Here is a 72089-nt window from a genome sequence, read left to right on the forward strand (position 1 = left end):
TTTTCTCTTTTTTTGTGTGTGCTTATTTCTTCTATCCACCGGTAAGTCGAAAGGTCATTTTCTAACAAAGATCATGCCCAACATGACTAACAAGCCAGTAAAAGAGGTTCTTACCAAAAGACCACCACCCCATAGGTCATCCTTTGGGAGCCAGCCTACCATAGAGTCCAAGATAAAATCATAAGCAATGGACAGTGTAAGCTGAAGGCCACGAGTAGCCTTCCACCACAGCTTGCCGGGTGCGTCATTCAAGACCATGGAAGAGAGAAGAGCCATGAGATGGGTCAAATTAGTGATTTGAATTTTTGTACCCTAGTGGTAGTGGGTATATATATATATATATATAACAGTTGCTAATGTTGACCTGACCACATTGCAAGGATCGAAGGAAATATTGGAGGAAAAAGGCAACTTCCAAAAATGAAAAGAACGCCTAGTTTGGCTCTGTGTGGGTGCCTTTCACTGGTCGGCTCCCTTATAAGGGCTTGGGTGTGGGACTTTTCCATTTATTACTTCTTGGTTGTGACTGATGAGCTTGGTTTCCCATTTTTCTTTCTTTCTTTTCTTAAAAGAAAAAGTTGGCTTACATGTTAATATAGTGACCAAGCCCTACGTAAATGAAAAATCTTCTGAATTAGGCAATTAAGATAAATAATTGCTGGGGCTCCAGTCATTTTCGTGTTTAGGGGCTACCATGATTTGTCATTATCCATCGGAGGGCCATGGTTCGAAAGTCACCAGGGCCTTCCCTTACTGCAAGGTCGAAGCTGGGTGTACTCCCTCATGGGCAAGGTTGACTTCGAGAGTCATACTAACCAGAAGCCTGCCAATATGTGGTTGGTGATAGAGGGTTTTCCCTTAGCCTAACCAAAAGTATAAGAGATAAAATTGTATATGCATACCAAGCCCCAGGCGTAACCATGTAGTCAGTGTAAAACTAAAGAGCTTACCCCTTGACCCCAGGGAGTCGCCAAGCTTCAGCTTACGACAAGGATGATGCCAATGAGATTTGAACCTAGACTGCCCGTCAATCCGTCGAGGCCTCATCCCACTACGCCAAACCCCTTGGGTCTACAAGCATACCAAAAATAACAAACTATCATTGGCCTGAGCTACCCAATCTCTAAACAAACTTAGTTACGTTGTCTAATGATAATGACTTTGTAGTTCAACTCAGAATTTTGAATGGGACCGTAAATTGCCAAATATGGCACTACAAAGCTCGATTTAATAGTCAAAATGAACCCAAAGGGTCTGAACCAATAAACCAAGTGAAAGTAGATTGGTAGCAACATCCAATTTAAAAAATTCACCCATTTAGGCACGTCCAGCATATTTCTTTTAGAATAGCAAGATCATTATAATTGGCCCCAAGGGGGGTTGGCGTAGTGGGGTGGGGCCTTGGCTGCTAGACGGGCAGTCAAGGTTCGATTTTCATGGGTGTCACCCCTCTGCACAAGCCAATGCATAGCGTAGCCCTCAGGGGCAGGGGTCCTAGCCTCAGAATTTTATGCTGCTGGCATGACGATCGTAGGTATGGCAGGCTGCGACCAGGTCTTTGTGTTGGGTGTGCTTTCTTTGGGTTATAAATAAATAAAAAAATCATTATAATTGACTCAATCAAGTTCACCACCTTAGAACACAACAAAAATTTTCCCTTAAAAGGTACTCCTTAACTTTCCTTTTATTTTAGTTTAAAAAGGAAACAAATCAAATCCATGTTCTAGAAGAAGATTTGAAAATAGGTTCCACAATAATTAGGAAATAATAAAGTGAAACACAAAATTTAGGAAATATGAAGATAGGATTCAACTATTAGAATACTAGTTAAAATAGTAAATACCTAATTATGTGAGTTTAATTACAAATAAAATAAGCATGTGTTGAATGAAGCTCATCAAATGAAGCATGTATTGGTATTGATCTGATAAAGAATTAGGTCTTACCTAATTAATAACCCCATATATAGTGTACTTGGATCCTATCTTATTTAATAAAAGGAACTAAGGATATATATCCTTCCTTTTTACCATTCTCTAACTATTGTTATATTTAATTACGGTGGATCAGGGAAAGAGATTTTCCTCTTTTTAAGTTAAACACATGAACTCTATATTTTAGATAAACCACAAATTATACAAAAGCAATGAAATATCAAATCCTGCTGGTAAACACATCAACTTCATTTTTTAGATGAACTACAAAAAAATGAAATATCAAAATCCTGCTATATGAAATAAGTCATGTTTCTTCTCAAAAAACAAAAAGAGAAATAAGGCATGTTTAAGAGGCTCTAATGGCACACTCAAGGCGAGCAGATTCACCAATAAAACCTTCTAGTTTGAGTTCTTACTGGATCCACTAGATCAACCAAAAACCAGGTTCACTGCCCAACAACTTGGAACTGAATTATTGGTTAAAACAAATAAATATACGGTAAAAATGAGTGGAAAAACTTGGTAGTCTTTGTTAAAGAAACCAGATTATGTAACCAAATTGATGTCTCAAGTCAACAGAGGTTATATTAATTGGTACCAGTGTTATCAAAAATGTGCCTTGAGGCGCAAAAGCCTCGCCTTGAGGCGCGGCCCTCTGTGCCTCAAGGCGCAAGCATGAGGCACATTTTTTTTTTACAAGATTTCTGAAGCATATGTTTATTCTTTTGAAAGTTTTCTGCTGCAAAGTTGGTTAGTCCATCTTATGCTATTAGTTACATTGGGGTTGTTTCACTGCTGTCTATACAACTGTAACAGTTGAACTGTTCTTGCTTTCTCAATAGCATCCACACTGGAAGTGTTGTATTTTTCACGCTGTCTCATAAAAAGATGCAAATCAAAGTTGGATCAGTAAAGAGAACCATAGCTTCACTGGTTACTTAGCTTATAGAAACGTAGTTTTCAACACATAATTTGACAAGTATAACTAATTCAGGAATCAAATCCAATAGTCTAACTTCAAGCACATGGTATAGGTTTGGGAATATATAGGATTCTGGCTAATTGTATTGGATCGCTTCTTATGTCATAAAAAAATATCAGATCTCTTTTCATGTTGGGGATCCCTCTCATGTCTTCTTTACCCTTTTACTTTACTTTATTTAGAGTTTCCATTCATTGGCCAGAACACTGTGTGCACATGCAAACAAACTTATTTTATGGCATAATAATGTAAATGCTCTTGATACTAAGTATTTAATCAATTTTATCAATCTTTAATTATTCCACAATACAATAACTAAGTTCTTTGTGGCTAAATTTACATCTACTGTCATGGTTTGATGTTAGGTGTATGATATACTGTCATGGTTTGATGTTAGGTTTTATATGTTAATCTCATATATTTTAATTTTTGTTAGTTAATCTCATATATTTTCCAGTTATGTAATCAATTTTTTAGTTACTTTTATATGTTAATCTCATATTTTTTAGAATAATCTCATATATTTTAACTTTTATAGGTTAATCTCATATATTTTAACTTTTGTAGGCTAATCTCATATATTTTTTAGTTATGTAATCAGTTTTTAGTTACTTTTATATGTTAATCTTATATTTTTTAGTACTTATTTGAGATTTTCTATTTCTTATTGGTTGTTATTTCATCAAAGCATTTCTTTATTTATTTGTATTTTTAGATATTTTTTATAATTTTTTAAAAGTTTTCAATTTTTTTTTTGAGGCTTACGCTTTAAGCCTCGAAGCTTACCTCGCCTCAGTTTTTGGTGGAGCGCCTCACTGCGCCTCAACGCTTTGCATAACACTGATTGGTACATTGATGTCTCTGTTCAATTTGTCTTCAAGCTCGAAACTCAGGACCTGCCGATATGCAGTTGGTGATGGGATTGAATTCTTTGGTGTCAAAGTGGTAGGTATGAATAACCCATAAAAGGGTAGAAGAGTGGGACCTATTATGCAACATACAATGCATTGCAGACATATGATCACTTCAACCTGGTTATTCTGTTTCACCTCTTATAGAGAAAAGAACTTAAATAAAAGAATAAACGCCTAATAACATGGCCCTACATCTATACAAAACTTCTAGCCTTAGCACATGCAAAGAAGCTGTAGACAAACAAGTGAAATCCAATCCACAATCAAATTTGATCTAGACCTACCCAAAAGAAAATAAGTTGGGCTCATCCACTACAGAACACAATTGAAATATAGAGCAACAAATAGGGTGTAAATTGGTCAGAATTGGATCATATTTCTCTGAAGTGCGTATGATTGCCTCATATCTTTGATCTTTTGATTTCTAGTTGAATCTAAATTTTTCTTGAGAGAGAGATGAAATTCATGAATCTCTGGCCAGATTGAGCACATCCCTCCTCAAGCCAAAGATACATGAATCTGAGGGTTATCCATTATAACTTCAAAACCGAACAGATTCTCTATTCTGACAAGAAGAGATCAAGGGAAGGAATTGAGAGTGCAATGTTATTGCACACTTTAAGCGTGCTGCTGCACCACCATCTGCTGTTGGGTCCCACAGCTGAGAGGCTGTATCCCAAAGATGGTGGATGATCGGGTGTGGGTGATCAAAGTGCAGCACTAATAGTATGCAATCACATTGCACCTGATCCTCCTAGGGGAAGTACACTGGACTCTACAAGAACACTCTCCAACTTAAGTGGTTGCTCAGGTGATCATAGTGATCCCGCTCTGTGATCTGACCCATTTTCACTCTCTCCAAGTGCCTATTGAGAATCTCAAGATGGGCCTGGATTCAATGCACATCGACTTTCACATCCTAACCTTGGTCCAACTTAAACGGTCCTCGCATGCCCCACCATTAGCGATTTCTTCACCTAAAGAGTTCTAGAACTCTGAAATGTATTAACTATAAGTCAAAAAATACCCACTTGGTGAGGAGTTCAAAAAGTTTGGAATCCTCAATAGGTCATCACAAAATTCTCAGAGATTTGGTCTTTTGGGATTTCCCTAGAAAGGCTTGGGCTAGGCCTTCCTAGATCCTTCAGTAATCATAAAATATTGCAGAGAACCAGGAAACCAAGGAATTTGCGTTTAAGTAAATGGGTGATTTAAATACGAAAATAAAGGGTCCCAGTGTTTCACAACTTTCCTATCGAGATGAGTATTGTCTTTTGAGGAGCAAAGGATAATGTTAATTATTATATTTCAAATACCTACAGTTCGAATGACTACAAATCTCTAGATCAGAGCTCCCTGAGTAGTGGGTATTACGGTGGTTTTTTTACTGGAAATTCGGAAGGCGTATTGCCTACCGAATGCGCTTTGTAAATTGAGATAATGAGAATAACAGCATTGTCCATCTGTAAAATGTAAGATGATCTTGTAATGAATAAACAATGTTTGCCTTTTCTCTAAAGAAAAATGATGACTACAAATCTCTCGGGAGAAATTATGTACAGATCGCGATTAATAAAGAATTATAAACAGCCCACGGGTTCCTGACTTTCTAGAAGCAATAGATCGTGTCACTATGTTTCCAAAAATGAACAGCTCAACTACCAATAAATCTCTCACCAGAATTTCTGTAGTTATTAAGATTAATTAAAGCATAAGCCGCCCATGGGGGTCCACACATCAGACAAGTGGGCAGCTCGATTTTTTCATGAGATTAAGGCACATTCTGGGCTTCATTTTTTAGCGCACGCTTTTTTAGGCTTGAAACTTGTGTAGTGATCTACTTTCTCAGCTTCTACTTTTTTTTTTTTTTACCTGTGGCCAAAACAGACATGTTTGAGTTAGAAACTTGGGGGAGCATCCTGCACAAGTAAACAATAGCTTTTCCGTTTCACTGAAAAAAGATAATAAAAAAGAATAGCTTTCCCAGTTGAAAGGAGGGGAAAGATTGCACACTTTTGGTGAGCTGCTGCACCTTATCAGCCGCCATCTACTGTTAGCCCCCAACATTGTGAAGGATTTATAATTGCCGTGTACGCAGTGCAGGTGAAAGAGAAGACAAAATTTGTTGATATTAACAGCATGCTTAAGGGAAGATCCTCGATATGATTATCGAGAGCTCTTAGTGTATCGTAGAGAGGTTGGGGCTAAACAAATTTATCCTCCCCTTACTCAGTCATAACCAATTTTATTAGATTTCAAAACATGTTAAAAATTCAATAAAGAGTGAGCCCACCATTATCCTGCTGATTTCGATCTTAATGGCCCACTACTCAAGTGGGTCATTGAATACCATGTGAGACTCATTAGTCATACTGGATTTGTACTAAGATCCAACATCTCTCAGTTAACCATATGGGATGAACACTCACATTGTATCATAACTAATACATTATGTATTGCACTCATGATATTATGTAGTTTTACGTACGCTAGTTGGATTTCTTCTTCATGATATATCTCTACCATAAAGCTATTCACAAACTAGGTTACTTTTTTAACATGTCATACGTTTTATTATAACAATTTATTTCAAATATACATCATTCACTGCATACTAAGTCATGCAGTTCATATATAAAAAAAATGAATACATCATAATGTGGGTCTCAAATAGTCATGAGATTTTTTTGGCTCTTCCATGACCATACTATAGAACATCATCATGTCCACATAAACACTAGTAGAGTACTATCAATTTTATTAACTCATAAATCCATGATTTGTCAAAGATAGCAAATACTCTCACTATCCATGTGCACTATCACATGTTAATCACCACCTGATTATTTTAAATTAGTATATCAAGATAGTCATATATGTGACTGACCATGTTGCATTTCATGAAAAAAAATTTAAAAACATCAAAAAAATATCTTTTTATGTATTTATACAAGAATATCATAAGAATCATTATTTACCATCATATACAAATAAATATCGTCACATGCATGTGTAAACTTATAATTCAGCTCCCACTTTTCCAATGCAATGCAGTTAAGCAATATTTGTATTAAGCCATGACATCACGAGGTTTTATGTACACTAGCTGGACTTTTCCTTCATGATATATTATCATCATAAGGATACTCATAGACAAGCTCAATTTTTTATCATGAAATTAAGCATAATTTTTTATATCTAAATCTAATTTGGATATACACCAGATCCATATCCAATGAGAGTTATCTCATTATCATTTTGATATGCCAAATATGATAAGCCAATTCTAAGGCTTTAATCAAACCACAAGTTTGAACATTTAAGTTCAAATCCTTTATCGGATATATATATATATATATATATATATATATATATATATATATATATATATATATATATATATATATATATATATATATTGTATGAATCTAGATTGGATCCATATTTTATGTTGAATCTGAATAATATCAGGCCGGATATTTGGATCTAATAATGATATATTTTGTATGAACCCAGGTTTGACATAGTTAGATTCAGATAAGTAGAATGTTGAATGTGTAATATGGATTCATTTGTATTTGAAATATATAGTTTTGGATATGAATTTGAATTATGATCAAATCCTGTGTGATTCATGATTTTATTTAATCTTATATGGAGATCAATTTTAATATGGATCGTGTTGGACTTGATATATATATATATATATTTATATATATATATATATATTTATATATATATATATATTTATATATATATATATATTTATATATAATAGTTTTTTCTCTGGATCAAATCTATTTTTATATCTCATATTCAGGCACATAACTAGATCAAACTAGATCCATATATTGTATCCGGGCTTCCAGACCCAACACTAGATTCGTTCAATAATAGAATCCAATATCATAACCTGAATCTAAACTCATTCAATTTAATTTATACTTAATCAATATTCTCGTTTTAATATATATCATGTCCATACAGATTTAACCATATTCATAATATTTTATTGGATCAAATCAAGATGGGTGACACCTTACTACATCCAAACATTTAATCTAATACCGATCAGATCCAATATGACTCAAATATTATATTTAATAGATCTTACAATTAAACTTGATCTATTTTAAAAAATTAGATCAATACAGACCATAATGAATCCAGATATGAACATAATATTAATGCATATATAAAATATATGCAGACACAATATTTCAGGATCCAAAAAATATCAGGGTAGAGATATAGAGCAATTCATAATTGGGTCCAAAATTTTTTACCGGATCCAACCAAATTTATAAGAAGCTACCTAAATAACTTGACCTAATCCATATCCAAACGTGTCTGGTTAATGCGCTGGGAGGTATTTCGCAAGCCAGAAGCACTTTTCTGCAAAATCAAAAAGTCAAAAAAAGTTCTGAGTAAATTCAACAATCCAAAACACTGAAACATAATTTTTTGAGTTAAACAAAAAATTATAGGTACTTTTCTATAATTTTAGAAAAATTGAAAAAAACAGTTATGAGAAAATCCTCAAACTATAACCCTATCTCTGATATGTTTTTAAAAAACAGGTATGTTTATGAAATTTTCCAGAAAAAGAGCCCCTGTTATATAAAAAGTACAGGCAGAATTAATAAGGAGACTCTTAGGGAGAGGAACTAAAAAGGGGGGCACAAGGGCGATTGCCATTTCCCTTACCGTTGTCTTTGTAGAAAGTTACAACAACCGCCCAACCAGCACAAGCACCCCACAAAAAGGGTTGTCTCCACCACCCTTCGACGGTCAGTTGGTCTGAGCCTCACTGCACGTCGGCAGCTTTGGTGCCCTAACATCTGCAGTAGGGTTTCTCCTCCACCATTGCAACTTTGTCGCCCTCTTTCTCCTTCTATGGTACATGTTTCCCTTCAGATGAGATCTCTATGCCGCTGCTGCTGCAGACAATGACATCCCTCTTGCAGTTGTGCATGGACCAGGTATCCTAAGATCTCACGCTCTCCATCAGAGATTTCGGGTCAAGATCCACTCTAACAGATTGACCGAGCAGGCTTCAGAGGAGACAAGCAAGATTGAGTTTTGAACCCTCTCTCCCCCCCCCCCCCCCCCAACGACCAATAGGTCAATCTGTAGCTTCAACGGTCTTCCATGAGGGTGAGAAAAATCTCATTGTCGGGTACCATCTCCAACCAAGATAAGTTGACCACCTCTCAAATAGAGGTCAGTTTCTCTCCTCAACGCCAATCTCCCTCATTTCTCCTTTTTTTTTTGAATAAACTCTTGTTTTTTGGCGACTCAACTGGCAGACCGATCAGCCCCACGAGGCACTTCATTGAGGAGGCGACCCTGTCATTGGAATGTCGATATTAGGCTTCGATGGCCGACTGCTCCACTGAGGTGACCTCGTTTGCATAAAAACTAATAGAACCCTTTGCCGAAAATTCTTGACACCCCCTGGTGATAGCATCAACTTCAGATCCGGTGGCTTTCCTCGTGTTCTTCACTCCCTTTTCTTCCTGAGCAAACCTGTTTTTCTTGATAGGGAGTCTGAGGGGTTTCAGACATAGGAACCCACCACCCTGCTTGCACTTTCTCCTCTTGGCGTCTGCAAGCATCTCGCTGAAGATCAATGCCACCTCGATTGTGGAGACGCTCAACAAAAAGTTGTTGCAGCTCGAGCATGGAAGCTCATACTCATTGAGCCGGTAGTGTAGATGCTCGACCATGCCTTGATAGTGTGCATCCTCTGTGGATAACCGTGAGAGGGAGAGCTCTAAGTTAGCTTTTTTGTTGGTGCAGGGTTTCACATAGCGGCACATAATAGATGCTGACTAGATGTTGACCCATTCTGCTCGCCTCAACTTGGGGGGTCATTCTGTGGGGAGGATGTTCGAGAGTGAGAACAACAATCTGCTCTTCTTCTTCCCTTTTCTTCACTTTCCTTTCAGTGATGATATGCGATTCATATAATATAATATCAAACAGGATCCAATAGCTGCGAGGTTGTCTGCGCCAGTGAGCCATGTTGACTGGCGGATGCAGAATGCGTAACTGGCTAGCCCATTGCCACTGTTGAATTACTACGTCAAGGAGATGAGGAGCATCAGAACGGCTAAGGCCCTCACCCTCGTGTGGTTCACCATCCACACTGAGAGCTTCATTGATGCTGCCTCGGCAGCCTCTTTTCGGCAATGGGAGTTCAAACGACCCCCCGATAACTACTAAGCAAACTGTGTCCTAACTCTGATACCACTAAAAGATCTAGAATCGAGGTGTGTGCAGTTCAGCTGAAAGAGAAGAGAAAAATTATTGATATTAACGACCTGCTTTAGGAGAGATCTTCGATATGATTATCGGAAGCTCTTAATGTATCTTGCAGAGGCAAGGGCTGGAGAATTTATATGCTCTTAGGTAGCTGTTACCCAACCATAATTATTTTCATTGGATTCCTAAACATGCTAGGAATCCAATGAGGAATGTGCCTACCATTATCCTGGTGATTCATATCTCAATGACCCACTACTCAAGTGGCTCATTAGATACCATGTGAGACCCATTGGCCATACTGGATCTGTACCAGGATACAACACAACGAACCAGGTGTATCCCAAAGATAGAGGGTATTTAGGTGAAGCAATATACTAAAAGTGTGCAATCACATTCCATCTGATCGTCCCTCTTGTAAGGAAGGGAGTACTTAGTGGAATTTTATACCGGGCATCCTAATTGCGCCTCTGTGTGATTCAAAATCTCCATGATTTTTTTCACATCAAAACAAAAAACATAGGGAAGTTTTAAATGTTCAGCTTTTAATGTTTTGCAAAGCATAAGATAACAAGACGATTATATGTACCTAGTCAGGTTAAGAATAGTCACGAATCAAGTTTTGAAAAAAATCTGGACAAGAGAAAATGTTACAATATTTTAAAAAATTTGGATTTTTTGGAAAAAATCCTGAGGAAATATCAGCATATATAATACATAGAGAATATTCATATAAAACTCTATTAAACATACGAATAATACAAATTATTCGAGAATATAAAATTTTAATGTCTTAACATTGTATTAAAATTGCATTTAAATTTGATTCTTTCAAAACAGCCAATTGCATGAAAATATCGCACTTTTAACAGCATAATAACGACCATTGAAAATGTTGCATTAAAATTAATTATGATATTTTCAAAATGGCCGTGATATTTTTACTATGGTTGAAATTTCAGTTCCTTGTCAACATGTGGGTTCTCAAATCAATTCCGAAGCCAGTCAAGCCAAACCCTTAGTTTTTCATTAAAATTAGAAAAAAAAATAAAAAATTAAAAGAGAGGAAAAAGTACATATGTTCATGGTGGACCATAATCAGGTCTCCTATATTGAATATGGAAATGGCTTATAAAAAAACCATTTTAAATCAGACCTCTCTTTGCATGGTATGAATGACTATTATCAGTAGCGGTGTCAACGGGTGGTTTGGTTTGGGCCCTGGTGGAACCAGACCCAAACCTGATTTGAGATGATGGAACCAGGTCCAGACCTGGGTCTAATTGGACCCACCATAAGAGAAACCATACCCAGATCCTATAAGGATTACATGAACCAGACCCAGATCATACCCGGCAAAAGAAATTTTTTTATCATTTTTACATTGAAAAATTGCAGATCTTAATCAGAACTCAGGTTGGGCTCAGGTCTGGTATGAAATTTCACAAACCATACCCGGCTCCATATATTAATCGGACCCTTTGGGTCCAACCCGGATGTTAACTGGGTTTTCTTATTTATCACCAAAACCCTGACCCTATAGGGTTTGGTATGGGTCAGGTCCATGTCAAACCCGACCCATTGACACCCATGCGCCTGTGAGCTTTGATCTGGCGCCTTCATCTCAGCACCCTCACAACCACCCTGCTGGGTATTCGGACAACCCCCTTCGTGGTGTTTAGTATGGTTTGTTTGTTAGGGATCACACTTTGGATATTCTTTTTTTGATGTAAAATTATGTTTTTTTTTTAGCCATGAAGTTTGGGCCATTGATTATTTAAAGCCCTTGAAAAAACAACTTACATGTTGAACTTGGGAAAACATGATCCAGAACCTGTTTTCTACTAAAGAAACTATGTAGGTCACACCAGGTTATATATAGGGGAAAAAAGTGGAAAAATATGAAAAAAAATAGTGCTTTTTACTATAAACTACTATAGCAAATTTATATCCTACACGATCTTACGCATAATAAAAAGCAAAACTCATAAGTTACCTAAACTAAACCTAAAAGGATACCCTATTCTTGACAACCATATCTCCAATTAGGTTCTACATCACTTTATAGCTGCGCATTATTATGTGTATTAAGTTGGCTTAATAATTATCATTTGGCAATAAGTTATTATCTAAGTTATTTTGGAGCCCAATCCACATCATGGTTGTTAAGGATTTAGCATATAGAGTAAAAACAAATCGATCCCTTGTACATAAAGTATTAGCTGATTTCATTTATTTTATGTTTATTTTATTACACCATCTTAGCAATTACATATTGGATTATTTGAGATAACATTAGTTCCCTTCATGCAATTATGTTCCAATGTTATAGAATCGTGTATATCATCTGTTTTAGAAGCTTGTATAATTAATCATCTTTTCATAAAAGAACTTGCTCTTCAAGATGATATCTACGCATGCATTATTTAGATTATGAAATAAACTTGTTGATATTTATTATAAGGACAGCAAGACATTCATATAATAAATCAAGAGCCATGAGATCCTAAACAATTGATCTCAACATCAAATGTGAAAGGAAAATTTTCAATCCAACAATCTTCAAAAAATTCTTCTTATGTTAATTATTTTTTAAAAGAATGCAAAAATTATGATCATTAAAATTAGGTAAGATTTTATATGTATTTAGATATTACAAACATAATTGTCTTTGAAGGTGCCTATCATTATCAGAAATTACTGCCTTTTTACTATGATTTGGACTATACTATGAAGATAAGTATAGGAAAAGAGATTTTCTGCTGGTTTTTAGGTGAATAATTAAGTATAAGTCAGTTTGTCTATTCGACTGGCTCTTCTTATCCCCCAGTAGCAGTTTTAATAAATGTCAGGACTGTTTAGAGGACAGAAAATATGTCAAAATTGCTTGAAGTTTCAGCAAACCCTGGTCCCTAATCATGAATGCCTAATTAAATGTAAACTGCAGATTAAGAATCTAAAAAAATACAAAGATATTTATAAAGTTGAGAGAATTCCATTTAAAGGCCTACCTTTTTCCTGATATGTCAAAAAGAGTCCCTTGTTTTGTCAAAAAGGCATTTCAGGATCCAATTTTTTCCTGAAACTGTTAAATAGAGACCATGAATTTGAGTAACCAGGTTAATGGTGAGTTGTGCATAATAAAATGGCTAAACCGCCCTTATTAGTTTAAAAATAACATGTTACTATATGGATCTTAGCTTCCCTGATAAGTGCCTTTGGAACAGGGATGGAAACAGATCGGATTTGGATCGGATGTGGCCAATACCATATGTGATTAATTAATCGGATGTTGGCTAAGGGGATTCGAATTCAGATGGTGACAAGCTCATGCCAGATCAACTTTTTTACATGTAAACGGATTCGGATATCCATCAAATTTGGATATTTTTCGGATTCAGTAGCAAAAAACCTAAACCATATCTACATCTGATTACAATCGGATATTGTTTTGGCATGCCAAATGCAACTAAATGGAATCAAATTCTGATCGATCTAGGATAAAATCCGGTTCATTGACATCCCTACTTTGGAAGGCTAGGGCATTCACCCAGGTTTTACTATCTAGGGAAGTCTACTCATTAACTGACCTCCTGAGCAGGTTCCTCATCATTACAAAAACAAAAGAGAGCAAATAAGAATTTGGTTTTTGCGACCAAAATATTTGGAAATAGAGTCGACTTTTAAGCAAGTTATCACATCAACTATCCAGGTGAATCCATAGATGGCATATTCACAAATCTCATTAAGGAAAAAACTCAGCACATTTTTAAAAAGTTAGTTTTTCTCGATAAAATACTAGGAAATATTTGGTATATGTAAGAAGTCACTAGAAATATGAGAACTAATGTGTGAAGGGTGATTTTCATGGATTTTTTGTTTTTTTTTTCTTGAATATAACCGCACGGATGTGATTTACATGCATGGTTTTATAAGAACCCTCTCTTGAATCATCCAATTTTGATGATAAACGAGATTTTTTTAAGGCTTTAAAATCAATGGCTCACAATCTTCATAAATATTCAAGCATTCAAAAATACATGGTCCATTGGTTAATTCCTAGCAAATTCACCATGCCAAGCACATCCACATGGTTGGATTTGCAAAAAAAAGTGTTAAAATGCCCATATTTTCAGTTCTCATATTTCAGTTCTTCTAGGTAAGACTATCAAAATATACATAAACATATCAATGACAATATGTATCGGATAAAGAACCCGCCAAGAGTGTTTTAATCATCACCTTAATATCATGATAAAAGCTTACGTGATAATTTTAATATAAGGATATTTTGAAACTACTGTGTTTTTTGGTATAATACCAATCTTTATAGGTGATATTTGTGATTATGGTAGAAGGTCTATGCTTTCACACAAGTTGTACTGTGAGTCATATTTTTGTGACTATAATAGAAATTCCTTACTTTTTTACTTCTCCATACATGTAGTGATTGTTTTAAAATTGACCACAAACTCTCTCTCTCTCTCTCTCTCTCTCTCTCTCTCTCTCTCTCTCTCTCTCTCTCTCTCTCTTTCTCTCTCTCTCTCCTAATTTTTTTTTTTAATCAAGCTGGGGATAATCCTATAAGATTCAAACCCTAGACCTCTCATCAGCTATGACTTATGATATTAAACTTTACCATTCAGCCGTCTCATTTGACGCCCTCTCTCCCATAACAATTATTACGTGTACTGATTGGTTTAAAATGGCAACAAATGCAAGCACCCAGCTGGGGCTGCAAATGGGCGAGCTGATGAGCTCAGCTTGGCAAAAATCCTATGTGCTTAGAGGTTCCACTCGAGCTTAAGCCGAGCCTTACAAGTCATGGCATGGACGAGGCTCATGGTGAGACTTGAGCCGGGCTCAGCTGGGCTCGAGCTGAGTATTGTGGAGGGGACATAAGTCGAACCCGCCACCTCCTTAATACTAGGCAAACCTCGATGTCTTCTTTTTTTTACTTTTATTTAACAAAACCTATACATATTATCATGTTATCACTTATTTAATTATATGAGCCGAACTTAATTGAGCTCAAATACCCGAAAAAGCTTGGCTTATCTCCTTTTGGATCTGGGTTTAGCATAGAGATGGATCTAGAGGCTTGATCTCTAATAGCCTTGGCCGATCTTAATCGAACCAAGCTTGAGCTTCGGGCAAGTAGTGCGCATTCAGATCAGGTGATATGTCAAAATACAAATTTATTGCGTTTTGAAATCACTACCCTCCATGACCTTTATCATTGTGTAATGATGACATCATACATCACCACTTTATTGGGCCCTATTGTTTGCACAATGAATGGCAGTGGATGAAGGTGGTGGTGGTGGTTATTCCAAAACACAAAAAGTTTGTGTTTTGACATATTACGGTGTTTATCTTGCTACAAAGTATGATACCATAGGATCATATGTCTTTGAGTCAGGATCGGGTGCAATCACATGGCACAAAATTTGTGCATTAAGCACCTGATTGCCCTCCATCAAGCCTTCAGCCCCACAACTGACAGGCCCTGTCCTGAAGATGGAGGGTGACCAGGTGCTTATTGCACAAATATTTGTGCAATCATATTGCGGATCCCATCATACGTCATAGGATGTGATCGTCACACTGCAGGCCACCTTTGGGTAAAAAGATCAGGTGCAATATAATTGCACAAATATTTGTGTATTAAGCACCTGATCACACTCCATCTTGGGGACAGGGCCTATCAGTTGTGGGTTCTTTTTCATGAGACTGGATCAGTAAAAATTTCATGGAAAAATTCAACACTTGCCTCCTGTTGTGGGGCCCACAGTTTTCCTCAATTTGACAAACATGACAGGTGCCACGGTAGTACTGTAATTCACTGGTTTACTTATGAGATCTGCCTTTTGTACTGCATAATAACAATTTTTATCCTTTTTTTTCTTTTTCGACAAAGAAAGTTGAGGTTAGGCATATCCCAAACAGTTATACAACTAATACCATTGGGATTCGAACTTGCAATGTCCCAACACAAGGTGACGTGCACTAATCGCTCCTGCCAAACAAGGGGAGCCCCCTTGGTATCATTTTCTCTTTCTTGTTTTTGTCTTTATTAACAAATTTCTCTTCTATTTGGAAAATAAGAACTAGGGTGGAAGGGAGGGATTCTTCTAGATAGTCAATTCTTTTTTATTTATAACCCGAAGAAACCGTACCCGGCACAAAGACTTGATTGCGCTTGCATAAGTGTTTATTTTCTTTTTCTGGATAAGCAAGATGGAGTTAGGCTGAACCCCAAACAATATGATGCACTACTTTTATAGAAAGGAATTGAAAGAATTGTGAAAATAAAAAGAAAATTTACATTAGCCAATTCCGTCTAATCCTTCCGGTTTGCTTCACAGAGAGGAGATAATTGCCAAAAATCTTTCTTAATTTTTTTAAAAGAAAGAAAAAAATTTATTGAAAAAAAGATAAAATAACCCTGGTGATAACACTAATGAGGGTGCACACGGACACTTTCCCGAGAAAACATGTAAAAAACTAACAATTTCCCGAGAAAACATGTAAAATAACCCTGGTCATTCAACCGCTAATCCAAAAAACAAAGATCTCCATTTTAGTTTTTAGTTTTTTGACAGATTATGGAACCATTTTCAAACTAAAACAAAGAATGAAACATTTTAATTCATGCTTGAACAGCCAAATGAGCATCTCTTCTTGGCTTCTTCCAACTGAGAGTCCAGATTCTTCCACGAAATGGGCCCTCTTGCGTGAACATGGGCACGATGTTGCCTGTATGGGCGATACGCATGTCATGTCGGCAGAAAATCAATACACTTCACCCCTGAATCGGTTATTTTTTAATAAATATAAAAAATATTTAAATTTATTTTTTAATATCATTTTAGTAGCTTTAACATGTGTCACGACGTTCTGATTGACACCTAATATTTTTTTAATTGTTTTTTGACCAATTCAGAATGATTCACTTGAGTATCGTATCGGCCGATTCACCTGAATCTATGGCCAAACCCGATACCGATACTGACAACATTGGCATGACAGCTAGAATATTTTCTGCAATAATGTAGATTCTTGTAGGTGGAGAAGGGCTAGCTAGGTGTTGAGTGATACAGCCCAAGGTGGGGCAGGCATTGCGCCTAAGGAAGGTTCGCCCAACTGGGATCTAAATAAGCATAAGCAATTTCATATGCAAGTTCATATACGTACACCAATTACATAGTGCTGATTTAAGTTGGACCCGCATCCAATTGTTATACTGCCCCTGCAGTGATGTCATATGCAACCTCTCTCTCTCTCTCTCTCATCCAATATTCTTTTGGTAATGTTGAATGATGAATGTTCTCTCTCTCTCTCTCTCCATCCTCTATATAAGCACCTCAAACCTCCAATCTTTTTCATACTCACCCCCTCAACCTAAAACTTGCTCACGCCAAGCCCAATACTCTTCAATTCCTCTCTCTCTCTCGAAAACAAAATGAAGATCAAGAGGGAAAGCTCTAGGCTTATAAAACCAGATTACCAAATTGCTACCTCTCCTCCTACTGATGTCTGCTTTCCTCTTACTGCCTTCGACACCGTTACCTACGATGGTCACATAGCTGTGATCTATGTCTACAGACCACCCAATCCATCAAACAAGGTCATTGAACAAGGTTTGCGCAAGGCGCTAGCCGAGTACAGAGAATGGGCCGGCCGGTTCGTCGAAGACGAAGATGGCCGCCGGTGCATTCTCTTGAACGATGCCGGCATGCGATTCATCGAGGCAACATCGGAGTATCCTCTCGGCTACATGGACAAGCCTTCTCCTGACTATCTGAACTTGCACCCACCACTTGAGGGTGTGGAGGAGTTGGCCCAGGTGCAGCTCACTAGGTTCTCTTGTGGCTCGCTTGTAGTGGGATTCACGAGCCAGCACATGGTCGCAGATGGATTAGCAACAAGCAACTTCCTCGTTGCTTGGGGGCGAGCGACGCGGGGTCTCGACATCCAACCTCTTCCTTTTCGCGATCACACCATTTTCAACCCTCGCTACCCTCCGAAGTTCCAATTTGAACACCGTGGTGTCGAGTACAAGGATATCAAGAACACGTTCAGCTTGTTAGATGGCTCTAACATCAACTCAGACCTTCTAGACACAATCAGAGTGCACAAGGCACATTTCTCTGCAGATTTTCTACTGAAACTTAAGGCCAAGGCTTCTATCAACAACCCTAAAAAGCCTTACTCTACGTTTGACAGCCTTATTGCTCATCTTTGGAGGCAAATCTCTCGAGCCCGCGGGCTCGGTCTGTCCGAGACCACAGAGATCCGAATTGCTGTCAATGGTCGTGCAAGAATGAATCCTCGGGTGCCTTTGGAGTACTTCGGCAACGTTGTGTTGTGGGCTCTCCCTCAAGCCAAGGTGGAAGACCTAGTACTTGAGCCACTGAGCCATGCAGCTAGGCTCATACACGACGCAGTCGCACGCGTTAATGACGACTACTTTCGGTCATTCATCGACTACTCGAGCTCGAAGGAGAAGATGGAGGGGTTGGTTCCCACTGGTAATACCACTAGCAGGGCCTTGTGCACCAACTTGGAGGTGTATAGCTGGTTGAGGTTCCCTTTCTATGACCTAGACTTTGGAGGAGGGTGCCCACACATGTTCACTCCTACGTATTTTCCAGATGAGGGTTCTCTTTTTCTGGTCCCTTCGTTCACAGGGAATGGAGATATTGATGCCTTCATAGGCCTCTTTGAGAAAGACATTGATACGTTCAAAGATCTCTGCCATTCACTAGAATAGAAAGGAGGGGGGAGGGAGTCACAAAAGGGAAGCAGACCTCACTTTTCCCACACATTGTTGGCAATATTTTGTTTTTTCTTTTCATTGTAATCAAAAGTTTACGTGTCCGAATACGGATATTTCTTTTTCTGATATTTTTTATATTGGCTATTAAGTCATCAATTTTACTAGTCACATGCATGGAGGCATTGTTGTCACTGTTGAATGTTAATAAACAATGATGTACTTTATTACCGAAGAAGTTTCGTTGTTCTTGCTCAGATAAGTCTTTGGTGTGCACGTCCATAGGTATCAATGAGTTGAAATAGACAATACCTCATTGTTCATGCATTTTTTAGTGAATCTTGCCATACAGATCATGTGATGATGGATATGATTCCCTTAGTGGGGATCGACTTTTTCTTATTTTTACTCGGAGATACTGCCCCAGACGCATAGACCTAACTGCACTGGCTCAGGCTGCTACTTACAGTCGGCGTAAAACTCCAAGGGCTTAACCCTAGACCCCAAGCTTGGGCTTAAGCAGGGAGGGGGTTGAACCTAGACTGCCCATCAAACGGTTTAGGCCCCCATCCCACTACGCCAAACCCCTTAGGTCTCAGGGATCGGATTTTTACTTTCTAGATTCTAACAAATGTGTAGGTTTTTCTGGTGATTTAGAGAATAACAATTCTAAATGCATCAAATTTTTACGATATAAAGACCAACTAGAATAGGACAGGAAGGGTCACAAAAGCGAAGCAGCCTTCAATTTTTATGGCGAATCAGGTGCAATCACATTGCACACCAGAAGTGTACCTTTGCACCTGGCTGCCCTCCATCTCTGAGTACAGCCTGTCAGATGTATGGCCCAACAGTGAGATGGAGGGCAGCCAGGTGCAGAGTCACACTTTTGGTGTGCAGTGCGATTGCACCTGATCCATACACTCAATTTTCCTACACATGGTTGGCAATTGTAATCAAATTGCATTGTTTTAAGGAGATAAATGAGTTAAAATCTATGGGAAGAATTATCACAGATCTTGATGGCTGGTGACAATTGTAGTCACCCATCACAAACAAAACAAACATAAGATTGAGTATAAACAAACATAATATCGATCGAGAGAAATTGCCTGAAAGTTTAAAATGGCAGTTTCTCGTGAGATTTTCAAAATACCGAGAGATTTACGAAAAAAACATAAATACCGCGATTTAAACGTGATATTTAAGTTTTTAACGGCTATTTATCGCCAAAAAATCATGTTTTTTTATTTTTAAATAATTTTTATTAATATTTTTTATAAAAAATAAATTTTATATTTTTTAATTTATTTTTTTATTGCCAAGATTTTGCCAAAAAAAACACGAGAATTATGGATTTTTTTCAATTTCTTTCGAGTTTTTGAAAAACGAGACATTGCGGATAAAAACGTTTGTCACTATGCTCTGGGAAACTGCCAAGCAAGAGCCTGCATCTACTGTTGTCTTTTAACTCCCGTTAAATCATAAGTCAAATTACAATGATAGCCCTTATCATTAAGAATTCAAATTTAGTTTCCCTTTTTATGAGGATGGATGAGCATTTTCCGAACTTTCGAAGGACAATACAGAAAAAAAAAAACTGAAAAGAATCACATCTTTCAAGACGTCCTTACTTGACTGTTTTTAAGAAAAGTATGGACAGTATTTAGAAATTTAGAAAAGCGAGGTTGATTTTAGAATTCGCTGCAAAAGGTTGGCCACTAAATACAATTTTCCCTTAATCGATCTTCTTCTTCTTATTATTATTTATTTGTGAATTCCTTTTTGTTGTGCTGTGAGACCTTGTCACGGACCTTGTCAGCACGTTATAACAAAGAGAATAAAATAAAAACTGTCCAAAAAAGATCATGTGAAATGTGATTGCACGGGACTTCAGATGTGGGTCCCAAGAAATGATGGAGTGCTAAAATTGTTCAGTCACATTGCACCTTATACTCCCTCTTACCTAACCAATGAGCTAACTTGTTGAGAATTCCCTCTTCCATTGATCCGTCAAAGTCAGGAACATAATCAGTCAAGGAACTCCGGCCAGACGACTCTTTTGCTAAGCATCGTTGACCGTCCACGGAGCAAATCTTTATTAGTTCTCGGCTAATGAAATTCTATTCCCAGTACCATCTATTTGTTGTTGATTTTACCTTCAAGAAAACTAGTCTTTATTTTTTGAAATGATTCTAGAAAGCCATTGTCAGCAACCGTGAACCTCGATTTGCAGGATGATAACATGAGCCCCGATAAACGGGAGTGGCATATGAAAACAATCATCAGCGGAGAGCAGATCCTGTCAAACGCTGGGTGAGATCCTGTCAAACTCTGGGTGAGATTAGCAGCGCTTTATTACCACAAACCCGACCCCTACACTACAACAAATCACTGAATTAGCGACGACCTAAATCCGTCGCTAATCTGCCACTAATCCGTCACTAACCACATTAGCGACAGATTAGCATCGAAGTAGCGACGGATATCTTTTATCGTAATTTTTTTATGCTAATAAGCGACGACATATATTCATCGCCCGTTCCGTCGCTAAGTAGCGACATACTCTATCTATCGCCAGTTTCGTCGCTAAGTTGCGACAGAATAACGAATGAAAACTTTCATCGCAAGGCCGTCGTTACTAAACGACGACTTCGGTTTGGTGACGGGTTTACAACCATCGCTAATCCGTCGCTACCTTCAACGGTAATAATAAATAGCGACGGATATATCCATCGCTAATCTGTCACAAACAAGGAAAACAATTAAAAAAAATTGGAAATTAAATATCGAGAAAAAATTTCTCGTGCTACAATTTATATTTCTTGTACAATTTATATTTTTTGTAAATAAAAAATAGAGTACACATAAAAATACATATAAAAGAAAACTAAAATAATTAATCGTTCCATTTTAAAATTCGCAAGTTTTAATTATTTACAATTCAACATTTACATTTTCGAAACAAAAAGAAAGTAGAACAAATTCAACACATTAATCTAGTCATCGCCAAGATTTTGTGCGTCTTCTTGTTCATTGCCTTGATCTGTCCCTTCAGCTCTACTAGGCTGATTATCGCCAGCAACCTACATAAGAAAAAAAAGGTCAGTATTGATAAACAAAATATATTAAAATAAATTTTACACTATATGTGATTCTATCATAAATGATATGTGTTCTAAGGCAGTAAAAAAAACTCTATATGTGATTATATCATGCTCATATGTGTTCTAAGGCAGTCAGAAAAACTCTATATGTGATTTTACCATGCTCATATGTGCTCTAAGGCAGGCAAAAAGTTGTATATGTGATTATATCATGCTCATATGTGTTCTAAGGCAGTCAAAAAACTGAATATGTGATTATAGCATGCTCATATGTTTTCTAAGGCAGTCGAAAAAACTTTATATGTGATTCTATCATGCTCATATGTGCTCTAAGGCAGGCAAAAAACTTTATATGTGATTCTATCATGCTCATATGTGTTCTAAGGCAGTAAAAAAATTGTATATGTGATTATATCATGCTTATATGTGTTCTAAAGCAGTAAAAAAAACTCTATATGTAATTCTACCATGCTCATATGTGCTCCAAGGTAGGCAAAAAGTTGTATATGTGATTCTATCATGCTCATATGTGTTCTAAGGTAGTCAAAAAACTGAATATGTGATTCTATCATGCTCATATGTGTTTTAAGGCAGTAAAAAAATTGTATATGTGATTATATCATGCTTATATGTGTTCTAAAGCAGTAAAAAAAACTCTATATGTAATTCTACCATGCTCATATGTGCTCCAAGGTAGGCAAAAAGCTGTATATGTGATTCTATCATGCTCATATGTGTTCTAAGGTAGTCAAAAAACTGAATATGTGATTATAGCATGCTCGTGTTGTATATGTGTTCAAAGGGAGTAAACATATTATACTGAAATAAATTATATTCAATGCACCTAAGTTAAGGCAATCAAAGTTATATGAAATCTAACGACACGCAATATATCGCATGAAACTTTCATACCTGAGAGGCACGTACAATCAAAGTTCCTCTGTTCAGCAAAAAACTGTTGAACTCAGCTCGGAGAACATCGGAGATGGTTTTATGGAAGTACTCACACATTGTGTCCTTAACGATCTGGAGTACATCATCACCGGAAAAAATAGGATGCTTGGAGCTTATATCAACGGAAGAAGTCTATGAGCTGTGACTGAAGGAAGCAACGATAGGTGAGGTGTTTATATTACTCCTAAACCCGAACACGACCCTTTTTTGGGTTCACCTGCTGCAGTCACCTACGCTGCAGGATCAAATGATGGATGCTGAGTAGAGTCATCGCCATATCGCTCTATCATCTGTTGCTCATATGCCTCCTACAAAATAATGTTTACAGTATGCATTAATAATTAAGAATTACAATGTTTATGATAACTTGCATATTACAATGATTATTAATAGAATAAATACATATTGTTGTCGTTCTCGCCTTCTCTAATACGAAGTCTTTTGTGGTCTTCCGTTTATGTGTTTCAACAAAGACATCCTTATATGGTACAATGTCTCCTTTTTTTCCTTCCTGCGAAGTTAAATGTTAAAATATTTAGTTAACAAGTTTGCAACAATACTTATAAAATTGATAATATATATATATATATATATATATATATATATATATATATATATATATATATATATATATATATATATATAAGTTACCATTTTCTTCAAGTGACTCTCAAAAGTCTTTGATCCACCTGTGTGTAGATGGGCTTTGAGCATTTTCGCTCGATTTTGTGCAACCTTCGTAGAGCGATTTCGAAATGCATCTCCCGCTCACTTGTCGCACATTTCCTCCCAATAATCTCTCCTGATAGTAATAGGGTCATGACCCTTCCACTATAGTGGATCATCTATTCTGTCAGATGCTTTTTTTTTGCAGTCTTCATATTATGCAACATGTCTGCAAATCGATTGACAGTCACTCTCTGCCACACCTTTCTTGCATCATGTTCCTCCACTGTAGTCGCGAAGCGATTCGAAGCCTATATATATTTTCAGAAAGTTAGTAGACATGACTATAAAAAAAATTAAATATGAAACACATTAACTACGACAAACAACTGTATACCGTGAATGAGGACCGCAATCTGTCTATCACCTTTTTTTGATACTCTTTCAATTGAGCGACCGGTCCTGGTAGATGTTGAAGAAGTGAATTCCTAATCTCGCGTACTACTTCTTGTGGTTCAAACCTCATGCTGCACATAAATTGGTACACAATAAATATCAATATAAAATATTTATAAGATATACAATAAGTGAAAACGAAATACTTACGGTCGATTATCGATATACACTATTCAAATGAGTCTTCTTGTGCCAGACTAAGAAGACTCTGCATCTTGTGTTGGCTCCTGACTTGAATGATCAACTGATGTAGGTGGGTCATGTACAGGCGAAACATCATCTGTAAAAAAATACGTTAGAAATTCTCAGAATTCGCATTTCAACTAATCAAACATCCAATTAGTTAAATGATATACCTATCAAAGGAGCCCGTGAAGATGAAGGCTGAGCCTGGCTACCACTGGATGAACGACCACTGTAACCTCCATGAACCATATTCTAACAAATAAAAAATGTCATGCAATATATTCAAATAATTTACATCAAGTATTACAATACATTCAAATAATTCAAATCATTGGAATACTTGCAAATCATTCACATCATTGCAATACATTCAAATCATTCACATCAAGTATTGCAATACATTCAAATCATTCATATCAAGTATTACAATATATTCAAATAATTCAAATATAAGAACATGAAGTATTGCAATACAACTCATTCATTCTCATCAAGTATTACAATACATTCAAATAATTTAAATCATTCACATCGAGTATTGCAATACATTCAAATAGAGGTTTGTATTACAATATTTTGCTCACTAGCTTGAGAATTCTTCATCATCACTTGTTTGACTTTCATATTCTTCTTCTTCTTCTTCTTCTTCTTCTCCATTATTTGCCCATCCACTTGGTATATCATTTGAATCATATTCTTCTATGAATGTTTCATCGACCAATGGAGATATGACATGCATATTATGCGCAACATCGTGACCATAAGAGAAGTCATAAATATCATATGATTGATAGTAATCACTGTCTTCAACTAACTTGTCTTCTTGTAACTAATCATACTCAAGGTATAGTTTGGACTTCACCTTGCAAACTGCCCACCATTCATTTCTATCTGACTTTTTGTACTCGGATATGAAGTATAACAAACTTGTTGAGCTTGCGAGGCTAATTTAAATGGTTCATATGTTACAAACCTTGATTTATGATTCATCTCCATAATGCCTGAGGCTTTGTCGAGTCTTGTGGTAGTTGGATCAAACCAATGACACTTGAATAAAGTTACCCTATTATTTATGCCTAAGTAAGTCAACTTCATTATTTTATCTATAACATCATAGTAATCATGTTCATTTTCACCGTAGCTACCACCCTTGACACACACGCCACTATTCATCGTTGATTTGTTTATATCGTAATCATTTGTATGAAATCGATATTCATCATTGATTTGTTTATGCCCGAATAAAAAAATGAGGCAGGGGGTTGCCCCCCTGCCGAATAAAAAAAGTGGCAGGAGGGCGACCCCCTGCCCTTATAAAAACAACGAGGCAGAGGGGTCGACCCTTGCTCGAATAAAACAACGAGGCAGGGGCTCAACACCCCCTGCCGGGAAAAACAAAATCCATCAGGGGTCGCCCCCCTGCCAGAAAAAAACAAATGAGGCAGGAGGGTCGACCACTTGCCGAAAAAAACAAAATGCGGCAGGGAGCGACCCCCTGCCGGAAAAAATAAAACACGGCAGGGGGTCGCCCCCCTGCCAAAAAAAAACAAATGCGGCAGGGGGCGACCCCCTGCTGGAAAAAATAAAACAAACGCGGCAGGGGACGACCCCTGTCGAAAAAAATAGAACGCGGCATAGGGCGACCACCCTGCCGGGAAAAAATAGAAGGGGCAGGCGGGGTGCGACGGGCGACCCCCCTGCCGAAAAAAAAAATGAAGGGGCAGGAGGCGACCCCCCTGCCAAAAAAAATAAAACGAACGCGGCAGGGGATGACCCCCTGCCAAAAAAAATAGAACGCGGCACGGGGCTACCCCTCTGCCGAAAAAAAAATAGAAGGGGCAGGCAGGGTGCGATGGGCGACCCCCTGCCGGAAAAAAAATAGAAGGGGCAGGGGCGACCCCCCTACCGAAAAAAATAAAACGAACGCTACAGAGGGCGACCCCTCTGCCAGAAAAAAATTACAAGGGGCAGGCGGGGTGCGACGGGCGACCCCCTTGCTGGAAAAAAAATTTACCTGTGGCGGGCGGGGTGCGACCTCCCTACCGGAAACAAAATAGAAGGGGCACGCGGTGGGCGATCCCCCTGCTGGGATTTTTTTTTTTTACCTACGGCGGTCGGAGTGCAACGGGCGTCGGTCGGCGGGGCAACGGGCCAGGCAGAACGAGGGGCGACAAGTCGGGGAGTGAGAAGGGGTGGCGGAGGAAGGCGTCGGGCCGGGCAGAACGACGGGCGACGAGGCGACAGGTCGGGGAGTGAGAACGGTCGGCGAAGGAAGGCGTCGGGCCGGGCGGAACGAGGGGCGATAGGCCGGGGAATACGTCGGCCGGTGGTGGAAGGCGTCGGGCGGTGGGGCGATGGGTCGGGCGGCGGAGGAAGGAATCAAGCGACAGAGGGCGACGTCGGGAGGGCGGGAGAGAGGAAACAGAAAAAGAGGGAAAAGGGCTTTAGTTCAGGATTTACCCAAAAATTAGCGACGGCTTTGGCGACAGAAGAATTCTGTCGCCAAGCCATCATAAATTTACAGGAGCCGTTAGAGACGAAATATTTTCGTCACTGACGTCGTCGCTAGGTAGCGACAGAAATCTTCCATCGTCCAATCTGTCGCCAATCATCACGTTTCTTGCGACAAAAACGTATTGTCGCTAATTCGTCGCTACTTAGTGACGGATTGAGTGATAAAAACCTTTTGTTGCTACATTTGTCAATAGTGCAAATCTTAGCGACAGACTAGATTCCCTCGCTAATCTGATGTAAAGTTGCGACGGAAAAAATCTGTCGCTAATATTTGTCACTACGTCGCATTTTTCTTGTAGTGCTACGCTGGGTGAGATTAGCAGCGTTTACAACCACAAACTCTACCCTCTGTAACGTAGGTGTACCTAAAAGGGGTGGGTTTGTGGTTGTAAACGTTGGGTGAGATTGCTAATATCAGTTTTGACAAGATCTGCACTCCAAGGCAGAATGCTTTTTTTTTGTTTTGTCTGCAAATGCAACCTTAATTTTGAAGCATAATTGCAAATCTTGTTATCAGGGTTTTCTTGTCAAAAGAAAATCTTGGGCAATAACTTAGAAAAAAAAAATTTCCTCAAGAAAATCCAAGGAAAATACAACACGTATTTAAAATTTTAAAAGTATGAAAGAAAAAACAAAAAATATGAAATACATTAAAATAAAAATATATAAATGTCATGTTCATGACCCGATAATATCGACGATAAAACATGGTTCTTGAATATCTCGATACTTTAAAAAACTAGTCGATATTTGCTATTATGTATTGAAGGTCAAAGATGCTACTAATTGGTTGTTCTGCTTTGTAGTTGTTGGGTTGCATAAGCTGTCTTCAGTGGCGAAGCCAGAAGTTTTTCATTGGTTGGGCAGACTTCGGGTCTCGGGAACAATGTTATGGTCTTAAAGGACGATTCATTTATTCGGAGTAGTGGCGGCACCATAAATTTTTCGCTGGAGGAAAACTCGTTCGTGGAGAGATAAAACTTAAATAAGCCTTTGAATTAAAATAACAATTGTTACAAACACAAACAACTAAATTTATGAACATAATAAGACAAAAACCTTAAAGTATACTTTTAAACTAAAATAAAGATTGTTCACTTAAGAAATACAAACAACTAAATTCATGAAAATTTTACAACGGGCATCTTCTATTTTTCATATTTTGAAAACAAATCATAATTGCATCATCATTGATGGTATCAAATGTCTCCTTCTCTTCTTCCAACACTTGTTGTTGCAATTGACAAAGTTAATGCCAACTTAATCAATAGATACACATGAGAAAATACAATGTGCTTTTGAGTTGCTACCATCATCTCTGCTAGCTCTGCTAAAGATTTTAAACTTGAAAACTGATCATTGTTTCGCATTTCTCCAATATATATATCCAATTGATTTTCAAGTCTAATTATATTTACTCTAGAAAAGTCCTTAGGGTAAAGCTCAACAAGACGAATCAACTTATCTTTATCAAAAGCAAGGAAAAGAATTCTTTGGACTCAAGCATGCCATTGAAAGGAGGAGCTTTGTATTTGCTTCAATGAAACAATCATTCAACTCTTAAAGTTGCAAATCAATAATAGCATAAAGCACATCAATACAATAATAATGCAATGTGGTGATCTTTTCAACCTTACGTCTTGGTCGTCCTTGAGGTGTATATGAGTCCTCTAGATCAGGAATCAGAATATCAAATATCTTACAAAATATGAACACTTTATTTATGAGAGAGTCCCATCTATTGTCTCTCAGACCCTGAAGGCACTATTTTGATGTAGTGACTAAACTCATAGCATTCACAATGTCTTGATCTTTTTGCTAAAGTGCTTATGAAAGGTCATCAGTTATTCCCAAAACTTTACATATCAAATGTAAGAAAAAAATAAATTTAAAATCTTGTAACTGATGATATAAAATAATTGCATCTGAACTTTTTCCTGAATGTGTATCTTCTGCAATGAAATCTAACACTTAAATAACAAAAGAATACATACCGAGTAATGAAAACCCCACCGAGTATCACCAGGTCGTTTGAAACTTATTTCTTGATTTAATCCTCATCCTGTTTCAATTTCACCCAATGCAAGTGCTTCAACAATTCACATAAATTCTGCTTCTCGAATAAGCTCAGATCTCTTACATGAAGTGGAGAAAAAAGTTGACAACCTGCCCAATATATTGAAAAACACATCAAGCAATGAATTTTTTTTAGTAACACCGACTAATGTCAATTGAAGCTGATGAGCAAAACAATGAATATAATATGCAGATGTATTTTCATGTAATATAAGACTTTTCAATCCATTAAACTCCCCTCTCATATTACTTGCTCCATCATAACCCTGTCCACACAAACTTGATATGCTTAATTTATTCTTACAAAATGCTTTTTCAACTGCTTGTTTGAGTGACATAACTTGTTTCAAGAACATGCACAAGAGTAAGGAATCGCTCAACCACTCAACCTTTTTCATTAACAAACCGCAAAACAATAGCCATTTGTTCTTTAGCTGATACATCATGAGAATCATTAAGTAAAATAGAAAAAAAAATATCTTCAAGTTCTTTGATAATAGCATTTGTGGTTTGTATAGAAGCAGCCTTGACAATATCCTTTTGTATATCAGGAGATATCAATTTGTTATTTTCTGGAGCACTTTTCAATACAACTTTATTTATGTCATCATTGATCTTTGCAATTATCTTCAACAACTCAATAAAATTTTCTCTATTAAGAGATTCTTCAACTTTATCATGCTCTCGAAATGCCAATCCTTGACTTAACAAGTATCTGATTGCATTAACAGTTTCTCAAAGGCGAAGTCTATATTCATCTTTCTGTTGAACACTTTGTTTATAAAGTATAGCATCAATATGTTGTTTTTGTTGCATCAAATTTTGACACTTCATTCGTGCTGAATTGTGAAAACTGCTAGAGCTTTCAACATGTTTATCAAACCTCTTCTTTTCTTTTCAGTTATCAAATCCTTCAGATATGAATGCCCTTGTGCTTTTTGCCCTGAAAAGATAACACTGCAAACAATATGCTTTATGCTTTCTTGTATTATACTCCAACCAATCCTTATACTCATCATACCAAGCTGGAATTAACCTTCATTTTTTATGGTTTAGTTGAAACGTACAATCTCGAGTTTGACAAGGACCTCAAATCATATATGCTCTACGAACATTATCTTGGATATTAGGATGATAACTAGAAATAGAAGGATGAAGTGCAGGGTCTGCAGGTAACTCTGATTCATCAATTTCTGTTTTGCTTATTTTCTGACTTGGTTCTCTTTCTCGAGTTACAGAAGATTTATCAAAGACTGACCTTTTCATTATAAACTTATTCATTCATATGCAACGAAAAAAAATAAGATGATATTCTATGAACCAAATCTCATTGCAAAAAAGGATCGAGTAAAATGAAAATGACAATCTTCTATGAAGCTAGGTAATAAACTATGTTTTGTAACTAAGCAATGAGTATCAACAACATGATATGAACTGAATCTAAAACTCTCAATCATCAAGTGAAAGTAAAATTCTAGAGAAGGTAACAGTAGGTACCGTAAAATTCTTCAAAGTTCAAACCCGATGTGATCTCTAGACCTTCCTCTTACATGAAATAAGCAGTTTACCTCATCTAAAGTAATGCCAAGTAAGTCCAAACCCTATTTTTAGTTCGCAAGTTCTAGCAAGTAATGCCAAATCATTAAAAAGATAAAAAAATTATCCAAGTTTTGCGCGTTTCAAAAAAAACACATAAGAGAAGCATTCAGCTCGTGGCTACAGGGGCTTTGCCTCTGCCGACGCTCAAAATGACAGGGGGTAGAGCCCCTTGTCCTGCAGAAAAGATCAAAGGGGCAGAGGGCTCTGCCCTCTACCGGCAGACTCGAGGACAGGAGAGAGACCCCCTGTCTTGCCAAAAAGATAAAAGGAACAGGGGGTAAAGCCCCCTGTCAGCAGGCACGAGGATAGGGGCAGAGCCCCCCCCCCCCCCTATCATGCCGAAAAGAACAAAGGGATAGGGGGCAAAGCCCCCTGCCAGCAGGCACGAGGCCAGGGGAGGAGTCCCCCCCCGTCCTGCCGGAGAGACCAAAGGGGCAGGGGAGGCCTGATAGAGGTGGTCGGGACCTCTGCTAGCCCCCCCCCCCCACCCCACCCCACCCCCACACCCACACCCACGGACCTCAGATGGGTGGGGAGGGCCCGACAAAGGCAATCAGGCATTGTCGACCCTCCGACAACCATCGAAGGAAAAGGGGGAGGCTCCGACAGAAGCCACCCAGTCCTTTGTCAGACTTCCGACGACCCTAGGGGAAGGGGGAGGATCTGGTAGAGGTCACCGAACCTCCAACCCTCACAGAGGAAGGGGAAGGCTCTGACAGAGGCCACCGACCCTCTATCGGACCTCCAACCGTCACGGGGGAAGGGGAAGGCTCTGGCAGAGGACACCCGATCCTTTGTCCGACCTCCGACGACCCCAGGGAAAGTGGGAGGCTCCGAGAGAGGAAACTGACCCTCTGCCAGTCCTCCGGCGATCCCGATCGAATGAGAAAAGAAAAATAGGAGAAGGGGTTTACCTGCGGGAGACGCCGGTGCTCATCGCGGTAGGATTGGCGCAAGGGATCGACTCGCTGAAAATCGTAGAGGGGGAAGGAAACAGAGAGGACGAGAGGGAGCCAACGACCACTGGTAATGCAACGGCCGACGATGGCCGTTACGGGAGGTGAGGAGGAAGGGGGAGGGCGGCGCAGAGAAAGGTGTTGCGATCCCTTCTCCGCGACCCTACTATTTTAACCCTAATGGGTTCTCGGGTCCGGGTCAGGTCCGAACCCGTCCTGGGTCCGATAAGAAATTCTGGGGTGGGTGCCCGCCCACCCATGCCCACCCCTGGCTTCACCATAATATCATCCGGCATGGTGTTAATGCATTAGTCAATTGCTTTGGTTGTATTATCCAAAACATCTATCTCTTTGTATTAATTTTTCCTTTTTTTTGAAAGGCAAGTTGATGTTAGGCATACCCCTGCCAGATACACAACATACCATTGGGTTTTGAACTTGCAACATTCCACACATGGTGACATACACTAATAGCTCCTACCAAACAAGTGGAAGCCTCGTTGGTTGTATTGTGCTTTCTATTCCACTGAGAGTGGTGACAAACCGTTTTTTGAGGTAAAATATTGGCAGCCGAATATAGTGAGATTTTGTAATTTTTCTATAAATCTCAACCTTTTCGGCAAAAAATCCGTAAAAAAATGAATTTAAAAATAAAAAACCATTTTTTAATTAATTATTACAAAAAATTAAAAAACAGATTAAAAATTAAAAAATCAGGAGAAATTAATTTCTGATAGTATTTATTGGAAAAAGGGGCGAGGTGATTTCTTGCGTTGGACCAGAGCATTCGAACGCACCCTGGGGTGCAATTTGTCAGTAGAGGGCATTTGCTGGCAGCAAAGCAAGGCAAAAAATAGTTATAAGTTGAGAGATTTAAGTTCAACGTTAAACGCTTGGGGAACGGCTGTGAGATTGAGGAGGCACAAGGGAATCAATTGCAACTTCTTCTTGGCCCTAGCACGGACCATTTAGACATGGATTCGCTCGATGCTCGGGCGATCAACGCATTTTTGCCAACTATCCCACAACGAGCTCAAGAGGAGTATGGGGTGGGCTGCTCTCTCGCCTTTACCTACTTCATCTCACAGAAGTAATTTGACAACGAGCTCAAGAGGAGTATGGGGGTGGTCTGCATGAACAGGAGGCTCCCCAAGCCGCACCTTGGCCCTGGCAGTGGTGGGTGGGGGTGGGGGGATGCTAAAACGGCAAAAACAGGAGCCTACATCGAGGCAGCTGTGAAGCAAGGCCAGGGTGAAGCAGTGGCACTGAAAAAATGTGGTTGTAGGGGGAAGCCAGCCACTTACTCATTATTGGTTGAATGAAAATCGATTATGTATTATAAGGTATCCTTTAGGACAAGTCTCATTATTTGTCAAGTCTTGGACGTTTATGTGTTGATCATAAGAACCGATTTACCTATGATTATTTGAGTTGATTCATAAATCTTAATGTTATTTTTGTGAAGTTTATTACTTGGACAAGATTTATATTGTGTTTCATGAATTTTTCTTGTTGAACCTTTTGAGATAAAATGTTGTTTTCATGTGTTTGAGGGAAGCTCACCTACTGTTCGGTGAAACATCCCAATGAACTTGTGAACCCGTTTGAGGCTGAATTTTCTAGGATAGTTAAAGATAAGATTTAGCAACATTATCACTCATTGTTTGTGTATTAGAGGGCTGCTTAAGGCCCGTTATCAGTCTTTGGTGGTGTGAAGACATTTAGTTTTAGGCATAATTTAGTGTGTGTTTTAGGTCATTACGAACGTTGGTGGTTGAGGACACCTCCATGACCGGTGTTCCACCTTAGGTGGCATCATCATTTTTTTTAGGTTGTGGTCCTATCTCCATAGTTTTGTAGGATCTTAGGGTTTTGGACACCTTTAGGGTGTTCTTTAGCTTTACGCTCTCATCTATCTTATTAAAAAAGCCTACCAAGTTTTATCATAAGATCATCTTGTAGATAGACAAAGATGATCTCTATAGGTTAACTCAGAGATTGATTGAGCAATCTGAAGCCCATTTAACGAGCATGTAAACTTGTCCTATCACAATTCTCTTCAAAAACAGAGGTGAACTTAGAAAAATCATTTAAAATGTCTCTCAAAAGAAGATATTTTACACAAAGGCTAGTCTCTATCTTTTCAAAAGAAGTCTTTGTCTTCATAAATATATGAGTCGTCTTTCATGTGATTTTAAGTGACAATACACTTGTTTTGTCTTTTATTTGACCCTCGCTCCGTAAAAGACTTTCATCTCATAATTACTGAGTTTAAGGGAAAGTCCTTGTGTGAAACAAGATACAAGCTTAGTCTTCAATTTAACCATGTTTGGCAAGACCTTTCTGCCTATATAGACAGGCATTACAGAGAGACCGTCGTGTTGAGCTATATACATATTTTTAGCTATCATCTTGCACCATCAACTATCTATGTTTTTGTCTTTCACAAAAACTTCTTTTGAAAATACTTCGCCAAAGCCAATCTTTTGCTCTTTTGCAAAACTAGTGTGTCTACCTCTTTGTTACCGATCAACCTTCTCACACTTACAACAAAAATGAGCATATGTAAACACACCATTTTGGAAAGAGACGTTTTATATACTGAGAAAATCATGTTGTTGGCTTAACTCAAAATAAGTTTGGTTTTGATCCTAATTTTGGCCTTCAAATTGACCTTTTTATGATTTTGAACCAAAAAGAGAATTAAAGTAGAAGATTTCAACTTTCCAACGAGCCAAAAATTAAGGCAACCTGACCCAGGATCGAAAATTATGTCTAAAAAAAGTTATCATGAGCTAACAACACATGTCGTGTCATCAACATTTCCCAGATCTGTCAACAGCCACAAGCCTTTTCTGCATTTGTCTTCGGCCTCCTCTGCTAATGACACTCAGTATCTGTTATCAACCATAAGCCTTTTTTATGTTTGTCGTCAGGACACATGCATCTGTCATCAAGATTTCATCAACCCCATAAAGTGCTTTCAGCTTCTTCTACTAAAGATACTCAGTGTTTGTCATTAGCCTATCTGTCGTCAGCATTTTTCCATCTATCATCAGCATTCACTACCAATTCTAAGATGCGCGCTAGTTGAAAAAATCATCTAGATCCCTATCCCAACCCCCTTCCAGACTGAGATAAGAATATTCCCAAGCCATATACCTCTAGAGTCGCTCAGACCAATCACGTTGAGGGATATTTGAAAAACGTATGGAAGCCAACAAAGCAAGTTGGGCAGAAGAAATTTTTTTATGAGGGATAAAATGGGCAATAGGATATAAATTACCTGAAGATGATTGATTATTGGAGCTAAGTAAGGCCTTCATCATGGGTGTGAAGGTGGCTAACGCATAAACATAATCATCTAAGTATGCAAGATGGTGACATTGCCGAGAGGAACACCTGGAAACCGGTTGATTTGGAGTCTCAAGATTCGAAACAATAGTCTCTCTGACATGCTGTTCTAGGACATCGATACTAGATTCAGGATTTGAAACAATAGTATCTGAATCCAAAACTGGGTTTATTTGAGCTAGATGTGCAGTTTCATCCAAAACTATATGAGGTAAGACCGTGAGATTTGGATTTGGATTTTCAAGTTATGGTTGGAAGAAAAAATGTTTCCCATAAAAGGTAACATCTCAACTAGTGAAGAATTTTTAAGTTTCAAGATCATAAAATCGATACCACATTGCCCATGAGTATACCCAACAAAGGCACATTTTTGGCTCAAGGTGAGAATTTAGTAGATGGGTTTGACTCACGAGCATAGCAATGGCACCCAAAAACATGAAGTTAGCAGGATATTGTAGTGTGTTTGTTACAGGTACATATTTGATATTGTTTTGATATGAATGATTTGAATGTATTTCAATGTTTGATGTGACTGTATCCATGCTTTTTAATTGATTTTTTATCCTTTAACCTTGCGGGAAGCAGAAAAAGAAAATATTGTGCCTTACAAAGATGTGTTTGTTGAAACACATAAACGTAAAAGCACAGAAGAGTTTGTATCAGAGAAGACGAGAGTGACATCAGTATGTATTTATTGTATTAATAAACATTGTAATATACAAGTTACTATGAATTACATTATCATAAACATTGTAATTCTTCATTATTAATTCATATTGTAATCATTACTTTGTAGGAGTCATACGAGCAGCAAATGGTAGAGAGATATGACGATGGTTCTACTCAGCATCCGTCTTTTGATCCTGCAGTATGGGTGACTGCAACCGGTGAACCCAAAAAAGGTCGTGTGTTCGAGTTTGAGAGTAACATGAACACCACACAAGTTGTTGCCTTCTACAGCCAGGGCTCTCAGAGTTCTCCCACCAGCATCAACTCCCACCATCTGATTAACCTTGTTATGTCTTGGTATGGTGTGTGTCAGCGTCTTGAGGACAAAATGCATGACTTTTTACATAAAGTCATTCTCAACCCTGTCCATAATGAGTTATGCAACTTTTTTTGGGACAGGAGAACTTCGTTTGAATTCAACATGAGCTCTGGTGCCCGTCAGGTATAAAGATTCATGTAATTTATTTCATGTCGTTAGATTTTAAGCTAGTATATGCATGATTGAACACATATAAGCATGATTTCATCACTATAAAAATTTTTGACTGCCTTATAACACATATATGCATGATTGAATCACTATGAAAGTGGTTTGACAACCTTAGAACATATACAAACATCCTTTCATCACTATGACAACTTTAGAACACATATGAGCATGATATTAGCATATATAAAAGTTTTTTGATTGCCTTATAACACATATATGCATGATTGAATCAATATAATTTTTTTTTGACAACCTTAGAACACATATAAGCATGATTTCATCACTATGAAAGTTTTTTGACTGCCTTATAACACATATATGCATGATTATGATACATAACACATTTATTTGACAGCTTTATAAACATTATATTCATGCGTGAATCACCGTGACATTTTTTTTACAACCTTAGAACACATATCTGCATGATTGAATCACTATGATTTTTTTTTGTCAGTCTTAGAACATATATCTGAATTCAATTATTGTTCTTCACTTTATTGCTAGTCTATGTGTCATTCAACAATTTACCTTGATTACATATAATTTATTTTATTATATTTTGTTTATCAATACTAACATTTCAGTTCTTTTGTAGGATGCTAGAGATGATCAGCGTAGAGGAACTGATGGAGGCATGGATGAAGAGGCAAAGCGAGACAATGAAGAGGATGGTGCTCTGAATCTTGGCGGGGATTAGTTTCATCTCTTTAATTTGTTTCACGTACTTGTAATTAATTAGAACTTGGCAAGGACTATACTGGGTTGTTAAATTTGTTTAACATAAAACTTGTGTTAAATTTGTTTTACCTGCTTTGTATATGTATTTTTTATGTGTACTTTGTTTTTTATACACAGGTTATATAAATTGTATAACGAGAAATTTTTTTTGATATTCATATTTAAAAAAATTTATTTCTTTTTAAAATTTATAACGGATAATATCCGTCGCTAATATTCGTTGCAAATTTAAATCAGCCGATATTTTGTGACATAATTTAATCCATCGCTAATCCCTCGCTAAATTGGTGACGAACATTAGCGACAGATACATATTCATCTTTAAATTTTAGTGACGAATTAGCGACAGAATACATTCTTTTGCAAAACCAAATCAGTCCTTATTTAGTGACGGATTAGCGACGAACCATGTATGTCGTTAATTCGTCGCTATTTGGCGATAGATAAATTCTGTCTTATTTTAGCGACCAAGATTATGCGACAGACGCTTTTCATCGTCAATCCATAGCTAAATACGTTAGTGAAGGATTAGCGATGGATTAGTGACGGATAGTGTCTGTCGCTAATCCACAAATTTTTTGTAGTAAATATATTAGACGATATTCATGTGCCACTTAGCACGATGAATAAGCATATGGCTCATGTATACCTACCTCCACAAGTGTGATAATTTGAGGATTCAATTGGTTGGTTGTCGTCCTCTTCCAACCTGCACACCTTGTAGGTATGGTGAGGAAGATAGGGAGCAAGAGGAAAGGAAAAAGACAAAAAAGAAAAAAGGTTGAGACATGAGAGAAGAGATAACGGGGGTGGCATGTGGTGGGTCACCCATATAAACCCTCATCTCTCCTCCTCCGTGAATTTGGTAATTTCTCAAGGAAAATCTCAAAAAAAATCAGATTTTCAATGAGTCCTTCCAACGTTGGTTGCTTGGTGAAGAGGTAACTAATTTTTCTTTCCTTAATTTTGAGATTGAAACCTTTTTTTTCTCATATGGAGCCCCTCCCAAAAAAGTGTGGGAGGGAGAGACTGTCAATCATGACTTGTCCTACTTCTTTAGCATTGCATAATCTTTCCTAATAATGTTTAGAGGTAAAGAGAATATTCAAAACTTACCTCAATTAAAATCCTCCTTGTAGGAGGTCTTCTCTAACATCCTGTGGAAGGAAGTGGTCTTCTAGACTTATCATAGTCATGTCATTACCCATTTTCTATTTATTTTGATAAACCCTAATTAATTGGGATTTCATTCAGAAGTGTGTAACTTTGGACATTCTATTTATTTAAGATTTCCCCCATTTATTAACCATAGATGATTTGAATTATTGGACTTATCAAGTGGGTGGGGGACGTCCCACCCATCCAGGATTGGGTTTGATCCAATTAGATCCATTCCCTATTTGGTCCAATAACTGACTGGAGCCCACATCGAGGCGTCCTAACCTATGGGTCCAAATTACCCAGATAATACCCCAATTGACATCCAAATCCATAATCTAAATCCAGCACTGGTTGGGGACACATTGTCCCACCCTGTCCACATGCCAAAAGTTTTTTTTCCAAGTGTCAACATCCACAGGATGCTCCCACCTCAGCGCTCTATTCTCCCATTTTTTTACTCGCTCCCAAACGTGTTTTGTTATTGTGGATTCCACTGTTCCTCCCACACGAGGTTCCCAAAGAGGGCCTTAGCCAGGTCACTAATTGTGTTCAGCTTTAGGGATGGTAGTGGATCGGAGGGAAAGCCAGGATCCATCCGAACCCATCCCATTTGCAGCGGGGATGGAGGACATGAAATGAAGAATGGATCGGGTGTGAACTTACGCTTTCCCTAGTTGGCTTCTAAAATATTAAAAAAAAACTACTACTACTCATAGCACAAGTTATTATTGAAGAACGGAATAAAGAATTGATTATTGACATGGTACAAGGACATTCTTGTCACGTGAGAGGCACCCCAAAGCAGACAGAGTGCTTCGTAACGGGTGAGGTGTAATGTGCCTTTTTACAAAAGTCTGTTTTATGTGTGTAAGCATGTAGACCAGAGTTACCAACGGGGGGCTCCGCTTGTATGGTCGGAGCAGCTAGTGCAAGTCACCTTGTGTTTGGGACGTTGCAGGTTCAAAACCCAATGGTATAGTGTAACTGGTAGGGTCTGCCTAAACCCCACAGCTTGCCTTTCATAAAAGAAAGAAAAGAAAATTTCAAACAAATGTATTTTCAACTACTTTCATTTAGGCATGTTGTGTCAATACAAAATTTACAAAATTAATGCCACAATAATTAAACATTTCTATGACATGTAAAAGCAATGACTACGTCTGCACAATTTTTTCAACTTCTTTAACTGCATGTATACAGTAAACTTTCAAAATCAATTGTTCATATACAAAACTTTTAAAATTCAATAAAATGCATAGACATCACAGTCCTTTTCATGTGTATACAATTCATGGTTTTTATTCAAGTATTTAACTCCTTTGTTGCACTTAGTTCTCAATATATTCCTGAATGCAAAATATAATACATATAAGGAATCTTTCAAAATGTTACGTAATTCTGCAAACTAAACATGTATATATATTATAAATTATTTTGCATGATACATAACATCAAACATGAAAAGCTGAAGGTCTCATGGTATTCTTGATAAACATTGTATATTTGAGAGTATACAATCCACATTTTAACATAGAATGTGCACGGGTTCTTGTGCATAATCAAACTACATGTCACTATTACATTATTTAATAATTAATATACAACATGTAATTTAGTGCTTCATAAACAATGCAAAAAATACAAAAGAAAAACTGCATACCTTTCTAACTGCTTTCCGATAACACTTAACAATTGATTGGTCACTTATGCTTATTTATATCCTTCTAAAGATTGACATTTAAGTGCTTCTATAGTCACCACCAAAGGGGTTTGACATAGTGGGATGGGACCTAGGCTGCTAGGCAGGTGTTCTAGGTTCAAATCCCATGGAAGTCACCCCTTGTGCAAGCCGAAATGTGGAGACTCCCTGAGGGCAAGGGGTAAGCTCACTGAGTTGTTTTTACTCAAGCATGATAGATACCGTAAGTATGACAGGCAAAGTCAGTGCGGCTAGGTCTTTGATCACGCCATCGTGCCATCGCAGACTGTATTACCTATCCAGAACCTGCCCATAAAATGGGTCAGTTTCACTAAAAACTGGTAGGTGCACAGACATGACAATGTTGAACATAATTAAGCAGAATAATTTAATATGTCAAGTAGACATGCAATTATATAGCAATTTAATTTCAACAGATTCACAGAGCAACTATCATGAGCACAATGCTAAAATTATTACAAGCATTTTACTGGCACAAGTAGGCTAACTATTACAAGCAAAACACTGCACAAGAAAGTTAACTAGCAAAATACAATGCTTCATCAACCACACACACAATTCCATAAGTATTGAACTTGTTGTACCCTATAACTTTCATACGTGCATAACTGAATACATTGTGTGATCGGATTTAAATTATGTTTCGATATTAACTGGCCAAGCGGGTACGCACAAGGCACGACTCTAGAAACAGCCTAGACTGATCCGGGGGTTTATTATGCTATGTGTTTTATGATAACCCGGGTAGCTGACTGAGTCCGCACCTAAGGGAATGGTCGGTGACCAAGAGAGAAATCCTCAAAGCAGCATAAACAATGGATGCATCCCAAACATGGAGAGCTACCACCTAGGATAATTATGGTAGTCTCATTCCCCTAACTCTGATGACTGAGGAAGCCGAGTCTTTTGCTCGTAACTGCCATTAATGGCCTATCCATCGAAGTTTTGTACCTTCCTGTCCTCTCTTCTGACAGGAGTCAGCGATTCGAATGAGTACATCAGGGGTAGTTAACTGAAGACCCATTCTACATACTCTGGCCTTTCGACCAATTCGAGTATCTTGCCGGTGAAGGCAGAAACATCACTTATTTAGGTGATCACAACACTTTGTTATTTGCACTCATCGAGGTTGCCACAACCTATTTATCCAATCATCGCAACATAAGAAGACGTACTTGTCAAAAAGTATGGTCGTACTTGTCAAAAGTACGACTATGATAAAAGGGAAATGGTTCCACAAAAGAAACCCCAACAGATATTATCTGCAAAAGAATTAATACAACACAGCCTCGCAAGATAAGTCTTAAATTCATTTCAACAACATTTTTCATATTTCATGATACAAGGTTGTCTCGGATCTCTCGTTCGATCAACAAAGTACTTAACATGTTGTGCATGTCTAAAAGTACGCTATACTGAACCAGGGAGGTGTGTGGGCTTCTCAAAAGGAATACCCAACACACAACTTCATAACAATCCAAAGAATATAAGAGTGCTCATTTGGCACGATTCATCCTTAAAATCCATAATGCCACATTAAGTCATTCACACAAGGCACATCACTATCAATCTTGCATCCAAAATTTATCTTAGTATCGACATGCGACACTATATTGATAAATAAAGAATGGGTCCTTCAACAGAATCTCACTCATCCATAGGCTCATGCCCCTGATCGGGGTTATTCAAATTGGGTCGCAACTCGAATCGGGGTTATAAAATATTTCTCCCAAGTGTGTGGACCTGGGAGGGCCTATATGTGACTTCAAAATCCCATAGAACTTAAAACTTAACTTTGCAAAAGTTGTGTATTTTGAAGAGCCTTGAGTTTGCAGAAGGAAATCCTCTTTAAAAGAACTATAGCGCACAAGTGCAACTTCTAGTGTTTTGAAAACAAGTGATAACAGGATAAGCACAAGACTACATTTATGTAAGTACATATTTACCATGAGTGTGAGCATATGTAGGTTATAACATGTCATCAAACAACTCTCGACTTGCGATGCCGCACATAAGTAATACACGAGGTACCAAAACCATACATTGACCACTTAGATAGGCAAACACATAAGGTCATAAGTAATACATGAGACACGAAGTCATACCTCACTCAAAGAAAACGTGCAGGCAAAAATATATGCAAGCAAACGAGAGCATAGGTATTGCACGAAGTACGAAACCACACCTCAAATTCATAAACAACTACACAAAATAATAATCGAAGAATGAAATTGAACCTCAACCCATGAGCATGCAAAACAAGAAAATACGCATTTCAGAAGCCATATAACTCTAAGCATGTCTAGCATGGGCATCTTAATTATTTTAACTTAAATAGGTTCATTTATTGCCCTTTGTGCGACTTTACCCTACCTCGGAATGTCGTGCAGCTGCGTACGCCTACGCGTGAGGATAATACGAGGGTTGAGTCGCGAAGCACGATCGGGACCTGTTGCGTAAATATGCAAGAGTGTTAAATATCCAATTTTGCTAATATAATTAATGGTGCAATGAGGACATGGGTAAAATTAGGTGACAGGGGACCTCGTTCCCTTCCTGACCGAACAACAAATGGCAGGGGCCTCGGCCCCTACCCGACAACAACTGACAGGGAGTAAAACCCTGATTGCTGATGACAGCGAGGCGGCAGGGGACGAGCCCCTGCCGACGGCACTAAGGCGGCAGGGGGCAAGCCCCTGCCGACAACAGCGAAGCGACAGGGGGAAATAACCCCTGCCATCGGCAACGAATCGATCGGGAGGACAGCCTCTGCCGATAGCAACGAAGCGGCAGGGGTCGCACCCCTGCCGACGGCAGCGAATCGGCAGGGGTCGAGCCCCTACCGACGACAGCAAATCGGCATGGGTCGAGCCCCTGCCGACGGCGGTGGATTGGCAGGGGTCGAGCCTCTGCCGAAGGCGGATCGGCAGGGGTCAAGCCTCTATCGACGGCGGATCGGTAGGGGTCGAGCCCTTGCCGACGGCAGCGGATCGGCAGGGGTCGAGCCCCTGCCGACACCGGCGAATTCCCATTGATTTTTAACCTGGTAGCTTCCTTAAGAAAGTGCTATTTGATTACAATGAAAGGAAAATAAAATATTGCCAACCGTGTGTGGGATCAGTGCCCCACTACTTGCCACCAGCCACTGATCAGATCATTTTAAATGATGGCTGGGGTACCCACCAGTTATTCAACCTCCCACCACAAGAAGACGTGCAATGACAACTCCTACCAACCACGTAGAGCTCCCAATGGCGAGATCTGTGATAGTTCAAGAAGGCTTATGCTGTATAGCTGTATATTTTGTTGCTTAACTGTAAAATTAGTTTTACAGTCAGTAGGCCTTTTCTTGAATTATGTTCAGAACCACTCATTTGTAACAAATTAAACAATTTTGTTTCAGCAATTGTGTATAAATATCTGACTTAGTTAATAAGAATTATAAGGGAACATACTCTATACGTGTTTTGAGTTCTGTTTTCCGCACATGGTATCAGAGGCTATTGACTTCTCATTGATTTTTAACTTGGTGGTTTCCTTAAGAAAGTGCTATTTGATTACAATGAAAGGAAAATAAAATATTGCCAACCGTGTGTAGGAAAATTGAGGGCTACTTCTCTTTTGTGACCCTTCCTGACCTATTCTACTCAGTTTATTAGGGATCATATTCTTTTTTGCAAGTAACTTATTACCCAATATAAAAAAAATATACATATAAAAAGAAGTATTGCCAACCATGTGTGGGAAGATTGAGGGCTGCTTCCCTTTTGTGATTCCCTCCTTTCTATTCTAGCGAGTAGCAGAGGTCTTTGAATGTATCAATGTCTTTCTCAAAGAGGCCTACGAAGGCATCAATATCTCCATTCTGTGTGAACGAAGGGACCAGAAAAAGAGAACCCTCATCTGGAGAATATGTAGGAGTGAACATGTCTGGACACCCTCCTCCAAAGTCTAGGTCATAGAAAGGGAACCTCAACCAGCTATTCACCTCCAAGTTGGTAGACAATGCCCTGATAGCAGTATTGCCAGTAGTAACCAACCCCTTCATCTTCTCCTCCGAGCTCGAGTAGTCGATGAATGACCGGAAGTAGTCGTCGTTAACACGCGCAACTGCGTCGTGTATGAGCCTAGCTGCATGACTCAGTGGCTCAACGACTAGGTCTTCCACCTTGGCTCGAGGGAATGCCCACAACACAAGGTTGCCGAAGTACTGCATTGGCACACAAGGGTTGTTCATTCTTGCACGTCCATTGACAGAAATTCGGATCTCGGTGGTCTCGGACAGACCAAGCCCACGGGCTCGAGAGATCTGCCTCCAAAGATGAGCAAGGAGGCTGTCAAACGTAGTATATGGCTTTCTAGGGTTGTTGATAGAAGCCTTGGCCTTGAGTTTCAATAGAAATTCTGCAGAGAAATGTGCCTTGTGCACACTGATTGTGTCTACAAGGTCTGAGTTGATGTTGGAGCCATCTAATAAGCTCAACATGTTTTTGATATCCTTGAACTCGACGCCGCAGTGTTCGAATTGGAACTTTGGAGGGTTGCGAGGGATGAAAATGGTGCGATCGTGAAAAGGAAGAGGTTGGATGTTGAGACCCCGCGTCGCTCGCCCCCACGCAACGAGGAAGCTGCTTGTTGCGAATCCATCTGCGACCATGTGTTGGCTCGTGAATCCTACTACAAGCGACCCACAAGAGAACCTAGTGAGCTGCACCTGGGCTAACTCCTCCACACCCTCAAGTGGTGGGTGCAAGTCAAGGTATTCAGGAGAAGGTTTGTCCATGTAGCCGAGAGGATACTCCGACGACGCCTCAACGAATCGCATGCCGGCATCGTTCAAGAGAATGCACCGGCGGCTATCTTTGTTTTCGATGAACCGGCCGGCCCATTCTCTGTACTCGGCTAGCGCCTTGCGCAAACCATGTTCAATGACCATGTTCGATGGATTAGGGGCTCTGTAGGCATAGATGACAGCTATGTGGCCGTCGTAGCTTACGGTGTCGAAGGCACTAAGAGGGAAGCAGACATCAGTAGGTGGAGGGGCAACATTTTGGTAATCTGGTTTTAGAAGCCTAGAGCTTTCCCTCTTGATTTTCATATTTGTTCGAGAGAGAGAGAGAGATTTGAAGATTCTTGTGCTTGGTGTGTGCAAGTTTTTGGTTGAAGAGGTGATTATGAAAATTATTGGAGGTAAGAGGTGCTTATATAGAGGATGAAAAACAGAGAGAGAGAGAGAGAGAGAGAGAGAGAGAGACGGCTCACTAAAGTTCGAGGATGTCCCCGTGGAGAAGTCAAGAGAACAAATGGTTTCATCTTGGAAATTCTTGATGCAAGCCGTTTATTTGTATATTTGACTTAAGTGAGCTGTTATGCTCTCTCTCTCTCTCTCTCTCTCTCTCTCTCTCTCGTGCAAAAATGATGTCTATTTGACAAATTTTATCTAAAATAGTATGAAGGCTATGGTGATGCATGGTTGTGTCTGAGTGCAGACATTTGTTTCCAATTTTGCCAAAAGGTTGAAATCAACTAGTGGGAATAGAATTTCGTTAGCCGACAACTAATCAATGGCGGGTCAATGATGCTTTGCATAAGATTAGGCCGGCTGATCGTTGATTAATTTTATCTCTGACTTTGACTGATCTACTCGGGAGGAATTCTCAACAAATTAGCCCATTGCCGTTGATGTAGACAGTTTTTTTTTATAGGCAAGCTGGGGTTAGGCATACCCCCCACCAGCTATGCAACTGTACCATTGGGTTGTGATCAAGGGGTCGGGTTTAGTTAGGACCCAGTGAAACCAAACCTGATCCCGATTTTCGGGTAGGGTATCATGTCTGGATTCGGGTCTAATGGAATCCACCATAAGAGAATCCATACTCGGACCTGATAAGAACTACATGAATTACAATACATGAGTTATACTCGATAAAATAATAATTTTTATTAATTTTAAATTGAAAAATTATGGGTTTTAATTAATCGGAACTCAGGTCAGGCTCGGGTCTAGTATAAATTTTTACAAATTATACCCGACTCCATGTATTAATCAGATCTTAGTGTCCGGACTTAGGTCTTATTATTTATCTTCATACCTGAACCCTATAGAGTTGGGTACGAGTTATTGCCATCAGGGGCTGGTGGAAATACTGGGTACTGTGCATTAGGTGACCCGCATCCCTAAAAAGGTTTATACATCACAAAAAAAATGAGAGGCAACCATGGGCGTCAGATCAGGGCATACGTCACTCAAAACACAGATTTATCCTCATCTTTGTGTAAGCATGACAACAGCAATTTTGGTGGCCCACACTGTTTGTCCAATGAATGGCAGTGATGAAGGCGGCAAAACACAAATCATTTGCGTTTTGACATATCCTGATCCGATCTCGTTCCAAAACAGCCTTATTGTTTTGCTTGAACACAAGAAAGTCTCAGCCTTCAGGTCAAATACGGGTTTTCACCAGTTATTATTCAACATACGGGTTTTAAACCTTCTACGTCTCAGATTGACAATAATGGACCCCACGAGACCCGATGATCCAAGAGCATGTTGAACCCTATTTGGTTCAATTTCTCATACCAACTTAAGTGGACCTGGATCCAGATACATCAAATCAAGGCAGTGGACTCGGGGAAAGGGAGGACAAGGGGTTGCCGGTCTTCACCTCTGCCCGTCTCAAAATCTCGCTCTCTATCTTTGCTTTCATCTCTGTACGGGTATTGATTTTAACCTCCATCTTCGCCTTCATCCTCATTTTATATTCTCTATCACTGTTCCAAACGGGGTGAGGTGGAGTGAGCCCTGTTTTCCATCGATCTATTGCCATTTCTAAAGAAGCAGCAGGGACGGGGCAGGGCGGAGCAAGATGAGAATCAGAACAGTGAAAAGCATACCCTCGTTCAGGCATAAATTTTGATTTTAACCTTCATCCCCATGTCCATCTCCATTTCATGTTCTCCATCCCTAGACATGGACTGGCAACGGAGCCCCTGTTGGTAATACTGTGAGTAGTGATAAGAGTTCTAACGTAGAGAGTCTGAGTTCTTCAGGAGCTAAGAGTCCTGGTCAAATGATGGAGCTTGAGAGTACTGGTCAAATACAGGATATACCAAGAGAAGTCCACGATAAGCTCAAGAATAAAGAGAATCCAAATACATCGAATTGAGTAGTGACTTAGCATCGTGGATGTAGGTATTCATAAACATCAAACCATGTAAATCGTGTTTTTCTTTCTTCTAGATTTTTGTTTTCATGGTATCAAAGCATATTGCCTGGTGAGGGTTTTTTCTTTGCCTTATTGTTTACTTCTTTGCCTGGTAAGGGTTTTTTTTCTTACCTTTTTGCCTTCTCCTTGTTTATTATTGCAACCACTTCAGTTGAGTTGACCCCTTCAATAAAATACCCATATCCTTTTAAGCTAAATGTCACTAACTTTATGACAATCAAACTCAACCATAATAATTTTCTGTTATGGCAAACCCAATTCCTTGGTCTTATTGAAAGCCAAGATATGGCAGGCTTCCTTGACGGAGAATACCCCATGCCACCTCAATTCACGCATACTCCTACGGGTGTTGCCATGAATCCTAAATACCTGGCATGGAGGAAATCAGACTGTCTGTTGCGAGGATGGATTACTGATACTCTTGCCGAAGAAGTTCTTGACATCGTTGTCGGCCTTCAAACTTCTTGAGAGGTATGAAATGCCTTAATAACCTCCTTTGCTCATGTTTCTAAAGAACGAGAATTTCTACTCGTTCAAAAATTGTAACTTCATCAAAAGAATGAAGTGCCAATGGTTGATTATATAAAAAACTTCAAAAATATATGTGATGAGCCGGTTGACATAGGCAAGACTATTGATGACGACACCAAGGTGTTTTGGTTATTGAATGATCTTGGAGCTAGTTATGAATAATTTGTTACTACTATGCATGCTCAAACCACCAATTCTGTCTTACGAACAAGTTGTTGGGTTGTTGCAAAGCCATCAAACCAGATGTGATTTATATAAAGGAGTGAACAATCATGCAGCCTTTTTTAATCAAAAGACTGAAAACCAAAAAAAATGATTCTCTAACAAAAGGCAACATTTTTCTTCAAAAGAGCATGAGTTTACCCAGACAGGTCAAACTATAAATCGTGGAAATAATTTCGTTCAGAAGAAATCTTTCAATGGTCAGACAGGAAATCAGGCTCAAGCAAAAAATAAGGAAAATGGTGTGATTTGACAGATTTGTTCAAAACCGAATCACAGTGCTATAAATTGTTGGCATCGGTTCAATCAGGCATTTCAGGCCGAAGACGTTCCTCAAGCTCTTGTAGTGTTGAAGCTTTCCGATAATCAAGATGATGCATGGTTCTCAGACATAAGAGCAACTGCTCATGTCACTTCAGATGCAGGTAAACTTAACAATCCTTGTAAGTATCATGGGTCAGAAAAAATTATGATTGGTGATGGATCTAAACTTGCTATTACTCACACAGGAACAACCAACTTAAAATTTGGAAGCAAAAATTTGGTTCTTTAGAATGTTCTTGTTGTTCCTGAAATTAAGAAGAATATGATCTCAGTTAGTCAGTTAACCTCTGATATACCTTGTTTATTTGAGTTTTCATCTAATGGTTTCTTGGTGAAGGACAAAACCAACAACAAAGTGCTAGTGACGGGTAGTAGGGTCAACGACCTATATGAAGTCATGCCAGAAAACAAGCAAATCTTCTTCTCTACACAATTTCGGTTTGTTAGCAGGGACGTCTGGCATGTGAGACTTGGTCATCCTAATATGTAGCGAGTATATTTTTTAATAAAAAATAAGTCTATCGAGGTAACTGCACAAAATAAGTTTTTCTCTGTCTGACCAAGCTGTCAAATAAGCAAAATGTGCAGGTTACCATTTTTTTAAGTTAATGAACATTGTTCTAAGTTGTTTGACAAAGTTCATTGTGATCTCTGGGGACCAACCCCCATATTTTCTTTTCAACAATTTAAATTTTATGCTATTTTTATTAATGAATATTCTAGATTCACGTGGTTTTATCTATTAAAAGCCAAATCTGAACTCACAAAAAAGTTTATTGAATTTCATAATTTGGTGGTGACTCAATTTGAGAAAAAATTAAAAATTTTCAAACTGATGAAGGAGGTGAGTTATATAGTCATGTGCTAGAAAAGTTTCTGAAATAAAAAGGCATTAAGCATGTGAAAGCTTATCCTAAGACTCCTAAACAAAACAGTATGGCAGAACGTAAACACTGCTCTATTACTGAACTAGGATTAACTATGATCTTTTATAGTAATATTTCTACACGGTTCTGGGTTGAAGCCTTCTCTACGGCAGTATGGCTGATTAACAAGCTTCCATCCCTAAATCTTCACATGAAGTCACCATTTGAGTTGTTAACTAGAAAACAACCAAACTTTTCTTGTCTCAGATCTTTTGGCTGCATATGCTTTCCATATATCAAAGAATATAACAAGAATAAGTTTGAACCATGATCTCTACCATGTGTATTCGTGGGATACAGTGAGTTTCATAAAGGATACAAGTGCCTCTACCCACCTACTGGTTGTGTGTTTATATACTGACATGTGTTTAATGAGCATGTTTTTCCTTACAGATATCTTGGTAAACTATTTGCATTCATAGCAAACAACAAAGAGTTAGTCAACTTTATTGACTCTAACTACTGTCATCAGGATGCTAGTTTTAAGGAAGTGGGCAACAATGATAACTATTTCAACAATACTTCCTCAGACAATACGATTAGCCCTCCTGTTGAATATCACAATGACTCTCAAATTCTTGATAATTATGAGACTCCCAAAATCATGATGCCTCCCGAGCCTGATTCTCAACCAGAAGAAGACTCTATTCAAGTCATGAATCCTGATTCTATCAGCACGGATGTCCAAAACACTCACATATGATTGCTCGATCAAAAGAAGAGATAATTAAACCTAATTCCAAATATTTTTTGGCTCTAACTGTTCCTCTTGAACAAAAAACAGTTAATGAAGCCTTGAAAAATTCAGAGTGGCGTCAAGCTATGGAAGAAGAGTTGCTTGCCTTGACACTACAAGAAAAACGTTAATTAGCGACAGAATTTTATGACAGAAATAATCTATCACAAATTTACGATAGATTAGCTAGAGAAAACTAGTCATCCCTAAAATTGGAATTAGTTGCAGAATTAGTGATGGAAAAAATATGTCTCAAAATCCATCGTGAATTAGCGATGGAAATGTTTTATTTCAAACTCTATCGCAACTTCATGACGAATGAGCAACATAATTTTGTCATCGCTAATCCGTCACTATTTAAAGATGGATTTTGAGACATAATTTTTCTGTCACTAATTTTTGATGTAAAATAGCTCATTTAGGGCACAAAATTAACTCAGTGAACCTGTTCTTTCTCTCTCTCTCCCCTCTTCTGCCAACTGCCCCTGCATTGCTCACCATCTCTGCCCCTGCTCTTCGATGACCCACCACCCGACATCTCCCTTCAGAGACCTCGCCGGCCACCTCTCATTCTCCTCCCTCAGGCGTTCCCCCTCCGTCACCCCTTTCCCTTGGGTGAGCTCTCTCTCCTACTCGCTGCATTCCAGTCACCCAACGCCGGCGACCCCCACTCCGCATCTGGCTCTCTCAGGTGATCTCATCCACCCTCTCTGTTTTCTTCTTCTTCATCTTCTTTCTTCTTGTCTCTCATCTCTCTTCTCTAGCCTTTGTCCCGTGCAGCTTGCTGGCAACCCCACCCTGCATCCAGCCACCTACCTTCGTCGATGACCTTAGCCAGAGCATCTCCTGACCTCATGTCCCCACTCCCATCTCCCTCTCTCTAGTTTTGGTTTGCTGAGCACCCAATCGCCTCCCTCTCTGGCAGCCTCGTCGGGCATCCAACCTTGGTCGACACCCTCTGTTCCTGCTCTCGCTTTCTTCCCTCGCTTGTCCTTTCCCCCTTCTTACCTTCCACGATCCCGCCCTCTGGTGATGATGCCTGCAGACCCTTCATCAGCTCCGCTCAGATGACTCTCTCTCTCTTTCACTGACATCGCGGGAGGGGCACAAACCCCTCCCCACCTTCTTCTTTGTCGACAGGCTGGGCCTGTCGACACTTCCTTTTTAGTTGGCAAGTTGGACCTGTCGACTCTCCATTTCGGATAGGCAGAGGCTTGCCGCCTCTACCTTTCTGGCAAGGGGCTTCGCCTCTGCCCGTTGTGTCTTTCCCGACAGGTAGAGACAAGGCCTCTGCCGCCTTTGGTTTTGCCGGTAGGGGTGATGCCTCTGTCCCTCTTAGTCTTCCTCTTTTGTTTCGGTCGGCAGGGGCGATGCCCCTGTCGTCGTTGGGGTTCTTTTGGTAGGGGCTTTGCCCTTGCCCCTCTTTTTCCCTCGACAGATAGGGGTGCGCCTCTATCTCTGCCCCTTTCCCCCTCTTTGAACCCCAAATGGCAGGGACTTTGCCCCTGCCATTTGAGCCATCCGACATGCAGGGCAGTCTCCTTGCCTCTCTATTCGTGCCAGGCAGAGCGGTCATCCTGCCTCTTAGTTATCATTTAAAATCTCTATTGTATGATAGGAATCTAAATGTTAAAATTTGTACTGTATTGCCTATATAAATGTGCATTGCAAGTGCGCAGCAGAGCAAAATGCGTGATGTTTAATGCTAAACATCGCATGCAGCTTAAAATGTCATGCAAAAAGAAACAAGAAAAATGCAAATGCAAAAGCATGCAAATCGGGTAAATACCTGTGGTGAGTAAGTGATGCAAGCGCATCGCATGTTATTTACTTTTTTGGATGCAACATTTTTTTGCTCACACACTCACTTAGTTGTGGATATCTAGAACTGTTTTGCTAGAGTTTGGATATCATGCTGAGCATGATTTGAATGTACGGGAATAGAAGTACTCTTATTTTTGTAGTTTGGTTTCCATGCTAGTCATGATAGTAGTTAGCCGGATATTGGAGTGTGTTTGCTGCAGGTACATGTTTGGCATTATTGTGATATCAATGATTATATGTATTGCAATATTTGACATAACTATCCATGCTTCCATGAAGTTATTTTCGATTTGATTATACATTCCATGTAAAATTGTATAATGAAAACATGCTTAAATTGAATGTATCGTGTTTGTGAATATGATTTTATCTTTCTAAATATCCTTGTGATGTGTGTAAATATGATGTGTTGGTATTACACAAAAAAAATATTGAATTATCAATGCATACATAATAATTCAGGCAATTGCATTTTATCTTAAGCATGTTTGTGGTAGAGAGGGGAAGAAAATTTATGCATTAACTGAATAAAAAAAATTGCTCACCAAGAATCACCAAACAAGAATTTCTAGCAGATTTGTAAACCACAACAAAGTGTTAACCAACTCAATACAAGCAACAAGCAAAATGAAGACTTTATGACCTACAATATGCAAATTATAGCAAACCAACAAGGAGAAATCAATCATTATATATATCAAATCATTACATCCACCATCAATGCATGATAAATTAGATATTTTCTATATCATAGCATTATTATGTTTCACTTTTAACTGATGAAGATAATATCTGTAACATTATAAGACAAAATGACTGTAAATCGTGAATGGATGCACCATAGGATAATTACTAATGAGGTATCACTTGAATATATAAATGATGTTGACAGTTTTATTAAATTTGCAACAGCAAGTTTCGGTACAATGGATCTCATCGATCAAATCAGGTGCCTCTGCACGATGTGTAAGAATAATCGATTTGTAGAACCTCATGGCATTAGACATCACCTATACAAGAAGGGTTTTGTGAGTGATTATCAGAATTGGATGCTTCATGGCGAAGAATTTTAGAACAATTTTGAAGCACAAGTGGATGTGGTGCACTATAATTCATATGTGGATTTGATATTTGATGTCGCAAGACCAGAACTGAGTTCTACTATGGGTCTTAGTGATGTACCAACTGGGGTAGAGGAAAAAGAAACAAACGATGTAGCTAGTAAATTTTATGACTTACTTAGAGATGTTGATGAGCCACTGTGGAATGGTTGTGAGAGTCATACTATCTTGTTTGCAGTTCTTCAACTATTGAATTTGAAGTCAGAGTATAATTTAAGTCAATCATGTTTTGACCGTCTGTGCTCTATTGTGAAGAATATGTTGCCCAAAGATGAGAAATTATCATAAAATTTCTACGTGCGAAGGTTATGGTCAATGCTCTAGATATATGGTATCAAAAAATAGATGCTTATCCAAATCACTGCATGTATTTCAAAGATCAAGAAAATAGCAGATCATATCCGTCATGTGGGCATCCTTGGTTCAAGCCAAAGACAAGGGGCAATGCTAGCACGAGGTAAAAAAAAGTGTCATACAAGTCACTCTGTTACTTCTCTCTCACCCCTAGATTGCAATCAAACAACTGAACACATGAGATGACATGCAAATAAAGTTCGACATGATGAAGACATGATCACACATCCTGTTGATGTGAAAGCTTGAAAGCACTTCGATCGTACTCATCAGACCTTCGCAATGAAAGTGAGAAATGTTAGGCTGAGTTTATGTACAGATGAATTTAATCCATTTAGGGATAGATCAAGCTCATACTCATGTTGGTCGGTATTTGCCACCCCCATACAACCTTCCTCTAAGCTTGTGTATAAAGCGTCAAAATCTTTTCTTGTCTCTATTAATCCCTAGTCCGACCTCTCCGGCCCAAAATCTTGATGTATATTTAAAACCATTGATTAATGAACTGAAAATACTATGGGATGATGGTGTTCTCACGTACGATGCCCACAAAAAATAAAACTTCAATATGAAGGTTGTTGTTCTATGGATAATTAGTGACTTCCCTGCATATGATATGTTATCTGGTTTGAGCACACATGGGAGGTTGACATGTCCGTACTGCATGGAAGATACAAAATCTTTTAGTTTGACGTATGAAAGGAAGTCGTGTTGGTTTGATTGTCACCGGCGATTTCTACCTAGCAACCATCCGTTCCGACGACAAAGGAGTGCATTCTGAGGACGCACAATTGAAATAGAAGGTCCACCTACACGGTTGTCTGTCATATAGATCTTAAGACAATTGCAATACTTTCCATATATACTGATAGATGCCCGTAGTGCGATGCCCTTCCTTGGATTTGAGAACCATCACAATTGGACAAAGAAATCTATATTTTGAGAACACCATACCGGCCGACCTTATTGATACGACATAATTTGGATGAGATGCATGTGGAAAAAAATGTGTTTGATAATATGTTCAATACGGTAATGAATGTCAAAGGAAAAATGAAGGATAATTCGAAGGCCTGTATGGATTTAAAAGTAATATGTAAATGACCAGAATTGAAACTCCAAGAGTACAATGGCAAAGTATTAAAACCAAAAGAAAGATACGTTTTGGACCAGATCAAGTAAAATAGGTATGTCAAAGGTTGAGACAGTTGAGATTTTCAGATGGATACGTCTCTAACATTGCTCGGGCTGTGAAGATAGACGATGGATAATTATATGGGTTGAAGAGCCATGATTGTCATGTCATTATGCAACGATTGATTCATCTAGCATTCCATGATATGTTAGACAAACTTATATGAGGGGTATTATTTGAGTTGAGTCAATTTTTTTAGAACATTGTGGGCATCAGAAGTTGTAGTAACTGAGGTAAAGAATTTCGAGAATTTTGTTGTAACTAATATTTGTCAGTTAGATAAGATATTTCTGCCAGCATTTTTCGACGTTATGAAACATGTGATCATACACTTGCCATATGAACTTAGGGTTGGTGGTCCTGTGCAATATCGGTGGATGTACCCATTTGAAAAGTATATTTTTATTTATATTTTTGTCCTTAATGCTATTGAAAATTTATTGTATTACGAGATGTATATTGTTGACAGATGCATGTTTGACCGAAAAAAAAGTTCAGAATAAAGCAAGAGTATAGGGTTTAATTTGTGAGGCGTACACTTTAGAAGAGATTTCAAATTTCTCATCTATGTACTTTGAGCCTCACATTCCAACACGTTACACTTGCCCACCTTGTAATGATGATGGAGAACAAGTTATTATGGCTGACAAACTATCGATATTTAAACCACTTGGGAATGCCTTTGGCAGCTGTTAGTCAAGACTCTTGAAAGATCAAGAGCAAGACGTAGTACAAATTTATATCATTTTTAATTGCTTAGAGATCGACTCCTACATCGAGTAAGTATACATAATATGTTACACCAAGTTCTCTATGTATATGGTTCGGTAATATAATTATTTGTTAAGTGCAGATGATTTGATCTAAAGTTGCGAAGAGAACTTCCACATCTTACTAATTCGGAAGTACAAAAAGAACGTGAAAATAAGTTTGGGGCATGGTTGAAAGAGTTGGTAAGGACAATGACATGCATTCTTTCCTTGTAAACAATAATATGTTACTTAATTGGTCTTATTTACAGTCATTGTTTATGCTTGTAGGTCCGCCATGGTGATGTTAATGATCAAGGAATATGTGATTTATAAAATGGTCTGACCAAAGTTGTACAATGTTACAACGGGTATATCGTAAATGGATATCGATTCCATATAAAAGACTATGGTATAAACAAGTCAACGATGAATAGTGACGTGTGTGTCAAGGGTAACAATTACGATGAAAATGAACTTGACTACTATGATGTTATTAAAGAAATAATGGAGTTGACATACTTAGGCATAAATAACACGGTAACTTTATTCAAGTATCATTGGTTTGATCCCACAACAACACGACTCGATAAAGACTCAGGCATTGTGGAGGTGAATCATAAATCAAGGTTTGGAACATATGAACCATTCATATTAGCATTGCAAGCTCAACAAGTTTACTATACTTTATATCCAAATACAAGGAAGTCAGATAGAAATGAATGGTGGGCGGTTTGCAAGGTGAAGTCTAAACTATACCTCGAGTATGATCAGTTACAGGAAGACAAGATTGTTGAAGAGGGTGATTACTATCAATCAGATGATATGTATGACTTCTTTTATGGTCACAATGTCACACATGACCTGCATGTCACATCTTTATTGTCTAATGGCACACGTATGAAAGAATGTGATCCAAACGATATACCAAGTGGATGGCCGCCCAATGAAGAAGATGATGAAGATGACGAAGAGGAGGAGGAGGAGAAAGAAGAAGAATATGAAAGTCAAACAAGTGATGAGGAAGCATACTTAAGCTAGTGAAATACATCTTGTAATACATACCACATCACTTTCTCATATACACCATCTATTTTAACATTATATCTTGCATATCATGTTACATTCCATGCATAATTAGCATCTACCCGCACAGTTCATGCATAGTTATAAAACTAATTCATGTATGACCTTTAAATGTTTACATGTCATGTATATGTCATGTCCATGCTAATAATATTTTTATTTGCTAGAATATGGTTCATGAAGGTCACAGTGGTCGAGCACCTAGTGGTTGAGGACCAAGTGGAGGTTGTGGTACAACATTAGGTAGATCTCTTTGTGTTATATTTAAATATATGCATTCATTATGTTTTTTCTTATATGTTGATATAAAAATTATTACTTGTTAGTCATCCTTATAGGATCCCAACTCAGTGATAGCTAGTTTCAGACTTCGTCTTCACGTAATGCTTTGATAGGCATATCATTTAAATAATTATATACTTGATTAGTTCAAATGTGCATTGTGTGAATTTCTAACTTATTATTCTGTAGATGATGTTTCACCTGCACATGACCCACCTACACCAGCTACTCATACACATCACAAGACAACGCCAGATGCTGGGTCTTTTCAGTCTGACACACAATGACTCATTGAAATAGTGTATATCGATAGTCGACCGTAAGTATTTCATTGTTACTTGTCCAATACTTATCTTATAAACAATGTATATTGATACTCTATTGTTAATGTATACCAATTCATATGCAGCGTGAGATTCGAGCTACAAGAAGTAATTCAAGAAATTAAGAAGTCACTAGTTCAACATCTTTTAGGACCGGTTGCACAATGAAAAGAGTACATGAATGAGGTGTTGGATAGATTATGGTCCTCATTCATGGTATATAATCGTTTATCATAGGTAATATGTTTCATATTTATTTTTTTGTTATAGTCTTGTGTACTAACTTTCTGAAATTATTTATAGGCTTCAAGTCGCTTCGTGACTACGAAGGAGGAGCAGGACACGAGGCTAGTGTGGCAGAAAGTGGCTGCTAGTCGATTTGTCGACATGCTTCATAATATAAAGACTGCAACAATAAAAACAGTTGGTGGGTGTAAACACCCCAAATTTTTCAAAATTTTGTAAATATTCCCTTTTTGTCCCTGACCCCCATTTTCTGAGTAAATTGAGTCATTTTCACTCAAAATTCTAGTTTATTTCTCAAAATTAATGGAATCAAATCCATTTTCTATACCTGACTCAATTTTAGATCCAGATCCAGTTCAAAATCCAAATCTGAGCCTCGTTATCCAATTTTTAACCAAATTTTACAAACAAATACCAAAATAATTTCTGAAAAGCTCAGACGGTCCATCCGGAATCTAGTTGGATTCACGGCTCTGTATTTCTCGATTCGAGGTTAAAAACTTGAATATTTCCTCAAAACCCGAATCCAGACCCGTTTTCTGAAAAAATCTCCAAGTTCTGCCCCGAATCCTTAGAAAACCCATCTTTTATAAATATTTCTCAAAAATACAAAAAAAAATAGTTTTTAAATCCTTTGTTTTCTCATAGTTTTAGAGTTGTATTTTCAAAAATGCAAAAAAAATATAGAAAATGCCAAGAAAAGAACAAAAAAATCAAAAGAGAAGAAAAATATGAAAGATTGGTTGAGAAACCCTTTTTTATAAAGGTTATTTTAGTGAAAACCCCTTTTAGAAAAAATTTATCAAAAGGAATCCTATTTTTGAAAAAAAACTTCAAACATCAAAAGGGCTCTGTTGCAAAATTTTCAAGGGTTTTCTCCTTGAAAACCCATCGCAAGGGATCAGACGACCAGGATGGCTGCTTCCGCTTCTTCACACACGAACCGCCCTTCGATCCTTCTCCCCCTTTCTAGATTCTTCTTTCCCTTTCTACATAAGCGAACGTCGATTGCCTCTTAGGGCATCCATTTTCACCATCACACCCCTCTCCTTCACCATCCATTTTTCACCTCCCCATGGTTCATGCTCCTTTCCCTCTCTCTCTAGTTCTCATCTGCACCAACTAGAGGAGATCAATCGGCTCCAGCCCTCCTCCGTGAAATCTCAGCAAAGAAGGCACGACCCGATCCCCCATTTGCGTTCTCCTTCTTCAAGCTTTGAAGTTCCACAATGACAAACAAGGAGTTCAATCTGAGAGCGCCGGCTACGTCTTTGCAGCGTTATACAGAGGATCGCCTCTTCATCTCAGCATTTCCCATTCTTCTTCTCGATCTTCTTCTTCATTTCCCCCCCCCCCCCCCCCCTTTCTTCTTCTTCTCATTTCCTTGGTTCTCTTCTATCTGACTGAAGGGAGTCGACCGTTCTGAAACTTCTGCAACTACAAGTAAGTACCCTCCTTCCCTTTATTTTGATGTTTTTTAATTTTTCTGCTTTCATCCCCTTTGAAGCACATTCGGTGGTGTCGGATTGCCTATGGCAATGTCGATCTACCCCCATGCGACATCAACAGAGTCTTAGAACTCCAACATTTTTCTGTTATTTTTCATTTTTTTTCTTTCTTTCTTTCCTTTGCTTTGCTCTTTCAATTTCTTCTATTGTTCATGTAGGGCATCATTCATAAAAATTGACCTGTATATAACATAGCCAATCCACGTATTGCCACAATGACGGAATGCTTGCATTCCCACATCATTTTTCCTTGCTATTTACGATTTATGGTTGAATTTCATGGGTCTATATTCAAGTTTGGACAATGTTCTTATGATTGATCTATATATTTCAATTCATATCAGATTTCGTTTTGATTTCTTTCTTTACTTTTTGTTGGCAATTTCCAATGGTTTTAGTTTTTCTTGTTTTCACTACTCTTTTTTTTATTATTATTATTTTGCCTTGATCTCTTGTTCATATTTCTGATTTCTTATTTTCATCCCCTTTTCTTATTTTGATTCTTGGTTTCCTGTTTAAAGGTCTATTTACAGTTGGTTTCACGTTTTGATAACATCCAATGTTTATCTTCTTTCTTGTTGTTGCGAATTCATTGTTATATCTTTGAAAATCTTGTAGTCATCATGGTTGTTTCGAATTAACACCTGATTATCAGTGTAATTTTAGTATGATTCTCTCATTTTCTTTCGATTTATGCCTTTATTTCATCAGCATTTCTCATTTTCTGTTTTGGGATATTAATTCAACATCATGTTTCATTTTTTTTCAGCATTAAGTTTGCTTTTGCATTTGATTCAAAATGTCTTTGATTTCATGTATTTTCCCCATTTACTACCTGATGTTTGTTCTGTCGAGTCTACCTTACCACTACAACAATCCTCCATCGACCCCATATAGCTTCTGTTTCATTTATTTCATTTACTACCTGGTGTTCGAGCTGGTCGAACAAAAAAATTCTGCTTTCGAGCTGGTCGGTCAACAAAATTCTGCTTTCGAGCTGCTCTTTCCATCAAAATCCTGCTTTCGAGCTGGTCGATCAAACAAATCCTGCTTTTAAGCTAGTCGGTCAAATAAAATCCTGCTTTCGAGCTGGTATTCCAAAAAAAAAAATCCAATTTTGCTGGTAAAAAATTGCCAAAAACCTCATTTTCATTTCATTTTCTCAAAATTTCAACTCAAGGTCCTATCAAAATCTATATTGAGTGATTATTTTACAAAAGATTCTCGAAAACTTTGTCAATTTGTTGATTCCTATATTCTTACTGCACAAAAGAATCACCTCAGATTACCTCTTGTATTCTTTCCAAAAAGGTGAAACTTTTTATGAAAAATGGATAAAATTCAAATCTTTTCCCTGTTGATCAACCAAAAGGATGTAAGAAATATCTTCGGTATAATTAGCGAAAGAAATATTAAATGATGTTGAAAAGTCAGAAGCGAATCGATATTGATCATAGCTATGGAGCATGTTTGAGATGACTTTCTGGCAATCAGACAGTGGAAATATCCTGAGCTATAAAAGAAATTCACTCAATCCATATCTCCTCAGCCATTTAAGCTGCAATCAAATATCTACAAAAGGGATCTCTCAACTGTCGTCAAGTTGAAGACAAATATGTGATCTAGACCCCCGAGGCCAAAGAATATTTGGATCATCTCCGAGATGAAAGAGTTATTGACGAATCCTTCCAGGAAAAGTTTAGATCACCGTCGAGATGAAGGCGAATGTGATGAATCTCCCGACAAACCCTAAAAGATATTTGATTTCTACTATCATTAAAAGATTTTTGACCAATGAGCCAATATCATCAGTATAATTCCTGAGAAAAAGAAGAATCAAAGCATCTTCAAGATGAAGGAGTTTGTGACGTACCCTTCCTAGAAAAAAAAAGAAAAGCCAGGACATTTCTAAATAAAGGATGATGTAAAAACCCGAGAAAGCTAAATGACTCAAAAAGAGTGCAAAAAGATTATCAGGGGAAAACACCCATATATCAAACTGCCAAAATTTCCAGAAATCATCTTTTCTTAGGCGAAATTCTTTTATCAATATCTTTTCGCTACTTGCTTTTATAAATTTAAGAATATTTCTTCTCTTCTCATATCAGTGAAATAAATAGCTTCCTTGAAGAAAATCTTAAGCGCTAAAAATTTGAATTTGACTCTTAAGACCGAGGAATTAACCTCGTTGGAGGAAATACTCTAGGTAAAAGAGGGAATGTCTTTTCCACATACGTGCACATTTTTCAAGCGTTTGAGTCAACTGCAATTTTATCTTATTGGCAAAAATTTTTAACTATTTAAAAATAAAATAAATGTTCAATATTTATTTTTGATGCAACCTAGAGATGTTTACATTTTAAAAAAGAGTTGCCTCGTTCAGGAGATGTATCTCTTTCTGTCCCATTACGGTTTCTTCATTCGAGGATTCCGTATGGTCGTCATCCGCTCAGGTTAAGGGTCAAACCTTAATTTTCTGCGAGAGGTCATCTATTTTTAAAATTTGATTTGGTTTCAACAATGAGGCACCCAAGATCATCTCTTTTACAAGCTTTAGGGAACCCCAGTTTTCTCTTTTCGCAAACCCCTCTCGGATTTGTTCGTTCAAACTCCAAAGGTCCCATCATGGTTTCTTCATTCGAAGATTTTGTATGGTCATCCTCTTCAAGTTAAGGGATAAACCTGTTACCTCACTCCTCGAGGTATCACCCCTTAAAGTTAAGGGTTAAAACCTGTTACCTCACTCTTCGAGGTATCGTCCCGCTCAGGATAAGGGCTAAAAACTGAATCGCAAAAGGTCATCTACTTTAAAAGCTATTTCAGTCTCAGCAATGAGACGCCCTAGATCAACCCCTTTTCAAGCTTTAGGGACCCCCATTTTCGTCCTTTTGTAAGAACCCCTTTCAGATTTGTTTGTCCAAACTCCGAAGGTCCCATCATGGTTTCTTCATTCGAGGATTCTGTATGGTCGTCCCCTTCAGGTTAAGGGTTAAGCCTGAACCCCGCTCCTTAAGGTATCGCCCCTTTCAGGTTAAGGGTTAAGCCTGAACTTCATTTTTCCACAAGGTATCTTCCGTTCAGGTTTGGGTCCAACCTGTGCCTCGTTCCGATGAGGTTCCTCGTTCCGAGGAGAGATGAGGGTTTATATGGGTGACCCACCACATGCCACCCCCGTTATCTCTTCTCTCATGTCTCAACCTTTTTTCTTTTTTGTCTTTTTCCTTTCCTCTTGCTCCCTATCTTCCTCACCATACCTACAAGGTGTGCAGGTTGGAAGAGGACGATAACCAACCAATAGAATCCTCAAATCATCACACTTGTGGAGGTAGGTATACATGAGTCATATGCTTATTCATCGTGCTAAGTGGCACATGAATATCGTCTAATATATTTACTACAAAAAATTTGTGGATTAGCGACAGACACTATCCGTCACTAATCCATTGCTAATCCTTCACTAACGTATTTAGCTATGGATTAACGATGAAAAGAGTCTGTCGCATAATCTTGATCGCTAAAATAAGACAGAAATTATCTATTGCCAATCTGTTGCTATTTAGCGACATACATGGTTCGTCGCTAATTCGTCACTAAATAAGGACTGATTTGATTTTGCAAAAGAATGTATTATGTCGCTAATTCGTCACTAAAATTTAAAGACGAATATGTTTCTGTCGCTAATGTTCGTCACCAATTTAGCGATGGATTAAATTATGTCACAAAATATCGGCTGATTTAAATTTGCAATGAATATTAGCGACGGATATTATCCGTCATAAATTTTAAAAAGAAATAATTTTTTTTAAATATGAATATCAAGAAAAATTTCTCGTTATACAATTTATATAACCTGTGTATTAAAAACAAAGTACACATAAAACATACATATACAAAGCAGGTAAAACAAATTTAACACAAGTTTTAAGTTAAACAAATTTAACAACCCAGTATAGTCCTTGCCAAGTTCTAATTAATTACAAGTACGTGAAACAAATTAAAGAGATGAAACAAATCCCCGCCAAGATTCGGAGCACCATCCTCTTCATTGTCTCGCTTTGCCTCTTCATCCATGCCTCCATCAGTTCCTCTACGCTGATCATATCTAGCATCTTACAAGAGAACCGAAATGTTAGTATTGATAAACAAAATATAATGAAATACATTATATGTAATCAAGGTAAATTGTTGAATGACACATAGACTAGCAATAAAGTGAAGAACAATAATTGAATTCAGATATATGTTCTAAGACTGACAAAAAAAAATCATAGTGATTCAATCATGCAGATATGTGTCCTAAGGTTGTAAAAAAAATGTCACAGTGATTCACGCATGGATATAATGTTTATAAAGTTGTCAAATAAATGTGTTATGTATCATAATCATGCATATATGTGTTATAAGGCAGTCAAAAAACTTTCATAGTGATGAAATCATGCTTATATGTGTTCTAAGGTTGTCAAAAAAAATTATATTGATTCAATCATGCATATATGTGTTATAAGGCAATCAAAAAACTTTTATATATGCTAATATCATGCTCATATGTGTTCTAAAGTTATCATAGTGATGAAAGAATGTTTGTATATGTTCTAAGGTTGTCAAACCACTTTCATAGTGATTCAATCATGCATATATGTGTTATAAGGCAGTCAAAAAATTTTATAGTGATGAAATCATGCTTATATGTGTTCAATCATGCATATACTAGCTTAAAATCTAACGACATGAAATAAATTACATGAATCTTTATACCTGACGGGCACCAGAGCTCATGTTGAATTCAAACGAAGTTCTCCTGTCCCGAAAAAAGTTGCACAACTCATTATGGACAAGGTTGAGAATGACTTCATGTAAAAAGTTATGCATTTTGTCCTCAAGACGCTGACACACACCATCCCAAGACATAGCAAGGTTAATCAGATGGTGGGAGTTGATGCTAGTGGGAGAACTCTGAGAGACCTGGCTGTAGAAGGCAACGACTGGTGTGGTGTTCATGTTACTCCCAAACTCGAACACACGACCTTTTTTGGGTTCACCAGTTGCAGTCACCCATACTGCAGGATCAAAAGACGGATGCTGAGTAGAGCCATCGTCATATCTCTCTACCATTTGTTGCTCGTATGACTCCTACAAAGTAACGATTACAATATGAATTAATAATCAAGAATTACAATGTTTATGATAATGTAATTCATAGTAACTTGTATATTACAATGTTTATTAATACAATAAATACATACTGATGTCACTCTCGCCTTCTCTGATACAAACTCTTCTGTGCTTTTATGTTTATGTGTTTCAACAAACACATCTTTGTAAGGCACAATGTTTTCTTTTTCTGCTTTCCTCAAGGTTAAAGGATAAAAAATCAATTAAAAAGCATGGATACAGTCACATCAAACATTGAAATACATTCAAACCATTCATATCAAAACAATATCAAATATGTACCTGTAACAAACACACTCCAATATCCTGCTAACTTCATGTTTTTGGGTGCCATTGCTATGCTCGTGAGCCAAACCCATCTACTAAATTCTCACCTTGAGCCAAAAATGTGCCTTTGTTGGGTATACTCATGGGCAATGTGGTATCAATTTTATGATCTTGAAACTCAAAAATTCTTCACTAGTTAAGATGTTACCTTTTATGGGAAACATTTTTTCTTCCAACCATAACTTGAAAATCCAAATCTAAATCCAAATCTCATGGTCTTACCTCATATAGTTTTGGATGAAACTGCACATCTAGCTCAAATAAACCCAGTTTTGGATTCAGATACTATTGTTTCAAATCCTGAATCTAGTATCGATGTCCTAGAACAGCATGTCAGAGAGACTATTGTTTCGAATCTTGAGACTCCAAATCAACCAGTTTCCAGGTGCTCCTCTCGACAATGTCACCATCTTGCATACTTAGATGATTATGTTTATGCGTTAGCCACCTCCACACCCATGATGGAGGCCTTACTTAGCTCCAATAATCAACCATCTTCAGATAATTTATATCCTATTGCCCATTTTATCCCTCATAAAAAAAATTCTTCTGCCCACCTTGCTTTGTTGGCTTCCATACGTTTTTCAAATATCCCTCAACGTGATTGGTCTGAGCGACTCTAGGGGTAAGATTAGTCAGGTGGTATATGGCTTGGGAATATTCCTATCTCAGTTTGGAAGGGAGTTGGGAGAGGGATCTAGATGATTTTTTTTCAACTAGCGCGCGCATCTTAGAATTGGTAGCGAATGTTGATGATAGATGGAAAAATGCTGACGACGGATAGGCTAATGACAAACACTAAGTATCTTTAGTAGAAGAAGCTGAAAGCACTTTATGGGGTTGATGAAATCTTGATGACAGATGCATGTGTCATGACGACAAACATAAAAAAGGCTTATGGTTGATAACAGATACTGAGTGTCATTAGCAGAGAAGGCTGAAGACAAATGCAGAAAAGGCTTGTGGTTGTTGACAGATCTGGGAAATTTTTAAAAAACTCAGACGGTCCATCTGGTATCCAGTTGGATTCACGGCTCTGCATTTCTCGATTCGAGGTTAAAAACTTGAATATTTCCTCAAAATCCGGATCCAGACCCGTTTTCTGAAAAAATCTCCAAGTTCTGCCCCGAATCCTCAGATTCACGTGGATTTGGATTTTAATAGATAAAACCACGTGAATCTAGAATATTCATCAATAAAAATAGCATAAAATTTAAACTGTTGAAAAGAAAATATGGGGGTTGGTCCCCAGAGATCACAATGAACTTTGTCAAACAACTTAGAGCAATGTTCAGTAACTTAAAAAAATGGTAACCTGCACATTTTGCTTATTTGACAGCTTGGTCAGACAGAGAAAAACTTATTTTGTGCAGTTACCTCGATAGACTTATTTTTTATTAAAAAATATACTCGCTACATATTAGGATGACCGAGTCTCACATGCCAGACGTCCCTGCTAACAGACCGAAATTGTGTAGAGAAGAAGATTTGCTTGTTTTCTGGCATGACTTCATATAGGTCGTTGACCCTACTACCCGTCACTAGCACTTTGTTGTTGGTTTTGTCCTTCACCAAGAAACCATTAGATGAAAACTCAAATAAACAAGGTATATCAGAGGTTAACTGACTAACTGAGATCATATTCTTCTTAATTTCAGGAACAACAAGAACATTCTAAAGAACCAAATTTTTGCTTCCAAATTTTAAGTTGGTTGTTCCTGTGTGAGTAATAGCAAGTTTAGATCCATCACCAATCATAATTTTTTCTGACCCATGATACTTACAAGGATTGTTAAGTTTACCTGCATCTGAAGTGACATGAGCAGTTGCTCTTATGTCTGAGAACCATGCATCATCTTGATTATCAGAAAGCTTCAACACTACAAGAGCTTGAGGAACGTCTTCGGCCTGAAATGCCTGATTGAACCGATGCCAACAATTTATAGCACTGTGATTCGGTTTTGAACAAATCTGTCAAATCACACCATTTTCCTTATTTTTTGCTTGAGCCTGATTTCCTGTCTGACCATTGAAAGATTTCTTCTGAACGAAATTATTTCCACGATTTATAGTTTGACCTGTCTGGGTAAACTCATGCTCTTTTGAAGAAAAATGTTGCCTTTTGTTAGAGAATCATTTTTTTTGGTTTTCAGTCTTTTGATTAAAAAAGGCTGCATGATTGTTCACTCCTTTATATAAATCACATCTGGTTTGATGGCTTTGCAACAACCCAACAACTTGTTCGTAAGACAGAATTGGTGGTTTGAGCATGCATAGTAGTAACAAATTATTCATAACTAGCTCCAAGATCATTCAATAACCAAAACACCTTGGTGTCGTCATCAATAGTCTTGCCTATGTCAACCGGCTCATCACATATATTTTTGAAGTTTTTTATATAATCAACCATTGGCACTTCATTCTTTTGATGAAGTTACAATTTTTGAACGAGTAGAAATTCTCGTTCTTTAGAAACATGAGCAAAGGAGGTTATTAAGGCATTTCATACCTCTCAAGAAGTTTGAAGGCCGACAACGATGTCAAGAACTTCTTCGGCAAGAGTATCAGTAATCCATCCTCGCAACAGACAGTCTGATTTCCTCCATGCCAGGTATTTAGGATTCATGGCAACACCCGTAGGAGTATGCGTGAATTGAGGTGGCATGGGGTATTCTCCGTCAAGGAAGCCTGCCATATCTTGGCTTTCAATAAGACCAAGGAATTGGGTTTGCCATAACAGAAAATTATTATGGTTGAGTTTGATTGTCATAAAGTTAGTGACATTTAGCTTAAAAGGATATGGGTATTTTATTGAAGGGGTCAACTCAACTGAAGTGGTTGCAATAATAAACAAGGAGAAGGCAAAAAGGTAAGAAAAAAAACCCTTACCAGGCAAAGAAGTAAACAATAAGGCAAAGAAAAAACCCTCACCAGGCAATATGCTTTGATACCATGAAAACAAAAATCTAGAAGAAAGAAAAACACGATTTACATGGTTTGATGTTTATGAATACCTACATCCACGATGCTAAGTCACTACTCAATTCGATGTATTTGGATTCTCTTTATTCTTGAGCTTATCGTGGACTTCTCTTGGTATATCCTGTATTTGACCAGTACTCTCAAGCTCCATCATTTGACCAGGACTCTTAGCTCCTGAAGAACTCAGACTCTCTACGTTAGAACTCTTATCACTACTCACAGTATTACCAACAGGGGCTCCGTTGCCAGTCCATGTCTAGGGATGGAGAACATGAAATGGAGATGGACATGGGGATGAAGGTTAAAATCAAAATTTATGCCTGAACGAGGGTATGCTTTTCACTGTTCTGATTCTCATCTTGCTCCGCCCTGCCCCGTCCCTGCTGCTTCTTTAGAAATGGCAATAGATCGATGGAAAACAGGGCTCACTCCACCTCACCCCGTTTGGAACAGTGATAGAGAATATAAAATGAGGATGAAGGCGAAGATGGAGGTTAAAATCAATACCCGTACAGAGATGAAAGCAAAGATAGAGAGCGAGATTTTGAGACGGGCAGAGGTGAAGACCGGCAACCCCTTGTCCTCCCTTTCCCCGAGTCCACTGCCTTGATTTGATGTATCTGGATCCAGGTCCACTTAAGTTGGTATGAGAAATTGAACCAAATAGGGTTCAACATGCTCTTGGATCATCGGGTCTCGTGGGGTCCATTATTGTCAATCTGAGACGTAGAAGGTTTAAAACCCGTATGTTGAATAATAACTGGTGAAAACCCGTATTTGACCTGAAGGCTGAGACTTTCTTGTGTTCAAGCAAAACAATAAGGCTGTTTTGGAACGAGATCGGATCAGGATATGTCAAAACGCAAATGATTTGTGTTTTGCCGCCTTCATCACTGCCATTCATTGGACAAACAGTGTGGGCCACCAAAATTGCTGTTGTCATGCTTACACAAAGATGAGGATAAATCTGTGTTTTGAGTGACGTATGCCCTGATCTGACGCCCATGGTTGCCTCTCATTTTTTTTGTGATGTATAAACCTTTTTAGGGATGCGGGTCACCTAATGCACAGTACCCAGTATTTCCACCAGCCCCTGATGGCAATAACTCGTACCCAACTCTATAGGGTTCAGGTATGAAGATAAATAATAAGACCTAAGTCCGGACACTAAGATCTGATTAATACATGGAGTCGGGTATAATTTGTAAAAATTTATACTAGACCCGAGCCTGACCTGAGTTCCGATTAATTAAAACCCATAATTTTTCAATTTAAAATTAATAAAAATTATTATTTTATCGAGTATAACTCATGTATTGTAATTCATGTAGTTCTTATCAGGTCCGAGTATGGATTCTCTTATGGTGGATTCCATTAGACCCGAATCCAGACATGATACCCTACCCGAAAATCGGGATCAGGTTTGGTTTCACTGGGTCCTAACTAAACCCGACCCCTTGATCACAACCCAATGGTACAGTTGCATAGCTGGTGGGGGGTATGCCTAACCCCAGCTTGCCTATAAAAAAAAACTGTCTACATCAACGGCAATGGGCTAATTTGTTGAGAATTCCTCCCGAGTAGATCAGTCAAAGTCAGAGATAAAATTAATCAACGATCAGCCGGCCTAATCTTATGCAAAGCATCATTGACCCGCCATTGATTAGTTGTCGGCTAACGAAATTCTATTCCCACTAGTTGATTTCAACCTTTTGGCAAAATTGGAAACAAATGTCTGCACTCAGACACAACCATGCATCACCATAGCCTTCATACTATTTTAGATAAAATTTGTCAAATAGACATCATTTTTGCACGAGAGAGAGAGAGAGAGAGAGAGAGAGAGAGAGAGAGAGAGAGCATAACAGCTCACTTAAGTCAAATATACAAATAAACGGCTTGCATCAAGAATTTCCAAGATGAAACCATTTGTTCTCTTGACTTCTCCACGGGGACATCCTCGAACTTTAGTGAGCCGTCTCTCTCTCTCTCTCTCTCTCTCTCTCTCTCTGTTTTTCATCCTCTATATAAGCACCTCTTACCTCCAATAATTTTCATAATCACCTCTTCAACCAAAAACTTGCACACACCAAGCACAAGAATCTTCAAATCTCTCTCTCTCTCTCGAACAAATATGAAAATCAAGAGGGAAAGCTCTAGGCTTCTAAAACCAGATTACCAAAATGTTGCCCCTCCACCTACTGATGTCTGCTTCCCTCTTAGTGCCTTCGACACCGTAAGCTACGACGGCCACATAGCTGTCATCTATGCCTACAGAGCCCCTAATCCATCGAACATGGTCATTGAACATGGTTTGCGCAAGGCGCTAGCCGAGTACAGAGAATGGGCCGGCCGGTTCATCGAAAACAAAGATAGCCGCCGGTGCATTCTCTTGAACGATGCCGGCATGCGATTCGTTGAGGCGTCGTCGGAGTATCCTCTCGGCTACATGGACAAACCTTCTCCTGAATACCTTGACTTGCACCCACCACTTGAGGGTGTGGAGGAGTTAGCCCAGGTGCAGCTCACTAGGTTCTCTTGTGGGTCGCTTGTAGTAGGATTCACGAGCCAACACATGGTCGCAGATGGATTCGCAACAAGCAGCTTCCTCGTTGCGTGGGGGCGAGCGACGCGGGGTCTCAACATCCAACCTCTTCCTTTTCACGATCGCACCATTTTCATCCCTCGCAACCCTCCAAAGTTCCAATTCGAACACTGCGGCGTCGAGTTCAAGGATATCAAAAACATGTTGAGCTTATTAGATGGCTCCAACATCAACTCAGACCTTGTAGACACAATCAGTGTGCACAAGGCACATTTCTCTGCAGAATTTCTATTGAAACTCAAGGCCAAGGCTTCTATCAACAACCCTAGAAAGCCATATACTACGTTTGACAGCCTCCTTGCTCATCTTTGGAGGCAGATCTCTCGAGCCCGTGGGCTTGGTCTGTCCGAGACCACCGAGATCCGAATTTCTGTCAATGGACGTGCAAGAATGAACAACCCTTGTGTGCCAATGCAGTACTTCGGCAACCTTGTGTTGTGGGCATTCCCTCGAGCCAAGGTGGAAGACCTAGTCGTTGAGCCACTGAGTCATGCAGCTAGGCTCATACACGACGCAGTTGCGCGTGTTAACGACGACTACTTCCGGTCATTCATCGACTACTCGAGCTCGGAGGAGAAGATGAAGGGGTTGGTTACTACTGGCAATACTGCTATCAGGGCATTGTCTACCAACTTGGAGGTGAATAGCTGGTTGAGGTTCCCTTTCTATGACCTAGACTTTGGAGGAGGGTGTCCAGACATGTTCACTCCTACATATTCTCCAGATGAGGGTTCTCTTTTTCTGGTCCCTTCGTTCACACAGAATGGAGATATTGATGCCTTCGTAGGCCTCTTTGAGAAAGACATTGATACATTCAAAGACCTCTGCTACTCGCTAGAATAGAAAGGAGGGAATCACAAAAGGGAAGCAGCCCTCAATCTTCCCACACATGGTTGGCAATACTTCTTTTTATATGTATATTTTTTTTATATTGGGTAATAAGTTACTTGCAAAAAAGAATATGATCCCTAATAAACTGAGTAGAATAGGTCAGGAAGGGTCACAAAAGAGAAGTAGCCCTCAATTTTCCTACACACGGTTGGCAATATTTTATTTTCCTTTCATTGTAATCAAATAGCACTTTCTTAAGGAAACCACCAAGTTAAAAATCAATGAGAAGTCAATAGCCTCTGATACCATGTGCGGAAAACAGAACTCAAAACACGTATAGAGTATGTTCCCTTATAATTCTTATTAACTAAGTCAGATATTTATACACAATTGCTGAAACAAAATTGTTTAATTTGTTACAAATGAGTGGTTCTGAACATAATTCAAGAAAAGGCCTACTGACTGTAAAACTAATTTTACAGTTAAGCAACAAAATATACAGCTATACAGCATAAGCCTTCTTGAACTATCACAGATCTCGCCATTGGGAGCTCTACGTGGTTGGTAGGAGTTGTCATTGCACGTCTTCTTGTGGTGGGAGGTTGAATAACTGGTGGGTACCCCAGCCATCATTTAAAATGATCTGATCAGTGGCTGGTGGCAAGTAGTGGGGCACTGATCCCACACACGGTTGGCAATATTTTATTTTCCTTTCATTGTAATCAAATAGCACTTTCTTAAGGAAGCTACCAGGTTAAAAATCAATGGGAAGAACTATCACAGATCTCACCAATGGGCGCTCTGCGTGGTTGGTAGGAGCTGTCAGTGCACGTCTTCTTGTATTGGGAGGTTGAATAACTGGTGGGTACCCCAGCCATCATTTAAAAAAAAAAACTATCACTGATCTGAATGGCTGGTGGCAAGTAGTGGGGCACTGATCCCTTTGAGATAGGATTGGTTCATACATTCAATCTTAACCATCCAGCAAAATAATCTAGCCGTTGATTGGATAGAGGGGATTGAACGTATGATGGAACCCATCCAATTTCAAATGATGATATCGTGTTCCAAGTAGTTACCCATCGCAAACATAAGACAGCGCTTAATCAACAACGAAATATTCAAACTCTGAAGAAGTTTTTCTTTTTGGGCAAATTGTGTTTAAGAGCCAACCTTTTGGCAATAATTTAACAAATAGGTCTCGTGTTTCTGAAATTTCAGATATGTGCCTCTGCATTTTTATAAACTGCCATGCAAGAGTCTACATCTTTTATTGTCCTTTAAATCATATGTCAAATTACTATAATAACCTTTATCATTAAAAGTTTTGTTTCTGTTTTTTTTTTCTACGAGGATGACTGAGTATAACTCCATCTGTGTATAACTGTTTAGTTATACACTGCCGGTCCCAAGCCTGGATAAAGGAGGAGGGTTGCGGTAGACCTGTGACAGCCAGCATAAAAATTTAGTCATACCCTATGAATATGAACCAATATGAGAATTTCGTTGGGGCGTTCCCTACTGAGCGACGCGATGTACTCTATAGGCCCAGAGGCAGTGATAAATGGGCAAGGGTTGCTAGGTCGTCGCCCGGAAGCGACGCGTCACACCGGCGCCCGGGTGTGGTGTCAAATAGGCAAGGGTTCCCTCACTTTGTTGGACGAGTGGGGGTAAAGAAGTTAGTCCAAGACCATAAAATTAGGTTAGCCACTTGGAACATAGGCTCTTTAACTGGTAAGTTGGTAGAGTTAGTAGATGTTATGTGTAGGAGAAAGATTGATATTTTATGTCTACAAGAGACCAAATGGGTAGGTGAGAAAGCAAAAGTGATAGAACCTTGGGGATATAAGATTTGGTATACAGGAATAAATAGGAATAGGAATGGAGTAGGGATTGTTATGAGTCATGAGTTTATAGATAATATAGTTGAG

General features: G+C 38.5%; 3 protein-coding genes across 3 annotated transcripts; 2 read left to right on the top strand and 1 right to left on the bottom strand.

Moving 5' to 3' along the window:
* The first annotated feature begins 17493 nt into the window (after positions 1-17493).
* On the top strand, positions 17494-19105 carry LOC149829113 (agmatine coumaroyltransferase-2-like). Its single transcript, XM_090017284.1, has one exon. The coding sequence runs from the start codon at positions 17566-17568 to the stop codon at positions 18874-18876; it is 1311 nt and encodes a 436-aa protein (XP_089873410.1). The 5' UTR covers positions 17494-17565; the 3' UTR covers positions 18877-19105.
* Positions 19106-43102: 23997 nt separating this feature from the next.
* LOC149829114 (agmatine coumaroyltransferase-2-like) lies at positions 43103-44662 on the bottom strand. The gene has a single exon (XM_090017285.1). It carries the CDS (start codon positions 44522-44524, stop codon positions 43373-43375), a length of 1152 nt encoding a protein of 383 aa, XP_089873411.1. The 5' UTR covers positions 44525-44662; the 3' UTR covers positions 43103-43372.
* Positions 44663-68856: 24194 nt separating this feature from the next.
* LOC149829115 (agmatine hydroxycinnamoyltransferase 1-like) lies at positions 68857-70170 on the top strand. The gene has a single exon (XM_090017213.1). It carries the CDS (start codon positions 68857-68859, stop codon positions 70168-70170), a length of 1314 nt encoding a protein of 437 aa, XP_089873339.1.
* The last annotated feature ends 1919 nt before the right edge of the window (positions 70171-72089 follow it).

This window comes from Nuphar pumila, chromosome 9 (genome assembly GCF_984573655.1).
Source record: "Nuphar pumila chromosome 9, dmNupPumi1.hap1.1, whole genome shotgun sequence".
In the NCBI taxonomy this organism is placed as follows: Eukaryota; Viridiplantae; Streptophyta; class Magnoliopsida; order Nymphaeales; family Nymphaeaceae; genus Nuphar; species Nuphar pumila.

Bases quoted from the DNA above. Each gene is read 5' to 3' on its own strand.
- LOC149829113 (XM_090017284.1), top strand. From the start codon at position 17,566: ATGAAGATCAAGAGGGAAAGCTCTAGGCTTATAAAACCAGATTACCAA.
- LOC149829114 (XM_090017285.1), bottom strand. From the start codon at position 44,524: ATGGTCATTGAACATGGTTTGCGCAAGGCGCTAGCCGAGTACAGAGAA.
- LOC149829115 (XM_090017213.1), top strand. From the start codon at position 68,857: ATGAAAATCAAGAGGGAAAGCTCTAGGCTTCTAAAACCAGATTACCAA.